This window comes from Aegilops tauschii, chromosome 6 (genome assembly GCF_002575655.3).
Source record: "Aegilops tauschii subsp. strangulata cultivar AL8/78 chromosome 6, Aet v6.0, whole genome shotgun sequence".
Taxonomy (NCBI): domain Eukaryota; kingdom Viridiplantae; phylum Streptophyta; class Magnoliopsida; order Poales; family Poaceae; genus Aegilops; species Aegilops tauschii.
This window is the reverse complement of record NC_053040.3, coordinates 152,157,288-152,229,376: the sequence shown is the minus strand read 5'-3', so window position 1 is coordinate 152,229,376 and position 72,089 is coordinate 152,157,288. Positions and strand designations below refer to the sequence as shown.

Sequence of the window (72,089 nt, the reverse complement as noted above, 5' to 3'; positions counted from 1 at the left end):
GACTTATACATATTCCTCTGACTATGAGATTATGCAACTCCCGAATACCGGAGGAACACTTTGTGTGCTATCAAACGTCACAACGTAACTGGGTGATTATAAAGATGCTCTACAAGTGTCTCCGAAGGTGTTTGTTGAGTTGGCATAGATCAAGATTAGGATTTGTCACTCCGTGTATCGGAGAGGTATCTCTCGGCCCTCTCGGTAATGCGCATCACTATAAGCCTTGCAGGCAATGTGACTAAATGAGTTAGTTGCGGGATGATGCATTACGGAACAAGTAAAGAGACTTGCCGGTAATGAGATTGAACTAGGTATGAGGATACCGACGATCAAATCTCGGGCAAGTAACATACCAATGACAAAGGGAATGACGTATGTTGTTATGCGGTTTGACCGATAAAGATCTTCATAGAATATGTAGGAGTCAATATGAGCATCCAGGTTCCGCTGTTGGTTATTGATCGGAGATGTGTCTCGGGCATGTCTACATAGTTCTCGAACCCGTAGGGTCCGCACGCTTAACGTTCGATGACGATTTGTATTATGAGTTATGTGTTTTGGTGACCGAAGTTTGTTCGGAGTCTCGGATGAGATCACAGACATGACGAGGAGTCTCGAAATGGTTGAGAGGTAAAGATTGATATATTGTAAGGTTATATACGGACATCGGAATGGTTCCGATAAGGTTCGGGGATTTATCGGAGTACCGGGAGGCTACCAGAACCCCCCGGGAAAGTTAATGGGCCTATTGGGCCATAGTGGAGAGAGGGAGGCTGCCACAGGAGGTGGCGCGCGCCCCCCTCCCCCCCCCCCCCAAGCCCAATCCGAATTGGACAAGGGGTGGGGGCGCGGCCCCCCTTTCCTTCTCCCTCTCCCCCCTTTCCCCTTTCCCCTCTCCGTTGATTGGGAGGAGGGGGGCCGAATCCTACTTGGACTGGGAGTCCAAGTAGGACTCCCCCTTGGCGTGCCCCCCTTGGGCCGGCCACCTCCTCCTCCCCTCCTTTATATACGTGGGCAGGGGGCACCCCAAAGGCACAACAGTTGTTTCTTAGCCGTGTGCGGTGCCCTCCTCCACAGTTTACTCCTCCGGTCATAGTGTCGTAGTGCTTAGGCGAAGCCCTGTGCGGATCACATCGGCAACACCGTCACCACGCCATCGCGCTGATGAAACTCTCCCTCGACCCTCTACTAGATCAAGAGCTCGAGGAACGTCATCGAGCTGAACGTGTGCTGAACACGTAGGTGACGTACGTTCGGTACTTGGATCGGTTGGATTGTGAAGACGTTCGACTATATCAACCGCATTAACATAACACTTCCGCTTTTGGTCTATGAGGGTACGTGGACACACTCTCCCTGTCTCGTTGCTATGCTTCTCCTAGATAGATCTTGCGTGATCGTAGGAAATTTTCTGAAATTGCATGCTACGTTGCCCAACATGTCCTATGTATCTTGGCGATTCTATCCACGTATTATTTTATACGTATAGTAATGCCGAGTTAAATCTACGAGAAGTATTTAATGTCTACTAATTATTCATCACTTACAGTTTTAGATTACGAGTAACATAGTGATCCATTCTGTAAACCATGGGTGGAATTGTGGGTCGTACAGAGAGCACTACAGTTGTATGGCTTGGACGAGGTCCTCCTAGCATTGAGGAACTTTTATCTCTCGATTGTAACCCTATGAATGTTGAATAAAACTCTTTTACCAATGCAAAAAAACATGAACAGTGGATTGGGTTCTATACCCCCACCCCTCTTTCTATAAAATATGATACACACACTCGAACGTATTTGAGAAAAAAATCATATAAAATAACAAATAACCTTCTCTTCTAAGGGAGCAACTATAGTGAAATATACTTGCCTCTGCCTTTCATGTCTATTAGATTTTGAATTTGGCCATATTACTGGGGATAGTTTATATGTTTGTCAAAGATGCATTGCCTAAGTATTGCTAACAATAGATGAGTTGTGTCAACTAATAAAAAAACAATAGAAGAGTTGTGTGTTATAAATATAAAAAGGTACTTTTTACTTCCTTGTAAAATTATACTTGGTTCAGTTCACCGCATTATTTTCTCTAGACTTACTTAATGCATCATATGTTGAAGAACTTTGCCCACTTTTCACTTTCTAAAATGGTAAAATGTTTCTTGATTTATTTCTTCGAAAAAACATGATAATAGTCATACATGCAGGTTATGATGTAAAGTTGACACATGCAATTAATAATATGACCATTAATTTATTCTTCTGTTCTCTAAATGGTCAAAATTTCAAGCTTCATATGTATATATTCAACCCCTCAACCTAATTGTATGTTTTTTTCTTCAAATATCCAAGAACTTTTCGGGAATGATTTTATACCGGACAATAGGCTAAGCGACAACACGCATCAAGATATGATTATTTTTGGGGTTAACACTTCCTTTTCAAGAGAAAAAAGAGAGGGGTGAAGGTGCCAAGTGAGTTAACTAATGCAGTACTACAGTAGCTTACCACAAGCACGATAAGCCATTACAAACCTATAAAAACAAAAAATAATTTGTTTTATATACCAAGTAACTACGTGCATACATACATGCATAAATTGATTTTTGTACTAAATTGATTTTTTTGAACATCAGTACAGACGCAAGCGCGCACACATACGTGCATAACTCGCCCCTATGAACGCACACACGCACACCCTACCCCTATGAGAGCAACTCTAGCAGACCCCGCATCTGGCCAGCCCGCAAAATGCGTTTGCGGTTCATGGAAAACGGCCTTTGCGGCCTGGCTCGGACGGCTGCAGATGCAGACCCCCCAAACGGACCCGTATAAAAGGATATTTGTGGAATATACTTTTTTGCGGGTCAGCTTTTGCGGGGTCTGCTCAGTCACCGGCGCGTCGACCCGCAAACAGAAAACTCCCAATTCTCGCATTTGACATAGGTTCCCACAAATAAGTTCAAATTTAAAACAACATAACACAGTTTACGCGCAAATAAAAGCCAAGTTTAGTAGGACAAACGCAAAAAGGGCCTTGCAAAAGTGACGCCCACGTCCGGCATCATCTTGGTCGATCTTCACTCCGCGCCATCGAGTCCATCTTGAAGTTCATCGCCACCACCGAATCCACTGAAGGAAATATGCCCTAGAGGCAATAATAAAGTTGTTATTTATATTTCCTTATATCATGATAAATGTTTATTATTCATGCTAGAATTGTATTAACCGGGAACTTAGTACATGTGTGAATACATAGACAAACAGAGTGTCACTAGTATGCCTCTACTTGACTAGCTCATTGAATCAAAGATGGTTATGTTTCCTAACCATAGACATGAGTTGTCATTTGATTAACAGGATCACATCATTAGAGAATGATGTGATTGACTTGACCCATTCCGATAGCTTAGCAGTTGATCGTTTAGTATATTGCTATTGCTTTCTTCATGACTTATACATGTTCCTATGACTATGAGATTATGCAACTCCCGAATACCGGAGGAATACTTTGTGTGCTACCAAACGTCACAACGTAACTGGGTGATTATAAAGGTGCTCTACAGGTGTCTCCGATGGTACTTGTTGAGTTGGCATAGACCGAGATTAGGATTTGTCACCCCGATTGTCGGAGAGGTATCTCTGGGCCCTCTCGGTAATGCACATCACTATAAGCCTTGCAAGCAATGCAACTATTGAGTTAGTTGCCGGATGATGCATTACAGAACGAGTAAAGAGACTTGCCCGTAACAAGATTGAACTATGTATTGAGATACCGATGATCGAATCTCGGGCAAATAACATACCGATGACAAAGGGAACAACGTATGTTGTTATGCGGTTTGACCGATAAAGATCTTCGTAGAATATGTAGGAGCCAATATGAGCATCCAGGTTCCGCTATTGGTTATTGACCGGAGACGTGTCTCGGTCATGTCTACATAGTTCTCGAACCCGTAGGGTCCGCACACTTATGTGTTTTGATGTACCGAAGGTAGTTCGGAGTCCCGGATATGATCACGGACATGACGAGTGCTACCTCTTGAGCACTGCATTGGTTTTTCCCTTGAAGAGGAAAGGGTGATGCAGTAAAGTAGCGTAAGTATTTCCCTCAGTTTTGAGAACCAAGGTATCAATCCAGTAGGAGACCATGCTCAAGTCCCTCGCACCTACACAAACAAATAAGAACCTCACAACCAACGCAATAAAGGGGTTGTCAATCCCTTCACGGTCACTTACGAGAGTGAGATCTGATAGATATTATAAGATAATATTTTTGGTATTTTTATGATAAAGAGAAATAAAGATGCAAAGTAAAATAAAAGGCAATAAAAATAGCTAAGTGTTGGAAGATTAATATGATGGAAAATAGACCCGGGGCCATAGGTTTCACTAGTGGCTTCTCTCAAGAGCATAAGTGTTACGGTGGGTGAACAAATTACTGTCGAGCAATTGATAGAATTGAGCATAGTTATGAGAATATCTAGGCATGATCATGTATATAGGCATCACGTCCACGACAAGTAGACCGACTCCTGCCTGCATCTACTACTATTACTCCACACATCGACCGCTATCCAGCATGCATCTAGAGTATTAAGTTCAAAAGAACAGAGTAACACTTTAAGTAAGATGACATGATGTAGAGGGATAAGCTCATGCAATATGATATAACCCCATCTTGTTATCCTCGATGGCAACAATACAATACGTGCCTTGCTGCCCCTACTGTCACTAGGAAAGGACACCGCAAGATTGAACCCAAAGCTAAGCACTTCTCCCATTGCAAGAAAGATCAATCTAGTAGGCCAAACCAAACTGATAATTCGAAGAGACTTGCAAAGATAACCAATCATACATAAAAGAATTCAGAGGAGATTCAAATATTGTTCATAGATAATCTTGATCATAAACCCACAATTCATCGATCTCAACAAACACACCGCAAAAGAAGATTACATCGAATAGATCTCCACGAGAATCGTGGAGAACTTCGTATTGAGATCCAAAGAGAGAGAAGAAGCCATCTAGCTAATAACTATGGACCCGAAGGTTTAGGTAAACTACTCACACATCATCGAAGAGGCTATGGTGTTGATGTAGAAGCCCTCCGTGATCAATGCCCCCTTCGGCAGACCGCCGGAAAAGGCCCCAAGATGGGATCTCACTGGTACATAAGGTTGCGGCGGTGGAAATAGGTTTTTGGCTCCGTATCTGATAGTTTGGGGGTACATAGGTATATATAGGAGGAAGAAGTACATCAGTGGAGCAACATGGGCCCCACGAGGGTGGAGGGCGCGCCTACCCCCCTGCCTCGTGCTCTCTTGGTTGATTTCTTGACGTAGACTCCAAGTCCTCTAGATCACGTTTGTTCCGAAAATCACGTTCCCGAAGGTTTCATTCCGTTTGGACTCCGTTTGATATTCTTTTTCTGCGAAACACTGAAATAGGCAAAAAAACAGCAATTTGGGCTGGGCCTCCGGTTAATAGGTTAGTCCCAAAAATAATATAAAAGCGTATAATAAAGCCCATTAAAAATCCAAAACAGAATATAATATAGCATGGAACAATCAAAAATTATAGATACGTTGGAGACGTATCAAGCATCCCCAAGCCTAATTGTTGCTCGTCCTCGAGTAGGTAAATGATAAAAACAGAAATTTTGATGTGGAATGCTACTTGGCATAATTTTCAATGTAATTCTCTTAATTGTGGTATGAATATTCAGATCCGAAAGATTCAAGACAAAAGTTTAATATTGACATAAAAATAATAATACTTCAAGCATACTAACAAAGCAATTATGTCTTCTCAAAATAACATGGCCAAAGAAAGTTATCCCTACAAAATCATATAGTCTGGCTATGCTCTATCTTCACCACACTAAGTATTTAAATCATGCACAACCCCGATGACAAGCCAAGCAATTGTTTCATACTTTTGGTGTTCTCAAACTTTTTCAATCTTCACGCAATACATGAGCGTGAGCCATGGACATAGCACTATATGTGGAATAGAATGGTGGTTGTGGAGAAGACAAAAAAGGGAGAAGATAGTGTCACATCAACTAGGCGTATCAACGGGCTATGGAGATGCCCATCAATAGATATCAATGTGAGTGAGTAGGGATTGCCATGCAACGGATGCACTAGAGCTATAAGTATATGAAAGCTCAACAAAAGAAACTAAGTGGGTGTGCATCCAACTCGCTTGCTCACGAAGACCTAGGGCATTTTGAGGAAGCCCATCATTGGAATATACAAGCCAAGTTCTATAATGAAAAATTCCCACTAGTATATGAAAGTGATATCATAGGAGACTCTCTATCATGAAGATCATGGTGCTACTTTGAAGCACAAGTGTGGTAAAAGGATAGTAACATTGTCCCTTCTCTCTTTTTCTCTCATTTTTTTGTTTGGGCCTTTTCTCCTTTTTTATGGCCTCTTTTTTTCAGAGTCTCATCCCGACTTGTGGGGGAATCATAGTCTCCATCATCCTTTCCTCACTTGAGACAATGCTCTAAAAATGATGATCATCACACTTTTATTTACTTACAACTCAACAATTACAACTCAATACTTAGAACAAAATATGACTATGTGAATGCCTCCGACGGTGTACCGGGATATGCAATGAATCAAGAGTGACATGTATGAAAGAATTATGAATGGTGGCTTTGCCACAAATACGATGTCAACTACATGATCATGCGAAGCAATATGACAATGATGGAGCATGTCATAGTAAACGGAACAGTGGTAAGTTGCATGGCAATATATCTCAGAATGGCTATGGAAATGCCATAATAGGTAGGTATGGTGGATGTTTTGAGGAAAGTATATGGTGGGTGTATGATACCGGCGAAAAGTGTGTGGTATTAGAGAGGCTAGCAATGGTGGAAGGAAGAGAGTGCGTATAATCCATGGACTCAATATTAGTCATAAAGAACTCATATATTTATTGCAAAAATCTACAAGTTATCAAAGAAAAGTATTACGCGCATGCTCCTAGGAGGATAGATTGGTAGGAAAAGACCATCGCTCGTCCCCGACCGCCACTCATAAGGAAGACAATCAATAAATAAATCATGCTCCGACTTCATCACATAACGGTTCACCATACGTGCATGCTACGGGAATCACAAACTTTAACACAAGTATTCCTCAAATCCACAACTACTCAACTAGCATGACTCTAATATCACCATCTTCATATCTCAAAACAATTATCAAGCATCAAACTTCTCATAGTATTCAACACACTCATAAGATAATTTTTACTAATCTTGGATGCCTATTACTTTAGAACTAATTTCTCAATTTAAGAAAATTACCATGCTGTTTTGTAGGACTCTCAAAATAATATAAGTGAAGCATGAGCACAATAGTTTCTATAAAACAAATCCACCACCGTGCTCAAAAAAATATAAGTGAAGCACAAGAGCAAAAACTATATAGCTCACAAGATATAAGTGAAGCACATAGAGTATTCTAATAAATTCCGAATCATGTGTGTCTCTCTCAAAAGGTGTGTACAGCAAGGATGATTGTGGTAAACTAAAAAAGCAAAGACTCAAATCATACAAGATGCTCCAAGCAAAACACATCTCATGTGGTGAATAAAAATATAGCTCCAAGTAAAGTTACCGATGGAAGTAGACGAAAGAGGGGATGCCTTCCGGGGCATCCCCAAGCTTTGGCTTTTTGGTGTCCTTAGATTATCTTGGGGTGCCATGGGAATCCCCACCTTAGGATCTTTCCACTCCTTGTTCCATAATCCATCAAATCTTTTACCCAAAACTTGAAAACTTCACAACACAAAACTTAACAGAAAATCTCGTGAGCTCCGTTAGCGAAAGAAAACAAAACACCACTTCAAGGTACTGTAATGAACTCATTCTTTATTTATATTGGTGTTAAACCTACTGTATTACAACTTCTCTATGGTTTATAAACTATTTTAGTAGCCATAGATTCATCAAAATAAGCAAACAACACACGAAAAACAGAATCTGTCAAAAACAGAACAGTCTGTAGTAATCTGTAACTAACGCAAACTTCTGGAACTCCACAAATTCAGGAAAAATAGGACGACCTAAATAATTTGTTTATTGATCTGCTCCAATTGGAATCAATATTATATCAGGTTCTGGTAATTTTTAACAATTATTTTCGTGAACAGAAAGTTTCTGGAATTTTCAGCAAGACCAAATAACTATCATCCAAGAAGTTCCTATAGGTTTAACTTGGTACAAACACTAATTAAAACATAAAAACAAATCTAACCAGAGGCTAGATCAAATATTTATTCCTAAACATAAGCAAAAAGCAAAAAAAATTAAAATAAAATTGGGTTGCCTCCCAACAAGCGCTATCGTTTAACGCCCCTAGCTAGGCATAAAAACACGAATAGATCTAGGTATTGCCATCTTTGGAAGGCAATCCATAAGTGGCTCTCATAATAGATTCATAAGGTAATTTAATTTTATTTCTAGGTAAGTGTTCCATGTCTTTCCTTAACGTAAATTGGAATCTAATATTCCCTTCCTTCATATCAATGATTGCACCAATCGTTGAAAGGAAAGGTCTGCCAAGAATAATAGGACATGAAGGATTGCAATCTATATCAAGAACAATAAAATCTACGGGCACATAATTCCTATTTGCAACAATAAGAACATCATTAATTCTTCCCATAGGTTTTTTAATAGTGGAATCCGCAAGGTGTAAGTTTAAAGAGCAATCATCAAACTCGCGGAAACTTAACAAATCACACAAAGTTTTTGGAATCGTGGAAACACTAGCACCCAAATCACACAAAGCATAGCATTCATGATCTTTAATTTTAATTTTAATAGTAGGTTCCCACTCATCATAAAGTTTTCTAGGGATAGAGACTTCCAACTCAAGTTTTTCTTCATAAGATTGCATTAAAGCATCAACGATATGTTTAGTAAAAGCTTTATTTTGACTATAAGCATGAGGAGAATTTAGCACGGATTGCAACAAGGAAATACAATCTATCAAAGAGCAATTATCATAATTAAATTCCTTGAAATCCAAAATAGTGGGTTCATTAATATCTAGAGTTTTGATCTCTTCAATCTCACTTTCCCCAATTTTTGCATCAAGATCTAAAGACTCCGAATTTTTGGAACGCCTTCTAGGTAAAGGTGGCTCATATTCAGTCCCATCATTATCAAGATTCATATTGCAAAACAAAGATTTAACAGGAGACACATCAATAACTTTTAGATCTTCATCTTTATTTTCATAGAAACTAGAAGAACACGCTTTCACAAAGCAATCTTTCTTAGCACGCATCCTAGTAGTTCTTTCTTTGCACTCATCAATGGAAATTCTCATGGCTTTGAGAGACTCATTGATATCATGCTTAGGTGGAATAGATCTAAGTTTCAAAGAATCAACATCAAGAGAAATTCTATCAACGTTCCTAGCCAATTCATCAACCTTAAGCAATTTTTCTTCAAGCAAAGCATTGAAATTCTTTTGCGAATTCATAAACTCCTTAACACTAGTCTCAAATTCAGAGGGCATCTTATTAAAATTTCCATAAGAATTGTTGTAGGAATTACCATAATTATTAGAGGAATTACTAGGGAACGGCCTAGGATTAAAGTTTCCTCTATACGCGTTGTTACGAAAATTGTTCCTACCAACAAAATTCACATCCATAGATTCATTATTGTTATCAATAAAAGTAGACAAAGGCATATCATTGGGATCAGAAGTAACGCTCTTATTAGCAAACAATTTCATAAGTTCATCCATCTTTCCACTCAAAACATTAATTTCTTCTATCGCATGCACTTTTTTACTAGTAGATCTTTCGGTGTGCCATTGAGAATAATTAACCATAATATTATCTAGGAGTTTAGTAGCTTCTCCTAAAGTGATTTCCATAAAAATGCCTCCCGCGGCCGAATCTAAAAGATTTCTAGAAGCAAAATTCAATCTAGCATAAAAAATTTGTATAGTCATCCAAAGATTCAAACCATGTGTAGGGCAATTACGTATCATTAATTTCATCCTGTCCCAAGCTTGTGCAACATGCTCATGATCAAGTTGCTTAAAATTCATAATATTGTTTCTAAGAGAGATGATCTTAGCGGGAGGAAAATACTTAGAGATAAAAGCATCTTTGTACTTATTCCATGAATCAATACTGTTTTTAGGCAAAGACGAAAACCAAACTTTAGCACGATCTCTAAGTGAAAAAGGAAATAGCTTCAATTTAACAATATCATTGTCCACATCTTTCTTATTTTGCATATCACACAAATCAACGAAGCTATTTAGATGGGTAGCGGCATCTTCACTAGGAAGGCCGGCGAATTGATCTTTCATAACAAGATTCAACAAAGCAGCATTAATTTCACAAGATTCAGTATCGGTAAGAGGAGCAATTGGAGTGCTAAGAAAATCATTGTTGTTGGTATTGGTGAAGTCACACAATTTAGTATTATATCGGACGGCTGCACATGCAGACCCCCCAAACGGACCCGTATAAAAGGATATTTGTGGAATATACTTTTTTGCGGGTCAGCTTTTGCGGGGTCTGCTCAGTCACCGGCGCGTCGACCCGCAAACAGAAAACTCCCAATTCTCGCATTTGACATAGGTTCCCACAAATAAGTTCAAATTTAAAACAACATAACACAGTTTACGCGCAAATAAAAGCCAAGTTTAGTAGGACAAACGCAAAAAAGGGCCTTGCAAAAGTGACGCCCATGTCCGGCATCATCTTGGTAGATCTTCACTCCGCGCCATTGAGTCCATCTTGAAGTTCATCGCCACCACCGAATCCACTGAAGGAAATATGCCCTAGAGGCAATAATAAAGTTGTTATTTATATTTCCTTATATCATGATAAATGTTTATTATTCATGCTAGAATTGTATTAACCGGAAACTTAGTACATGTGTGAATACATAGACAAACAAAGTGTCACTAGTATGCCTCTACTTGACTAGCTCGTTGAATCAAAGATGGTTATGTTTCCTAACCATAGACATGAGTTGTCATTTGATTAACGGGATCACATCATTAGAGAATGATGTGATTGACTTGACCCACTCTGTTAGCTTAGCACTTGATCGTTTAGTATATTGCTATTGCTTTCTTCATGACTTATACATGTTCCTGTGACTATGAGATTATGCAACTCCCGAATACCGGAGGAACACTTTGTGTTCTACCAAACGTCACAACGTAACTGGGTGATTATAAAGGTGCTCTACAAGTGTCTCCGATGGTACTTGTTGAGTTGGCATAGATCGAGATTAGGACTTGTCACTCCGATTGTCGGAGAGGTATCTCTGGGCCCTCTAGGTAATGCACATCACTATAAGCCTTGCAAGCAATGCGACTAATGAGTTAGTTGCGGGATGATGCATTACGGAAGGAGTAAAGAGACTTGCCGGTAACGAGATTGAACTAGGTATTGAGATACCGACGATCGAATCTCGGGCAAGTAACATACCGATGACAAAGGGAACAACGTATGTTGTTATGCGGTTTGACCGATAAAGATCTTTGTAGAATATGTAGGAGCCAATATGAGCATCCAGGTTCTGCTATTGGTTATTGACCGAAGACGTGTCTCGGTCATGTCTACATAGTTCTCGAACCCATAGGGTCCGCACCTTTAACGTTCGGTGACGATCGGTATTATGAGTTTATGTGTTTTGATGTACCGAAGGTGGTTCGGAGTCCCGGATATGATCACGGACATGATGAGGAGTCTCGAAATGGTCGAGACATAAAGATCGATATATTGGATGACTATGTTTGGATATCAGAAGGGTTCCGAGTGAGTTTGGACATATACCGGAGTACCGGGGGGTTACCGGAACCCCCCGGGGAGTTAATGGGTCTTAGTGGAGAGAGAGAGGGGTGGCCAGGGCAGGCCGCGCCCCCCTCCCCCTCTAGTCCAAATTGGACTAGGAAGGGGGGCGGCGCCCCCTTTTTCCTTCTCCCTCTCTCCTCCTTCCTTCTCTCCTACTCCTACTACATGGAATGGGGGATCCTACTCCCGATGGGAGTAGGACTCCCCTTGGGGCGCGCCTAGGAGGAAGGCCCTCTCCTCCTCCTCCACTCCTTTATATACGGGGGAGGGGGGCACCCCATAGACACACAAGTTGATCATTGATCTCTTAGCCATGTGCGGTGCCCCCCTCCACCATAATCCACCTCGGTCATATCGTCGTAGTGCTTAGACGAAGCCCTTGCGCCGGTAGCTTCATCATCACCGTCATCACGCCGTCATGCTGACGAAGCTCTCCCTCAAAGCTCTACAGGATCGTGAGTTCGCGGGGCATCGCCGAGCTAAACGTGTGCAGATCGCGGAGGTGCCGTACGTTCGGTACTAGGATCGGTCGATCGTGAAGATGTACGACTACATAAACCGTGTTGTCATAACGCTTCCGCTTTCGGTCTACGAGGGTACGTGGACAACACTCTCCCCTCTCGTTGCTATGCATCACCATGATCTTGCGTGTGCGTAGGAAAATTTTGAAATTACTACATTCCTCAACATCCACCTAAGGCGCTTGTTCCAACTACCGCACCGAAATCATCGACGTTGCCACCAGATGGAGCAGAGAAAACATCTCCGGAACTGTAACACGCACCGGCCGACGCAACCATTCTCCTCTTCAAGATTTCTCTCCTTGCCATATCATGCCATGTCTTGGTGAGGTCGTCCATGTCATTGCAGTTCATTGACATGATCTTGTTCTCTTCGGCGAGCAACTTGGACATGGCTTTGTTTTCAGCGGCGCGTGCTCTTCTCTCCTCAATGGCCGCTTTGCGCAGCCCCTCTTCCTTGAGAAATTGTGATACGTCTCCAACGTATCTATAATTTTTTATTGTTCCATGCTATATTATATTCTGTTTTGGACATTATTGGGCTTTATTATACACTTTTATATTATTTTTGGGACTAACCTATTAACCGGAGGCCCAACCCAGAATTGCTGGTTTTTTTTTGCCTATTTCAGAGTTTCGCAGAAAAAGAATATCAAACAGAGTCCAAACGGAATGAAACCTTCGGGACGTGATTTTTGGAACGAACGTGATCCAGAGGACTTGGACCCTACGTCAAGACATCAACCAGGAAGGCACGAGGTAGGGGGGCGCGCCCTCCACCCTCGTGGGGCCCATGTTGCTCCACCGACGTACTTCTTCCTCCTATATATACCTACGTACCCCCAAACTACTAGATACGGAGCCAAAAACCTAATTCCACCGCCGCAACCTTCTGTACCTGTGAGATCCCATCTTGGGGCCTTTTTTGGAGCTCCGTCGGAGGGGGCATCGATCACGGAGGGCTTCTACATCAACACCATAGCCTCTCCGATGATGTGTGAGTAGTTTACCTCAGACCTTCGGGTCCATAGTTATTAGCTAGATGGTTTCTTCTCTCTTTTTGGATCTCAATACAATGTTCTCCCCCTCTCTTGTGGAGATCTATTCGATGTAATCTTCTTTTGCGGTGTGTTTGTTGAGACCGATGAATTGTGGGTTTATGATCAAGTTTATCTATGAACAATATTTGAATCTTCTCTGAATTCTTTTATGTATGATTGGTTATCTTTGCAAGTCTCTTCGAATTATCAGTTTGGTTTGGCCTACTAGATTGATCTTTCTTGCAATGGGAGAAGTGCTTAGCTTTGGGTTCAATCTTGCGGTGTCCTTTCCTAGTGACAGTAGGGGCAGCAAGGCACGTATTGTATTGTTGCCATCGAGGATAACAAGATGGGGTTATATCATATTGCATGAGCTTATCCCTCTACATCATGTCATCTTACTTAAAGTGTTACTCTGTTCTTTTGAACTTAATACTCTAGATGCATGCTGGATAGCGGTCGATGTGTGGAGTAATAGTAGTAGATGCAGGCAGGAGTCGGTCTACTTGTCGCGGACGTGATGCCTATATACATGATCATACCTAGATATTCTCATAACTATTCTCAATTCTGTCAATTGCTCAACAGTAATTTGTTCACCCGCCGTAATACTTATGCTCTCGAGAGAAGCCACTAGTGAAACCTATGGCCCCCGGGTCTATTTTCCATCATATTAATCTTCCAACACTTAGCTATTTTCATTGCCTTTTATTTTACTTTGCATCTTTATTATAAAAATACCAAAAATATTATCTTATCATATCTATCAGATCTCACTCTCGTAAGTGACCGTGAAGGGATTGACAACCCCTTTATTGCGTTGGTTGCGAGGATTTATTTGTTTGTGTAGGTGCGAGGGATTCGTGCGTGGCCTCCTACTGGATTGATACCTTGGTTCTCAAAAACTGAGGGAAATACTTACGCTGCTTTACTGCATCACCCTTTCCTCTTCAAGGGAAAACCAACGCAGTGCTCAAGAGGTAGCAAGAAGGATTTCTGGCGCCGTTGCCGGGGAGTCTATGCAAAAGTCAACATACCAAGTACCCATCACAAACCCTTATCTCCTGCATTACATTATTTGCCATTTGCCTCTCGTTTTCCTCTCCCCCACTTCACCCTTGCCGTTTTATTCGCCCTCTCTTTTCCGTTCGCCTCTTTTCCGCTTGTTTCGTCGTTATGGCTAGCTCGGTCTTCATCCCTTCGTCTCCCAACTTTGGAGTCCTCCACTTCAAGCAAAGACAAGGGGAAAATTTAAAAGATGCTTGGTTTAGGATGCTCGAATCTTATCGTAGTTGCAATATAGAGGGAGATTTCAAAATCTTGCTTCGCAATTTTTATGTTGGGCTAACCTTGCCCCATAGACAACTCCTCGATTTTTCCGCCAAAGGTAGTTTTATTGATATTGATCCTGGCTTCGCCTATGAAATCATAGAGGGGATAGTGGGAGTACTCCCCCTACAAAAAGGATCATCCCTTACCCAAGAAGAGACTCAAATTCTAGAGAAATTATGTGAATTACAAAAAATTGTTGAACCTCTTAAAAGTATTGATGGGAATATCAACCACATGAATAATCTGATTACGCTTTGCAATAAGCGGCTGGATGCTTTAGATCAAAGGATCGCCGAGCATAACTCCATTAAGAATTTGCTCACCAAAGATGGCAATACCTAGATCTATCCTTGCTTTTATGCCTAGCTAGGGGCGTTAAACGATAGCGCTTGTTGGGAGGCAACCCAATTTTGTTTTTTGTTTTTTGCTTTTTGCTTCTGTTTAGGAATAAATATTTGATCTAGCCTCTTGTTAGATGTGTTATTATGTTTTAATTAGTGTTTGTGCCAAGTTTAACCTATAGGATCTTCTTGGATGATAGTTATTTGATCTTGCTGAAAATTCCAGAAACTTTCTGTTCATGAAAATAATTGTTAAAAATCACCAGAACGTGATAAAATATTGATTCCAATTGCTTCTGATCAATAAACAAATTGTATAGGTCTTCCTATTTTGGCTGAATTTTTGGAGTTCCAGAAGTTTGCGTTAGTTACAGATTACTACAGACTGTTCTGTTTTTGACAGATTCTGTTTTTCGTGTGTTGTTTGCTTATTTTGATGAATCTATGGCTAGTAAAATAGCTTATAAACCATAAAGAAGTTGGAATACAGTAGGTTTAACACCAATATAAACAAATAATGAGTTCATTACAGTACCTTGAAGTGGTGTTTTCTTTTCTTTCGCTAACGGAGCTCACGAGATTTTCTGTTAAGTTTTGTGTCGTGAAGTTTTCAAGTTTTGGGTAAAAGATTTGATGGATTATGGAACAAGGAGTGGAAAGAGCCTAAGCTTGGGGATGCCCATGGCACCCCAATATAATCTAAGGACACCAAAAAGCCAAAGCTTGGGGATGCCCCGGAAGGCATCCCCTCTTTCGTCTACTTCCATCGGTAACTTTACTTGGAGCTATATTTTTATTCACCACATGATATGTGTTTTGCTTGGAGCGTCTTGTATTATTTGAGTCTTTATTTGTTAGTTTGCCACAATCATTCTTGTTGTACACACCTTTTGAGAGAGACACACATGATTCGGAAATTGTTAGAATACTCTATGTGCTTCACTTATATCTTTTGAGTTATATAGTTTTTGCTCTAGTGCTTCACTTATATCTTTTAGAGCATGGCGGTAGATTTGTTTTATAGAAACTATTGATCTCTCATGATTCACTTATATTATTTTGAGAGTCTTGAAATATCATGGCAATTTGCTTTAATTATAATATCATGAGAAATTTGATGCTTGATAATTGTTTTGAGATATAAATGTGGTAATATCATAGTTGTGCTAGTTGAGTAATTGTGGAATTGAAAAATACTTGTGTTGGAGTTTGTGATTCCCGTAGCATGCACATATGGTGAACCGTTATGTAACAAAGTCGGAGCATGAGGTATTTATTGATTGTCATCCTTTGTGTGGCGGTCGGGATCGCGCGATGGTTAACTCCTACCAACCCTTCCCCTATGAGCATGTGTAGTAGTACTTTACTTCGAGGGCTAATAATTTTTTGCAATAAGTATATGAGTTATTTATGACTAATGTGAGTCCATGTATTATACGCACACTTACCTTTCCGCAATTTTCTAGCCTCTTCGGTACCGTGCATTGCCCTTTCTCACCTTGAGAGTTGATGCAAACTTCGCCGGTGCATCCAAACCCCGTGATATGATACGCTCTACCACACATAAACCTCCTTATATCTTCCTCAAAACAGCCACCATACCTACCTATTATGGCATTTCCATAGCCATTCCGAGATATATTGCCATGCAACTTTCCATCGTTTCGTTTATCATGACACGCTCCATCATTGTCATATTGCTTTGCATGATCATGTAGTTGACATTGTATTTGTGGCAAAGCCACCATTCATAATTCTTTCATACATGTCACTCTTGATTCATTGCATATCCCGGTAGACCGCCGGAGGCATCCACATAGTCATATTTTGTTCTAAGTATTGAGTTGTAATTCATGAGTTGTAAGTAAATAAAAGTGTGATGATCATCATTATTAGAGCATTGTCCCAACTGAGGAAAGGATGATGGAGACTATGATTCCCCCACAAGTCGGGATGAGACTCCGGACGAAAAAAAGGAAAAAAAAGAGGCCATAAAAAAAGAGAAAAGGCACAAATAAAAAAATAAGAGAAAAAGAGAGAAGGGACAATGTTACTATCCTTTTACCACACTTGTGCTTCAAAGTGGCACCGTAATCTTCATGATAGAGAGTCTCTCGTTTTGTCCTTTCACATACTAGTGGGAAATTCCATTATAGAACTTGGCTTGTATATTCCAATGATGGGCTTTCTCAAATGCCCGAGGTCTTCGTGAGCAAGCAAGTTGGATGCACACCCACTTAGTTTCTTTTGTTTGAGCTTTCATACACTTATAGCTCTAGTGCATCCGTTGCATGGCAATCCCTACTCCTTGCATTGACATCAATTGACGGGCATCTCCATAGCCCGTTGATTAGCCTCGTTGATGTGAGATTTTCTCCTTTTTTGTCTTCCCACATAACCCCTACCATTATACCTATTTCCACCATAGTGCTATATCCATGGCTTGCGCTCATGTATTGCATAAGAGTTGAAAAGGCTGAAGCGCGTTAAAAAGTATGAACCAATTGCTTGGCTAAAACCGAGGTTGTACATGATATGAATATTTTGTGTGGGGAATATGGAGCATAGCCAGACTATATGATTTTGTAGGGATAACTTGCTTTGGCTATGTTATTTTGATAAGACATAATTGCTTGGTTAGCATGCTTGAAGTATTATTGTTTTTATGTCAATATTAAACTTTTATCTTGAATCATATTAAATCTGAACATTCGTGCCACAATAAGAAGAATTACATTGAAATTATGCTAAGTAGCATTCCACATCAAAAATTCTGTTTTTATCATTTACCTACTCGAGGACGAGCAGGAATTAAGCTTGGGGATGCTTGATACGTCTCCAACGTATCTATAATTTTTTATTGTTCCATGCTATATTATATTCTATTTTGGACATTATTGGGCTTTATTATACAATTTTATATTATCTTTGGGACTAACCTATTAACCGGAGGCCCAGCCCAGAATTGTTGTTTTTTTGCCTATTTCAGAGTTTCGTAGAAAAAGAATATCAAACGGAGTCCAAACGGAATGAAACCTTCGGGAACGTCATTTTTGGAATGAACGTGATCCAGAGGACTTGGACCCTACGTCAAGACATCAACCAGGAAGGCACGAGGTAGGGGGGCGCGCCTACCCCCTGGGCGCGCCCTCCACCCTCGTGGGATCCATGTTTCTCCACCGACGTACTTCTTCCTCCTATATATACCTACGTACCCCAAACTACCAGATACGGAGCCAAAAACCTAATTCCACCGCCGCAACCTTCTGTAACCGTGAGATCCCATCTTGGGGCCTTTTCTGGAGCTCCGCCAGAGAGGGCATCGATCACGGAGGGCTTCTACATCAACACCATAGCCTCTCCGATGATGTGTGAGTAGTTTACCTCAGACCTTCGGGTCCATAGTTATTAGCTAGATGGATTCTTCTCTCCTTTTGGATCTCAATACAATGTTCTCCCCCTCTCTTGTGGAGATCTATTCGATGTAATCTTCTTTTGCGGTGTGTTTGTTGAGACCGATGAATTGTGGGTTTATGATCAAGTTTATCTATGAACAATATTTGAATATTCTCTGAATTCTTTTATGTATGATTGGTTATCTTTGCAAGTCTCTTCGAATTATCAGTTTGGTTTGGCCTACTAGACTTTCTTGCAATGGGAGAAGTGCTTAGCTTTGGGTTCAATCTTGCGGTGTCCTTTCCCAATGACAGTAGGGGCAGCAAGGCACGTATTGTATTGTTGCCATCGAGGATAACAAGATGGGGTTTATATCATATTGCATGAGCTTATCCCTCTACATCATGTCATCTTACTTAAAGCGTTACTCTGTTCTTTTGAACTTAATACTCTAGATGCATGCTAGATAGCGGTCGATGTGTGGAGTAATAGTAGTAGATGCAGGCAGGAGTCGGTCTACTTGTCGCGGACGTGATGCCTATATACATGATCATACCTAGATATTTCATAACTATTCTCAATTCTGTCAATTGCTCAACAGTAATTTGTTCACCCACCATAATACTTATGCTCTCGAGAGAAGCCACTAGTGAAACCTATGGCCCCCGGGTCTATTTTCCATCATATTAATCTTCCAACACTTATCTATTTTCATTGCCTTTTATTTTACTTTGCATCTTTATTATAAAAATACCAAAAATATTATCTTATCATATCTATCAGATCTCACTCTCGTAATTGACCGTGAAGGGATTGACAACCCTTTTATTGCGTTGGTTGCGAGGATTTATTTGTTTGTGTAGGTGCGAGGGACTCGTGCGTGGCCTCCTACTGGATTGATACCTTGGTTCTCAAAAACTGAGGGAAATACTTACGCTGCTTTACTGCATCACCCTTTCCTCTTCAAGGGTAAACCAACGCAGTGCTCAAGAGGTAGCAAATTGCCACTTTTCTTGCTTTTCCTTTGCCTTCTTCTCGGTCAACTCTTTCTTGATCTCCAACGACTTCAACAACATCAACTCGTTTGATTGCACCATGGCATCAATCTTCTCCCTCAAGATCGATGCTTCTTGCTATCTCTTCATCTTCTCCTTAGTCTTCTTGTCACCATCGGGCTTGTTCAAATTTCTTGGGCCATCATCATCCTCATCTTCATCCATGTTTGTAAGTGAGCATCTCTTCGGTGGGGATTCTTTGTCGATCAACTTCCATGTAGCGACCAGACCTCAAATGGCATGTGCTGCTGTGCACCAGTGTCATCCCTGGATCAGTAATGCTGACACGCACAGTACAAATGGAGGATTTATAACAGAGTAGCAATCACACACTTATTACATCGAATAACTCCGAAGAGTTAAAGTATGATAAACATGGCTTAAGGCCATCTAAAACGATAACAGCGGAAGACTTGGAAGATAAGTGAGTCCATCAACTCCAGCGGCATCACTGAGTATAAGACCACGACCTAAAGCACCTTACTCGTCGTCTTAAAAGTCTGCAACATGAAACGTTGCAGCCCGGAAACGGGTCAGCACATAGAATATGCTGGCAAAGTAACACATAGAGAGCAATGAACAATAATAATGCTATACTATATGCATATATGGCTGGTGGAAAGCTCTATGGTTACAGTTTTGCGAAAAGCCAATTTTATCCTACTTCAAAGGAATAAATTTTATTTAACTATCATGGTGGTTGAAACATTGAGAAGGTACCTCCAACTCAATCCCAATTAAGTATCATCTTTAACCCAACAAAATTAATTATAAGTATCACGGTGATGAGATTCAAATGATAATCCAGGTACTAGATACTCAAGTTGTCCATAACCGGGGACACGGCTAACCATGATTAGTTTGTACACTCTGCAGAGGTTTGCGCACTTTTTCCCACAAGACTCGATCGCCTCCGCTTGATTCTCGCACTACATGATGTTTGAGAAACGGATGACCGAGACACAGTCTTTCAGAAACAATCACTCTTTACTCTGGATGGACCGGTACACCTACTTTCCCCTACATCTGCTAGTCCACCTCTTCAAGAGATCTTGTAACCTACTCAACTATGCTAGAGCCCATAATAGCTTGTGGCTGCACACGGAAGTTTCTAGCATGAATAATCTTATGATCCCTTTGAGCCTGGGTGGCGGACCTTATACATACAGGCAACACTGGGTTCTCCAGGTGCCTCAATCCACCCAGATGTGAGTTTTAGTTGCCACCTTAAGTTGAACCATTAATAAACATCTCACATCTGTCATGAATATCACTCAAACCCAAATCCACGTCTACGAGCATAGCATGGCAATATAATAAAAGCAACGTAGAAGTAACTCCCAAGGGTTTGGTAAGAAAACAGGTAATAGGTACTACCTCAACTACTTCCCAATACCCACAATTTAATTAGATCCTAACCATGCAAGTGTTTGAGGAAAACATATCTAATGCAATAAAACTGGGTATGAACGGGGTATGATCAAAGTGTTACTTGCCTTGCTGATGATCCGCAAAACCTAGCGAGTCGAAGTAACAAGCGGCACACTCCGGGTACTCTATCGCAAACAAACAAGCATACAATCAGTACTCATCTAATGCACAGGTAAAACTCGAATGAAAGAACCAACCAGAAAGTTCAACTTAAGAACTCCGGTTTGCAAAAAGAATCAACTCGAAAGAAGCAACGAAAGTCAAACGGCGAAAGAAAGAAACTTCGTTTGCTAATCTGGATCGAGGTCAAATTTTAGTGTAACAAAAACTTGTTTGAGTAGATTAAACGGAAAGAGAATTTCGAGACGAAACTCTAGGCGCTTGAATCGCCTAATTCCGATAAACGAGCGAGAAGTTAAACAGAATCGAAGATTTGATCAGAAATCGAATCTGAGAAAATAACGAGAAAAATCCGACGAAAAAGAAAAACGGTCGAACGGTTAAATAACGAACGTTCGTTATCAGAGAAAAACCGACGAACGCGTTCGCTAAAACGGACGGTTCGGTGAACGCTCGCAAAAATAATAAAACCGAAAAAAAACCGATCTAGGGTTTTTTTAAACGAAGGGTTTTTTTAAAACGAAAACCGGCAAAGGTCAACGGCATCGGGCAGTACCTCGTCGGGCTACTCCGGCGAGGGGCTCCGGCGGGGCTCCGGGCTCGGGCGCGGGCTCGGGGGTCGGGGGGGGGCGCGAGGGGCGGCGGCGCCGGCGACGAACGGGCGGCGGCGGGCGCGACTCCGGCGACGGCGGCGGTGGGATGCGGCCGGCGGCGGGCTCGGCGGTGAGGGCGGCGGCGGCGGCTTGCGGGTTGAGGGAGAGAGAGAGGGGGGGCTATTTAAGGAGGGGGTCCGAAGCTTGGGGAAGGGGGCGGCCGGAGCGGCGTGGCCGGGGCGGACTCCGGCGGCGGCTCGGCGTCGTGCGGGAAGAGGAGAGGCGCAAGGCGGGCCGGCGCGAGGCTGGGCTTCGGCCTGGTCGGGCGTCGCGCAGTTTTTTTATTTTTTAAAATAAGTTCCGCGGAAAATAATACGTAGAAAAATAAATAAAAATCGGAAAAATATGAAATAAAATTTTCCCCGTCTAGTTAGAAAATCTAGAATAGGGTGAACATTTTTTTAAATCAAAATAAATATTTGAAAACATGCGATATTTTTAATGCAATAAAAATTGCAAATAAAATCCAAATAAATTCCAAATAATGATTTTAACATTTTTCCTCCAGTATTTCAATTGTTTTGGAGAAGTCATGTTTTCTCCTCTCGTTTTATTTTAAAGTGAAATATTTTTCCGGAGGGAAAAATAATTAAAACCAAAATCCTCGTCTTATTATCTCATGAAAATCAAATATGAAAATTTGAGAAAATCCCCAACTCTCTCCGAGGGTCCTTGAGTTGCTTAGGATTTATCGAGGATTTGTCAAAATGCAATAAAACATGATATGCAATGATGATCTATGTATAACATACCAAATTGAAAATTTGGGATGTTACAAACCTACCCCCTTAAGATGAATCTCGCCCTCGAGATTCGGGTTGGCTAGAAAACAGGTGGGAGTGGTCTTTCCGTAGATCTTCCTCTCGCTCCCAGTTGGCTTCATCTTCTGTGTGGTGACTCCACTGAACTTTGCAAAACTTGATAACCTTGCTGCGGGTAACTCGGCTGGCATACTCGAGAATCTTAACTGGTTTCTCCTCATAAGTCAAATCACTTTCCAACTGAATCGCTTCCAGTGGCACAGTATCTCTCAGTGGTATCTCAGCCATCACTGCGTGGCACTTCTTCAACTGCGAAACGTGAAATACATCATGTACTCCAGACAATCCTTCGGGCAATTCCAACTTGTAAGCAACTTCTCCCATACGTTCCAACACTCTGTATGGTCTGATAAAACGGGGCGCTAACTTTCCTTTAACTCCAAAGCGCTTCACTCCACGAAGTGGTGATACTCGAAGATACACTATGTCTCCGATTTCGTGAACTGTCTCCTTTCGTTTAGAATCGGCATAGCTCTTCTGTCTGGACTGGGCTACCTTGAGCCTATCGCGAATCATCCTCACTTTCTGTTCAGACTCCTTAATCAAATCTGGTCCAAACAACTGACGGTCTCCAACTTCGTCCCATAACAACGGTGTTCTACACCTCCTTCCATACAAGGCTTCGAAAGGGGCCATCTTCAAACTGGTTTGATAACTGATGTTATATGAAAACTCCGCATATGGCAAATTGTCGTCCCAACTAGATCCATAATCTAGTGCACATGCTCTCAACATGTCCTCCAAAATCTGGCTGACTCTCTCGGTCTGTCCATCTATCTGCGGGTGAAAAGCTGTACTGAATTCCAGCCTGGTTCCCAATGTTTCATGTAACTGCTTCCAAAATTTCGAGGTAAATTGGGTTCCTCTGTCTGATACAATGGTCCTTGGAACTCCATGCAAACATACGATCTTGGTCATGTATATCTTTGCCAACTTAGCACTGGTGTAAGTGGTCTTCACTGGAATGAAATGAGCCACTTTCGTCAATCGATCAACTACAACCCATATCGAGTCATAGCCTGAACGAGTCCTGGGTAATCCGGTGATAAAATCCATGCCTATTTTATCCCACTTCCATTCGGGTATTGGCAATGGTTGTAGCAATCCTGCTGGCTTCTGATGCTCTGCCTTCACTCTCTGACATACATCACAAACTGCTACATACTCTGCAATATCCTTCTTCATTCCGGTCCACCAGAAAGTATTCTTCAAATCCAAATACATCTTGGTATTCCCTGGGTGAATCGAGTACGGTGAATCATGGGCTTCTTGCAAAATCAACTTCCTGATCTTCGGATCCTTTGGCACATATACACGGTCCTCGAACCATAAGGTATCGTGCTCATCCTCACAAAATCCCTTGGCTTTTCCTTTGCTCATCTTCTCCTTTATCTCTTCAATCTCCTTGTCTGTCTTCTGAGCTTCTCTGATTCTTTCCATCAAGGTAGACTGAATCTCCAATGTCTCTAAATAGCCTCTTGGGACTATCTCCAAACATAACTCGCGAAGGTCCTCGGCTATCTCCTGAGGTAATTCTCTTGTCATGAGGGTGTTGACATGACTCTTGCGGCTCAACGCGTCTACTACTACGTTAGCCTTTCCAGGGTGATAATGCAATCTCATATCATAATCTTTAATGAGCTCCAACCATCTTCTCTGTCTGAGATTTAACTCCTTCTGCGTGAAAATATACTTCAAACTCTTGTGATCCGTGTACACTTCACAATGGTTTCCGATGAGAAAATGTCTCCATGATTTCAATGCATGCACCACGGCTGCTAATTCCAAATCATGCATAGCATAATTCTTCTCATGGGGTCTAAGTTGTCGTGAAGCATATGACACAACTCTTCCTTCCTGCATAAGCACTGCTCCAAGTCCTTGACGAGAAGCGTCGCAATAAACTTCATAGTCCTTGCGTTGATCGGGCAGAATCAACACTGGTGATGTAACCAATCGTTCTTCAACTCTTGGAAACTAGCTTCACATTCCTCAGTCCAATTGAATTTGGTGTCCTTCTTCAATAGCTCAGTCATGGGCTTAGCAATCTTCGAGAAATTCTCGATGAATCTCCGGTAGTATCCTGCAAGTCCAAAAAAACTCCGGATTTCTCCAATTGTCGTGGGTGATTCCCAACTTGTCACTGTGTCAACCTTGGCAGGGTCTACTGCTATTCCTTCTCCAGAAATAACATGTCCAAGGAATCCAACTTCCTTCAGCCAAAACTCACATTTGCTGAACTTGGCATATAACTGATGTTCTCTGAGCTTCTCAAGTACCAATCGTAAATGCTCCTCATGCTCTTCTTCATCCTTGGAAAAGATTAAAATATCATCAATGAACACCACGACGAACTTATCCAAAAACTCCATAAACACTTTCTTCATCAGGTTCATGAAATAGGCAGGTGCGTTAGTCAGTCCAAATGACATAACGGTATACTCATACAATCCATATCTGGTGGTAAATGCCGTCTTGGGTATATCCTGCTCTCGAATCTTTAACTGATGGTATCCTGATCGTAGATCGATCTTGGAAAATACTTTAGCTCCTTGCAAGCGGTCAAACAAATCATTGATCATCGGCAGTGGGTACTTGTTTTTGATGGTCACTTCATTCAATCCTCGGTAATCAACAACCATCCTCAGTGATCCATCTTTCTTCTCCACTAGAAGTACTGGTGATCCCCAAGGTGACTAACTTGAGCGAATATATCCTTTATCCAGTAACTCCTTGATCTGCTTCTTAATTTCCTCCAAATCCTTTGCGGGCATCCTGTACGGTCTCTTAGATATTGGCCCTGTGCCTGGCAAAAGTTCAATCAAAAACTCAATGTCTCTATCTGGTGGCATGCCTGGCAACTCTTCTGGAAATACATCCGGATAATCCTTCACCACTGGTACTTCCTCCTGTACAACTCCTGACAAGGAATTCACTTGAGTCCTCTTCGGCATATGTCGAGATACATACTTGATCCTTTTTCCTTCCGGGGTGGTAAGCGAAATCGTCTTGCTGGCACAATCGATGTTTCCTCCATACAACGATAGCCAATCCATTCCCAAAATCACATCCAAACCTTGTGATTCCAAAACAATGAGGTCTGAGGGGAAAACATGCCTACCAATGGCCAACGGTATCTGAAAACATCCTTGGGTGGCCATATACTCTGCTCCTGGCGAGGTTACTAACATAGGGCTTTTGAGAACTTGAGTGGACATCTTAAACTTGTTTACGAATCCCCTTGATATGTATGAATGCGATGCACCAGTATCGAAAAGAACAGTTGCAGTAAATGACTTAACCAAAAACTTACCTATTACTGCATCAGGCTGAGCTTCAACCTCCTCCACGCTCACGTGGTTCACATGTCCTTTGTTGAACGGGTTCGGCTTCTTCCCAGAGCTTCCATTGCCATTTCCATTTTGGGCTTCGGGACAATCAGTAGCATAATGTCCCGTCTTCTGGCACTTGAAACAAGTAATGTGACTTAGATCTCTCTTGGTTGGGGTAGATGGGTTGGTACGGTTCTGTCCGTTTCCTCCTCCATTCCCATTACCATTCTTGGAGCCATTATGGTGGTGCGAACTACCTCCTCCATGGGTATGCTGAAACTGTCCTCCCGGCTTCGGGGTAAATCGTGGCTTCTGCTGGGCTCCAGAATTGTACTTCCCTTGTCCATACTTCCTCTTACGATTTTCAATCTGCTGTTGCTTCCCTTCAATCATGAGAGCTCTATCTACCAGCTCCTGGTAGTTGTTGAAGGTTGCTACCATCAACTGCATACTCAGTTCATCATTCAGTCCTTCCAAGAATTTCTCCTGCTTGGCAGCATCTGTAGCAACGTCATCTGGTGCATAACGTGCTAACTTACTGAATTCCTCCACATACTGGCCTACGGTGCGTCCTCCTTGGCGTAGGTTACGAAACTCATGCTTCTTCATAGCCATAGCTCCTGCTGAAACATGAGCTGTACGGAAAGCTTGCTGAAACTGGTCCCATGTGACAGTGTCAATAGGGTGCGGCTGTATAATTCTCCCACCATGATGCTGCGGGTCCATCAAGCTAATGTGCGGCAAAACGCACTCTTTCCGCATCTGTGCATCCTGCAGTGGTCAACTCCCTTCCAACTTTGCGGAGCCAATCATCTGCAACAATCGGCTCGGTGCTACTGGAAAACACCGGCAGGTTTAGCCTTAAGAAGCGGGCTAAGTGATCAACAGGTGGTGGTGGCGGTGGGTTGTTGTTGTTGTTGTTGCCTTGGTTCTGCACTAACACTTGCATCAGGGCATTCTGTTGTTGAATCAACTGGGTGATCTCTGGTGGGAAAACAAATCCGGTGTCGCGTCTCGGAGGCATCTGATAGGTTTAGAAAAGACGAGAGTTAAGAATAGAATGAGGTCTAGAGAGAAAACACTACCCATATGCTCATGAGACAAATTCAATCAATATCACTCAATCAATCCAAACAAGGCAAAACAATCGATCTAACTAGCGTTACAAAGTGCTTGAACTATACTATTAAATGGGGGAAAACTACTACTGATATGGTGGTCTACTAGAAATTCTGATCCGTTGAAGACTCCATGATGTCTGCTCTAGCTTCATCAATCCAGTCGTCTTCACTTGGTTCCGAGTCGGTGTCGTCGATGATGATGTAGTTATCCGGACAAGTGCATTCATCGACTTCTGCTTTTGGCACTGGATTTCCAACGAATGCTCCAATCTTATTCTCCAGGTCGTCAATCTTCCCTACTAGTGCGTTGATTTCCTCCAAGTAATCTTCGCGTGTAGCCTTGAGTTCTTATTGGAGTTCCTTGATCTTCGTTAATGCCTTCTTCAGTTCTTCCTTGTCCGTGCACATCTGGTTCTCCTGGCGACGAATATGTTGGTTCTGCTCCTGGATGAAAGCTGCAATTGATCCATCCTTCTTGGTTCAGATCATCTCCCATTACGCGTCTCGACTTCCACAAATCTGATAAATTGTATCCTTAAGCTCCTGGTGGTAGACTTCTCCAATGCGTCCCATGGCGATGTGTGCGGCCATGCTCTTCCCTAAACTCCAAGTTGGTGCTTCGAAAACCAATCTCATGGCACTAAACATCCTTCCTGGAATGATAACTTGAATCTTCCAGCTCTCCTCTTCAGGTAAAGTGGCGTTGTAGGTTCCGGTGATGCTTGGTATTCCTATGTTCAAGTACTTGGTGACTTCCTTCAAGTGTCGACCAAACGGCGTGTCTTCATCTGGTTGCATGAACTTGCTCCTTGCATTCGCCATTCCTAAAAGAATAGAAAGTGGAGAGGGGTCAGAAATGAGAAGAGAGAAGTTTTCTAGGGCTTAAGCTTAGTGGTCGTGTCCTATAGTCAGCGTGTGCTCTGATACCAACTTTGTAGCGACCAGACCTCAAATGGCCTGTGCTGCTGTGCACCAGTGTCATCCCTGGATCAGTAATGCTGACACGCACAGTACAAATGGAGGATTTATAACAGAGTAGCAATCACAAACTTATTACATCGAATAACTCCGAAGAGTTAAAGTATGATAAACATGGCTTAAGGCCATCTAACACGATAACAGCGGAAGACTTGGAAGATAAGTGAGTCCATCACTCCAGCGGCATCACTGAGTATAAGACCACGACCTAAAGCACCTTACTCGTCGTCTGAAAAGTCTGCAACATGAAACGTTGCAGCCCGGAAACGGGTCAGCACATAGAATATGCTGGCAAAGTAACACATAGAGAGTAATGAACAACAATAATGCTATACTACATGCATATATGGCTGGTGGAAAGCTCTATGGTTACAGTTTTTGCAAAAAGCCAATTTTATCCTACTTCAAAGGAATAAATTTTATTTAACTATCATGGTGGTTGAAACATTGAGAAGGTACCTCCAACTCAATCCCAATTAAGTATCATCTTTAACCCAACAAAATTAATTATAAGTATCATGGTGATGAGATTCAAGTGATAATCCAGGTACTAGATACTCAAGTTGTCCATAACCGGGGACACGGCTAACCATGATTAGTTCGTACACTCTGCAGAGGTTTGCACACTTTTCCCCACAAGACTCGATCGCCTCCGCTTGATTCTCGCACTACATGATGTTTGAGAAACGGATGACCGAGACACAGTCTTTCAGAAACAATCACTCTTTACTCTGGATGGACCGGTACACCTACTTTCCCCTACATCTGCTAGTCCACCTCTTCAAGAGATCTTGTAACCTACTCAACTATGCTAGAGCCCATAATAGCTTGTGGCTGCACACGGAAGTTTCTAGCATGAATAATCTTATGATCCCTTTGAGCCTGGGTGGCGGACCTTATACATACAGGCAACACTGGGTTCTCCAGGTGCCTCAATCCACCCAGATGTGAGTTTTAGTTGCCACCTTAAGTTGAACCATTAATAAACATCTCACATCTGTCATGAATATCACTCAAACCCAATCCACGTCTACGAGCATAGCATGGCAATAATAAAAGCAACGTAGAAGTAACTCCCAAGGGTTTGGTAAGAAAACAGGTAATAGGTACTACCTCAACTACTTCCCAATACCCACAGTTTAATTAGATCCTAATCATGCAAGTGTTTGAGGAAAATAGATCTAATGCAATAAAACTGGGTATGAACGGGGTATGATCAAAGTGTTACTTGCCTTGCTGATGATCCGCAAAACCTAGCGAGTCGAAGTAACAAGCGGCACACTCCGGGTACTCTATCGCAAACAAACAAGCATATAATCAGTACTCATCTAATGCACAGGTAAAACTCGAATGAAAGATCCAACCAGAAAGTTCAACTTAAGAACTCCGGTTTGCAAAAAGAATCGACTCGAAAGAAGCAACGAAAGTCAAACGGCGAAAGAAAGAAACTTCGTTTGCTAATCTGGATCTAGGTCAAATTTTACTGTAACAAAAACTTGTTTGAGTAGATTAAACGGAAAGAGAATTTCGAGACGAAACTCTAGGCGCTTGAATCGCCTGATTCCGATAAACGAGCGAGAAGTTAAACAGAATCGAAGATTTGATCAGAAATCGAATCTGAGAAAATAACGAGAAAAATCCGACGAAAAAGAAAAACGGTCGAACGGTTAAATAACGGACGTTCGTTATCAGAGAAAAACCGACGAACGCGTTCGTTAAAACGGACGGTTCGGTGAACGCTCGCAAAAATAATAAAACCGAAAAAAAACCGATCTAGGTTTTTTTTTAAACGAAGGGTTTTTTTTAAACGAAAACCGGCAAAGGTCAACGGCATCGGGCAGTACCTCGTCGGGCTACTCCGGCGAGGGGCTCCGGCGGGGCTCCGGGCTCGGGCGCGGGCTCGGGGGTCGGGGGGCGCGAGGGGCGGCGGCTCCGGCGACGAACGGGCGGCGGCGGGCGCGACTCCGGCGGCGGCGGCGGTGGGATGCGGCCGGCGGCGGGCTCGGCGGTGAGGGCGGCGGCGGCGGCTTGCGGGTTGAGGGAGAGAGAGAGGGGGGGCTATTTAAGGAGGGGGGTCCGACGCTTGGGGAAGGGGGCGGCCGGGGCGGCGTGGCCGGGGCGGACTCCGGCGGCGGCTCGGCGTCGTGCGGGAAGAGGAGAGGCGCGAGGCGGGCCGGCGCTCGGCTGGGCTTCGGCCTGGTCGGGCGTCGCGCAGTTTTTTTTTTTAAATAAGTTCCGCGGAAAATAATACGTAGAAAAATAAATAAAAATCAGAAAAATATGAAATAAAATTTTTCCCGTCTAGTTAGAAAATCTAGAATAGGGTGAACATTTTTTTAAATCAAAATAAATATTTTGAAAACATGCAATATTTTTAATGCAATAAAAATTGCAAATAAAATCCAAATAAATTCCAAATAATGATTTTAACATTTTTCCTCCAGTATTGCAATTGTTTTGGAGAAGTCATGTTTTCTCCTCTCGTTTTATTTTAAAGTGAAATATTTTTCCGGAGGGAAAAATAATTAAAACCAAAATCCTTGTCTTATTATTTGATGAAAATCAAATATGAAAATTTGAGAAAATCCCCAACTCTCTCCAAGGGTCCTTGAGTTGCTTAGGATTTATCGAGGATTTGTCAAAATGCAATAAAACATGATATGCAATGATGATCTATGTATAACATACCAAATTAAAAATTTGGGATGTTACATTCCACTTCTCGCACTTTTGGAGCAAGTCCCAACAATGCTCTAGTTTGAAGAATTTGCCTTCCGAAGCTTCCATGTCTTTGTATCTATGTTGGGCAATCTTGTCCTACACAATGTGAACAAAGTGAAATGATGCAATCATTTCATATGATGCAAATATGATGATGCACAACTTGCACAAAGGCAAAACAAACTCACATAGTCGGATTCCACGGTTCCACTTGGAGGTGCATTGTGTACTTGCTCCAAGCAAGCTGCCCAACGGCTGCACATAGGCTTGGTCACCTCCCAACGCCCTTGAAGCGACCGAAATGTGCGTGGAGTCCTATTGGGGTACTTTGCCATCATGCGAAAGTATTGATCATCGATCCTTTGCCAATACCTCTTGGCGGTTTGAGAAGTACCCGTGCATGCATCAAGAGACACCACACTCCACGCATTGATCAGAACTTGATCTTTCAAGATCGTGTAGTTCTTCGATCTCTGACTTTTCCTAGTTTTTGTTTGCGATTGCTCATACGCTTTCGCTTCGATCTCCTCTAATTCCTCCTCACAACCATGATCGTCCACGCCGTCCTCCGTTGCATTGTAGTCGAATGGAGCGAACGGGGCTTGATCAATGTCAACGGCGTTGGCGTCCAACAAGTTCATGAACTCGGCAGTTGCATTGTTCCAACCACCGCTATATTGAACAACAACAAGTCACGAGCTATCGCAAAATGGCGTAAAGCAAAGAAAATTGCCATGACCGAAAGACGCATACCTTCTGGCCATTTTGTCAAACACCTCGCTTGCGGGGGGAGCAGCACCGTTGAGCGGCATCGCCGGGGCACCTCTTTCCGGGGCGGAGTGAGCAGATGAAGGAGGCGGCTTCTTTGTAGCCAGAACTCTCTTCCTCTTGCCGCCGGCGGCCTTGGCGACCTTCTCCGCCGCCGGCCGAGATCGCGCAGCAGCGTTGGCGCCCGGAGCGCGGTCCTTCGCGGCGGGGGCTGCCGGATTCCCGTCCTGCACGACCACGTTGCCCTGCCGCTTGCAGGCAGGCGCGGCGTTACCTTGGGCGACGGCGAGGTCAACATGGCCAACGACGAGATCCGCCCGAGGGAAAGGAGCATGCGCGACCTCGACGGCGACGGGGGACAGCAAGGAGTCATCCATGGCGGCGAAGGACGGCCGAGGAAGATGCACCGGAGCGTGCGGTGGCGGGCAATGGTGGCGGAGGGTGGGGGGAGCGGGAAAGGCCGCGCGGAAATGTCCCTCCCGCCAAATCTCGCGGCGGATAGGGGCTGAGCTCGGGTCGCCCTCCTAGCCCGTGAATCTAGAGGTTGGGGGAGATGTTTTGCCGCGCCCCGCAAAAATATTTGCGGGCCGGGGCAGGATGCGGGGTCTGGTCGGGCAGGTTTTCCCGCCCCGGCCAGCACTTTGGCGGTTATTTTGCGGGTCGGGGTGGGATGCGGGGTCTGCTAGAGATGCTCTGAGCACCTCCGAGAGACCGAGCCGGCATGTCATCTTGAAATTTACGAAGTCACGGTAGGCGTCTCGTCGTCGACGGGAACGTCCCCTTCCACTGAAAGCGCATCGCCGGAAATTTTGAAATAAATTCAGAAATAATGATATTGTTAATGAAGAAATGAACTCAAAATTTACCGCCGATATGCTTACTTTTTTTTTTTGCGGGTACACCGTTATCTTGACAAATCGTTTGTTGTTGTTCGCGCGTCAGCGAGTAGGTCACCTGGGAAAGATTCTTCCGATGGATGCCCTGTCAAAAACACTTAATACAAAGAGGCATAGTACGTGCCGCCAGTAATGCATGGAATATACCGTGCAATTTGTATTCAAAGGCGTTTTAAAAAAAGTGGTTTATTTGAATGTCAATTCTGCTTCGGTTTTATAAACGAGTGTTGACCAACTCCTTTCCTGTAAACAAAGGCCAAAGAGAATAAATGTTGCTAGATGTCCAGTTCATACCCATTAAAGTCAACAGATTTTTGGGCCAGCTGATTGGCTCATAGTACCCGGGAATGCCATGATTTCTATGTACAGGCCGGCCCCAAATCTATTGACAAATACTATACTTACTCCACCTCACATAAAAGGCCATAATATCCTCCGAATCATGTATAAGCCCATCGCACGTGACATTTTCCAACAAAAAATGTGCCACCCCTCAAAAAAAGAAAGGGGAGCCGCTACGCGTCGGCCGGCGGATGTATTAGAAACATCAGCCACATGGAGCTCTGTTGGATCAGCCCTCTAACAACCGTCGGATCATACCACTGCACGCGCGTGACCACCTCCTTACTTCCTGCAACAACCTCTCAGTTTCGAAAACAGATTCCCTTGTCCGCCGTCCTGACACAGCTGCGCCCAGCGCGGCACCAACCCCCACCACCGCAAAATCACTGCCGCCGGTGTGCGGGGGGGGGACTAGTTCTTGCCGTGCTCGCCGGAGTTGCTCCTCCTCCTCCGTCTCAGCCCCGCGAGCAACTGCTAGCTCCAATCCAGCACGACGGCAACGATCTCTCACGCCTGACGCTTCTTCGGCGTTTTCTGCAACCGGAGCTATGCTTCTGAAACATATAACGCCGGACGCTCCTCCGATGGTGGAACTCGGGCTATGTTTCTGAAACAAGACCCTTGTTGCAGAAAAGAACCTTCACAACTGAAATAATTCTTTTCTTTCTGAAACAAAAGATATGTTGCAGAAATCTTTTAAAACAAGACCCCAGTTGCAGAAAAAAATCTTCACCACCGAATCATTTTTTTTTCTTTCTGAAATAAGACCCTTGTTACAGAAATCTACTGAAACAAGACCCTTATTATAAGAAAAAAAATCTGGTCGCGCAGGACTGACTTGTAGTCCGCGTGGCCGCTTGATCATGGTTGATCTGACGGCTACGCAAGCGGCGGACGCTCGCGCATGCATCAGCCGGTTGAAGAATAGCGTTTTCCAAAAAAGAAAAGCAAAAAATGTGTCAGGTCACACAAAGACTGGCAAGGGAAATCCGGTTGATTTCTTCAATGTTTGTCAAAATTACTACGTCGATTTTTAGAGGGAGTACATCTGCTAGAACAATGTACATATGTGATATGTGTAGAGACGTCTGCTTTTCTTTCTTTTGTGCGAAACAAAAGACGATCTCGCTGCCAGGAGTCTCCCTCGCCGCCGCCCTTCGACGACTCCCCTTTGCCGGCGACCTTGGTCGTCGGTGGTGAGGGAGGTCGCCAGATCCACGTGTGTGGATCATTTTTTACTCTCGTAGTTTAGGTTTTTAGCTTGTTCATCATCTTAGCTTTGGCGGCGGTGATGGCGGCATTGAATAAAATTTCTTCAGATCCTACTTTGACGAGACGATCGGTCCTATGGTTGGGATGAATTTGGAAATCAGTCTGTTCAAGTAAGGATGACGTGGTGACAACGACATCCTCGTGGTGGACCTGTGTTATCAGGCGCGTTACGACGACGTTTGCTCCAATGCGGGCGCGAAACTTGGGAGGTATATGCAGATTGTGGTCTGCATCGGTGGCATCTGAAAGATGGTGAATCGTGCACTTGACTCGTGGTTCGTGGATGGCAGGTGTGGTTTTCTCTGCCGGCCTCTTAGAGCATCTCTAGCAGACCCCGTAAAAAGCCCCGACCCGCAAAATAACCGCCAAAATGCGGGTCGGCGTGAAAAATCCCGCCCGAACAGACCCCGCAAACGCGGCCGACCCGTAATTTTTTTGAGGGGCGTGGCAAAATCTTGACCCCAACCCGCGAATACGCGCCCCCCGGCCCGTCGGTGCCCTGCATATAGCGGGAGCGGTTGGTGTGGAGGACATTTCAGCCCACGCTTTTCCCCACCTACCACCTCCCCTCTCCCCCTCGCCCTGCTGCCGGGCCGCCGCCCACGATCCCGGCGAAAGTAGCCGGCGGGATCACGCCGAAAGCCCGCCACATGCATGAGGTTGCCCTCCCTCCTCCTGCCTCGGCGGGCCGGAAAGTTGCAGATCTGCGGCCCTTCGTCGCGGGTGGCCGGATTTGGCTTTTCCGGGCGCCGGTGGCTGCGCCAAGCGATGGAATGCTCGGGGAGCACCTCGCGCAGCCCCGGCAAAGTCCCATCGCCGCATGCAGGTACGGGTTCGTCCTGTCGCCGCCGCCGACGGTTTGCTGGCATGGATTCGGCTGGCCGTCCGCCGGGCTCGGCGCTCGCGCAGAGGCTCTGTGGCTCGCCGATGCCGCTCATATAGTGCGACGACTGCACGCGGACAGTGCTGCGGCTAACTTCGGGCACGACGAAGCACCCCGGATGGGTGTTCTTCAAATGCGAAAACGACGGGGTACGTGTTGTTTTCATTCGGCTTTGGCACCGCATTCTTTGGTTCAATTGTGATAGCTCATTTCGAACATCATCATGTGTGTAGGAAGATGGATGCTCATTTTCGTTTTGGGAAGACGAATACATTGATTTATTGATAGAAAGAAACTTAATAGACGTTTGTGCACTCCTTAGTAGAATCGAAGGCAATGAAGCGGCTGCATGTGCAACTAGAGGAGAAGCAACCTCTACTTCTTTAGAACCAAAAAAGAAGAATGAAGAATGAAAAATCAAGAATCCACAGATCAATAATGAATGCATGAAGAAGATATTGGTCCAACTAGTGGGAGCAGTTATTGAAGTTGGAAATCTTCTAAAATGCATAATTGTGATTCTTGTTTTCTTTGGTCTTGCTATTCTAGCAAAAATTTGGTGATGTACTATGTATCCAATGTTGTTGAAAAAGCAAAGAAATGCATTATCTTGTGTCAAATTGAGGTGCAAATTTAGGATTTGCGGGCCGACGGGAGCGGCGGCAGACCAGACCCCGCAAAGCCGACCTGTAAAAGAGCATATTCCGCGAATATCCTTTTATACGGGTCCATTTTGCAGGGTCTGCCTCCACATCCGTCCGCGCCGGCCCAAGGTGTTGCCGCGATCTGATACGTTCAACGGTAATGATTTCACCTTTCGTGAGCCACATTGGAGGTCCACAAAGCTTATCTGCGATGGAGCCACTTTCGAGCTTAGGTGTGAAGATGATCCGTCATTTTTTCCTTCGGTTGCTGTTGTGGTGGTTCCAGAGGCAGGTGATGGGTGTTAAACTGTTGATGCGAGGACTATGTGTCTTGATTGTAATTTTACTTCTTAACTGTTGTTCCTTTGTGTAAAAGATAGCGTTTTACTGTCTTTTCAGTTTTACTAGGTCGGTTTGTAGGTAACTTGTATTATATAATTCTTACGATATAAATGAGTCACATACTACCATAAAAAGAAATATGTGCAGAGTTTGAAAAGGTGGAGATGCTTCAGAGGGGCATACGGGCAAAAACTGAAAGACGAGCGGGCAAGAACCAAAAAACACGGAGGAGGATAGAAAAGGAGCGGCGAAAGCGATGGCCACCAACGACCCGACCGAGGGAATCCAAAACCAAATCAAACTCAAACCTCAAACGCCACCGGAGCCAAATAAAACCCGCAAAAGCCACCGCATTCCCATCGAAATTGCAGCAAATCCGAACGAGTCATCAAATCAAAATTTTATAAAACAAACAAGGACTACAGGCGGCCAGAGTACCCGGCCACCTCGCCCTCGTCGCCGCCTCCTCCTCTTGCCGCGGGCGGCCTGCTTCACGCCGCCTCCTCCCGCGCCTCCGAGTCTTCTACTCCCTCCCCTCCCCTCCCATCCCATCCCATCCCGTCCCCTAATCCCTCCACAGCCGCGCGCGCGTGCGGACGAACCCTAGAGCCCGCCGCAGCCTCCTCTGCAGCCCCTTCCGTCGCCGGATACAGAGGTAACCACCGCCACCGCCCCCCGGCGCCGCCACCGCCAAGCTTTTTGGCTGTTTGTCTCGTGGGTTTTTTTGATTTCGCTCTCTGGTACGCGGTTCTGTTGTGTGGAGTTGCCGCCCCAGTATTTTTTTATTTTCAGTCTCCCTGTTAAATTTGGTGCTTCGAGCTGTTTGCGCGCGCGTCAGCGGTGGTTGTTTCTGAGACTTCAAACTTGCACGGCACTTCGTTTGGTTTGGTTTGGTTTAGGCGCGGAGCAAAATCTGCTGCATGATTTACGGGTAAAAACAAATCGTTGAGGAAACTAATGTTTCGCAATTTAACACGCCGTTATTCGGCTGAAGATTTGGGGGAAAGCAGCAGCTCTGCTTAGTACCAGTCACCTTGATTTTACCGTGTTCATGGTTTGTCCAAACCGTAGGCTGTCTGTACTTCTAATGCAGATTGCTGCCGCCACTCTGTCACATAGATAGAAGAACAGTATTTGCACTCCATTAATAGGTTCTGACGAGTGTCTTGGACGTGGGTTCTTGATGCTCTGCTACTTCCATGATGTTGTTCTGACCAATTCTGCAACAGGAATGGAGCAGAATGGAGAGAGCCATCTCAAGGAGCCGCTTCTCCATGCGGCGGATGGCGCTTCTGCCGCTGCCGCCAGGGTATCCCCGCGGAAGGAGAGGACTACAAGGAAGGTCATGTTCAATGTCCGGGGCATGTCATGCGGTTCCTGTGCCGTCTCGATAGAGACGGTGGTGGCAGGATTGAAGGGGGTCGAGAGCATCCAGGTCTCAACCCTTCAGGGCCAGGCTGTTGTTCAGTACAGCCCGGAGGAGACCGATGTAAGATTTCCTTGAGCTGATGCTCGTCTTCTCATCACTGTATTTTTTATTTTTTCAATATGGAGGTCCTTAGTACTTGCTATGGAAATATCTGCATATTGTCATAAATGGGGTAAAAAGAGGGAAGCCAAATACATGTGGTAGCTTCTTTTTGTCCTGTTGTTAATCCAAGTTATCAGTTTTCACTAGGGACATATTTGCACATGTATTTAGTGTAAACGGGAAATGTTTGGTTTCAGGAGATGAATTTTATCCTACAAATCCTCATTTAGCTGCCAGGTCAACTTTATCTTATCTTTCCCTTGATATTCAGTTTTAAGACCCACACCTTTGTACCACCAACTATTTTAACTACCTTTTGTTGGTGTGGGCCAATCTCTTGACAGCGACTGCCCAATCATTGGACTGTCAAACATTGTCAGATAGTTTAGTTCATAAATGAATTGCCGAGGAACTATATCCTCTCCACGATGAGTATACCTCAATTATATATTCTTAGAGAATTTTGAGCATAAATGAACTGCCAAGGAACAATGCAGCCTTTCTTTCTTCATACTGTGATTTTTTTACTAGCAATTTTAGTAGATTTATATTTATGAGCATGCACTTTCAGTTCAGTAAACTCGAGTCTGCATTGATGCATTCTCCACAAAGTAATGCCGAAAATGCTGCACCGTTGGTATAATTTGCTATATTTTCTCAGTTAAGATTCTTGTTCTCACAGGCAAGAACCATAAAAGAAGCTATTGAGGATATCAACTTTGAGGTCGATGAACTCCAAGAACAAGAAATTGCCGTATGCAGGCTCCGGATAAAAGGAATGGCATGTACAAGCTGTTCTGAATCTATTGAACGGGCACTTCTGATGGTACCTGGAGTTAAAAAAGCTGCAGTGGGGCTTGCCCTAGAGGAAGCCAAGGTGCACTTTGATCCAAATATTACCAGCCGTGATTTACTAATCGAGGCTATTGAGGATGCTGGATTTGGAGCTGATCTCATTAGTTATGGGGACGATGTGAACAAAATGCATCTAAAACTTGAGGGTGTGAGTTCTCCAGAAGACACCAAACTCATTCAGTCGGTACTGGAAACTGTAGAGGGAGTGAATAATGTTGAATGGGATACATCAGGTCAAACAGTTACAGTTGCATATGACCCTGATGTCACTGGTCCACGATTACTTATTCAGCGCATTCAGGATGCTGCAGAACCCCCTAAATGCTTTAATGCCAGCTTGTACTCACCACCAAAGCAAAGAGAAGTAGAACGCCACCATGAAATTATGAGTTACAGGAACCAATTTCTTTGGAGTTGCCTCTTTTCAGTTCCTGTGTTCCTGTTCGCGATGGTTCTGCCCATGCTCCCTCCTTCTGGAGATTGGCTGTTTTATAAAATCTACAACAACATGACGGTAGGTATGCTACTGCGGTGGTTGCTATGTTCTCCAGTTCAGTTCATTATTGGTTGGAGGTACAGTCTCAACCTGGCAACAACATCTTGATGTTGATTCCTTCTCTCTGAAAAAATGTTAAGCTCTTTTGTTTCAAAAAATGCAATTATATAAAGGTATCATGCTGTTTGGGAATGATAGAAGTACTGCAAAAGTTGTCAAACGATGCTGCTTTACAATTTCTTCACTGCAATCTTATGCTACAGCATGTGTCTTACGTATTTCACTTTGTATTGATAATTGTCAGATTTTACGTTGGAGCTTACCATGCACTGAAGCGAGGGTACTCTAACATGGATGTGCTGGTTGCTTTGGGAACAAATGCTGCGTACTTCTATTCTGTGTACATTATTGTGAAGGCACTAACATCAGACACGTTTGAAGGGCAAGATCTTTTTGAAACTAGTTCGATGTTGGTATCTTTTATATTGCTGGGAAAATACCTTGAGGTGGTGGCAAAGGGGAAGACATCAGATGCTTTGTCAAAGCTGACAGAACTTGCACCAGAAACAGCTGTACTTCTCACACTGGAAAAGGATGGAAGTGTCATTTCAGAAGTGGAGATCAGTACCCAGTTACTTCAAAGAAACGATTTCATTAAGATTGTCCCTGGTGAAAAGGTCCCAGTTGATGGTGTTGTCATCAAAGGCCAAAGCCATGTTAATGAAAGTATGATAACTGGGGAAGCAAGGCCCATTGCAAAGAAACCGGGAGATAAGGTTGGTATTTTTGGATTCCGATTGCCTCATCTGATGTTATTTATCATGTACTGTCCTGATGCTTCAATTGTCTTTTTTAAAGGTTATTGGTGGTACTGTAAACGATAATGGTTTCATAATTGTTAAGGCCACCCATGTTGGGTCAGAGACGGCTCTGTCACAGATAGTCCAGCTAGTTGAAGCTGCTCAACTTGCAAGAGCTCCAGTACAGCGGTTGGCAGACAAGATTTCACGGTTTTTTGTTCCAACTGTAAGTTATCTGTTATTTTCTCCTTAAATTTGCTCCTGCTATGTTGCTCTGCATCATCTTTTGCATAATCAGAGCATGGTCAGAAATTACCTACCCTTGTGGTTCATAATTGGTTACAGTAGTAGTTTGTCGGTATCAACATTATGCAAATGTGATGTACATGACCAATATGAGTAGTCAGCCTAGACTCGGCTAGCATTCAGCTGAAGACCTTGTATGTGCTACCGGCTGGCTACCCGGGTTCTATTGTATACTCCTGTTTTGTGAACTTGTCAAGATCAAATTTGTTTATTTGATTTAGTAACTATCTAGTTTAACCTTGTTCTTTACTGAGCTGATTAGTTTTCCAGCAGTAAACAGTAGGTTCATTGTGGGAAATCATACCCTGCTTGATACGTACAAATGTTCTAGTATGATATTTGCTGCCAGGCTATCTCTTGAGAGAAAACCTTTCTCATATTGATTGTTTCTTCTCATTTTAAGGTTGTGGTGGCTGCATTTCTTACATGGCTTGGCTGGTTCATACCCGGGCAACTTCACCTCTACCCTCAGCAATGGATTCCAAAGGCAATGGATAGTTTTGAGCTTGCTCTGCAGTTTGGAATATCTGTCCTAGTCGTTGCATGCCCGTGTGCTCTGGGATTAGCTACCCCAACTGCTGTTATGGTTGCTACTGGAAAAGGTGCTTCTCTAGGTGTTCTTATCAAAGGTGGCAATGCACTTGAGAAAGCTCACAAGGTAATCTTGAAACTTTTTGTGCTAGCTTGTGTGTGTGTGTGTGTGTGTGTGTGCTCGTGCGATACAGACTCCAGTGTAAGGAGTATGTTTTTCTTCTCCATATAAATTCTACTGTGGTATACTAACACACACTGGACCACCGTTTTGATCTCTCTGTTTGCAGATTAAAACTATCATATTTGATAAAACTGGAACCCTGACTAAGGGTAAACCTTCTGTTGTTCAAACAAAGACCTTCTCCAAGATACCACTTCTAGAATTGTGTGATTTAACTGCCAGTGCTGAGGTTGGTTTGTTAACCACTTGTCATTTTCCGCATTTATGTTGGCAGACACCATATGATACGTTCCTACTTATTATTATTCTGTTGTTATAAACTTTTTTTTCCTCCTTTTTTGGGTGTCTGGCTCTAATTTTCTCTTTAACTTGAAAAATTGTGACTTTGTCAGGCAAACAGTGAGCATCCTCTATCAAAGGCTATTGTTGAATACACAAAGAAGCTCAGAGAACAGTATGGATCTCCGAGTGATCATATGATGGATTCCAAAGATTTTGAGGTGCATCCAGGGGCAGGGGTCAGCGCGAATGTTGAAGGCAAGCTGGTTTTGGTTGGGAACAAACGGCTCATGCAAGAATTTGAAGCTCCAATGAGCTCTGAAGTGGAGGAATACATGTCTGAAATGGAGGATCTTGCCAGGACCTGTGTGCTTGTTGCGATCGATAGGGTTATCTGCGGAGCTCTTGCCGTATCGGATCCTCTGAAGCCTGAGGCAGGACGCGTCATTTCACACCTTAGCTCAATGGGCATCACAAGCATCATGGTGACGGGCGACAACTGGGCTACAGCCAAATCCATAGCAAAGCAAGTCGGGATCAGCACCGTATTTGCTGAGATCGATCCAGTTGGAAAAGCTGAGAAGATCAAGGACTTGCAGGTACGACGGTCTTTTCTCTTTTCGGCAGGGATTATTACCTGGCATTACATTTTGCATTCCTGCTTACTCCATTCCCGCACAGACGCAAGGACTGGCGGTGGCGATGGTCGGCGACGGGGTGAACGACTCGCCGGCCCTGGCCGCAGCGGACGTGGGCATGGCCATCGGCGCGGGCACAGACGTTGCCATTGAGGCTGCCGACATCGTCCTGATGAAGAGCAGCCTGGTGGACGTGATCACCGCCATTGACCTCTCGCGGAAGACCCTCGCCAAGATCCGGCTCAACTACGTCTGGGCCCTGGGCTACAACGTCCTGGGCATGCCGATCGCTGCTGGCGTCCTGTTCCCGTTCACGGGCATCCGGCTCCCCCCATGGCTTGCCGGGGCCTGCATGGCCGCCTCGTCGGTGAGCGTCGTCTGCTCGTCGCTGCTGCTCCAGCTCTACAAGAAGCCGTTGCACGTCGAGGAGGCGCCGATGACGGCAGGACCCGGCGATGGTGGCTCGAACCTGGTGTGAGGAGCACACGCCCGTTCTGGCCTCCGTCTCGCGGTGCTACTGACGAAACTGTTGCTGTCAACGTTGCTCGAACCTGGTGAAACTGTTGCTCGAACCTGGTGTGGGCTGCAGCTATTTGCTGGCATGCACCTTGAACTGACGCCGATTGAAAACGCCCTGTTTGCTGTGGCCCTCCTGATTGATTCGTGTGCATATGTAATTTCACGCAACCCTTTTCCTTTTGTGCGGAATGATTTTTTATATATAATAATATGGGAGGTTTATCCTTGAAACGGAACTATTCATCAGATTGTTCCATCATTGGCTAACAGACTCTCAAAACGGACATTGTATTTGTCCGCAGACTGGTCCGGACCAATTTGCGGATGTGGATGCGGACACTGATGTCGGCAATCCAATCATACCCATATACATTTCAAAACTGATTTGAACAAATTGGACTATGTTCATGCAAACAGGACGATTTCCATTTAAACCGGATTAAATTCATTACATTTTTGACATACTTCAATAAACAAAAGCATCCGGAAGTTAACTAGTCTAAATCTTCACCGGCAGCCATGAGCCCTAGAAAGCGTTTGACCTCCAAGTCCTTGTTGTTCCCCTTCGTGTTCACATCCGACCCCTTCGTTGTTCCCCTTTGTGTTCACGTCCGACGACTGTGAGCCACGGGCGGTCACTGGCATAGGACATGGGACATGAGGTGTCGCCGTCTCGCATGCCCTACTCCTTGTCGCAGTCCGCGACCTGGCCGTCACCAATGGAGGTGAGGTTGGCGATGAATGTGGATGGGCCAGCCTCGTGGCGCCAGCGGGACTAGTTAGCTCGTGGCGCCAGCGGGACTAGTTAGCGGCGTGAATGACACGTGGTTGCCTGCGTCCATGGCTGCGGCCGTCGCGCGAGCGTTGCACGCGGCCTCGTAGAGCGCTCGCTGCTCCTCACGAAGTTCGGGTTTTCCGCCACCATGGTTGTCATGGCCTCCTCGCTCGTGAACTCATCATAGATCTGGCCCTCCGCCAGCCGGTGATGTGCGAGGAGATTGAGGTTGTAGCGTTGCTCCTCCTGCGCCTGCAGGAACGCTGGCACCGGCTCCACCTCCCCCATGACGGCGTTGAAGTGCGCCTGCGCCTGCTCCATGGCGAAGTCGGCATGGACCGGCGCGGCAGGGGCCCCGGCTCATCATCGAAGGCCTCCTCCATCGTCGGGTCATCGTCTGAGACCTCCGACGAGCTCACTGGCATGACAACCTCTATCCGCCGCACACAGCGACCCTGCTAGCCGACCGCAAGGGCGACTATTTCGTGATTTTCTCCGTCGTGAGGCTAGCCACAACATGCTAGAGCTCGCTGTCATGGTGAAGGTGGTGTGGTGAGGAGGAGCAGGAGCAGAGGTGGTGTGGTGCGGATCGTGCCGGTGTGGTCAGGTATAAACAACAGGCACCGGTCAGCCCAAGCGATGGGTGTTTGAATGAGGATGCTCAAGTGGGTTTTTTGGCTGGCACGCCTGTTTAATGCCGAAAGACGAACGGTGGGGCAGCCCGTTTGGAATGTGGTAGATATCTATCCCTTCCCATCCCGTCCCGCTCAATCTCGTTGCTCCGGCTTTGAACGGCCGCGGAGACCGGGAAGCGGCGCACCTGTTTAAATGCCGTCATGAATGCGACGCCGGCGCTCTGGAGTGAGGCTGAACGGCATGAATGTGTGGCAACTGCTTCGCGCGAGAGAGGGTGCTGACACGGAAGAGGTTTTCGAGTGGGCCAGGGTGTCTGACGCGCGCGTGACAGCGGTTCGGACGCCCGCAAAGTCCCTCTGGTTTGTGAGGTACCGCATTGGATAACAAATTGGGTCCAGACCGCTCGTTCGAACGGATGCGAGCAGTTTAGGGGTCCGGCCGTTGACGGCCAAGATGATATCATAACGGTTTTGCCCCAGACAGACCCTATTCATACAGTAATGAATATGATTTGGCAGCATTCAGGATAGTATTTGACCGTTTTATTTCCACGTTAGCACTTAGCACTGGATATGGTATCTGCTTTTGCCGCATGTTTTAGAGTCAACCAGGAGTCCGGGAGGCGCCACTCGTGCCTACGACCAAACAAGCCCCACCTGTTTTCCATCCTGACTCCCGCACCGCACCTATAGCGATGGGGACGCGCGTGCGATGGCGCGAGGAATCCGTCAGACGGAGACGAGACGACATCGGGGAAACGGAGCGGACAGCCGCGCTCGACCGTCGGGAGCGGCCCCGCCAATACCATGCGTCCGTTGGCGCCAAAGACCAGCGTCGAAACGCACTACCGAGTAGCTAAACATAGCGCGCCTCCGCCGCATATAAGCGGCCAGCGTCGCCGTCCACCTCTCGCCTCACCATACCCAGCCAGAGACCAAGGCACGCAGCTACTATCAAGATGGTGACGGCGGGGAGAAGCAATGCCGCCACCGCCCTGGCGGTGGCGCTGGCGCTGCTCGGGAGCACGGCGTGGGCGGCGGCGGCGCCGTACCAGCCGAAGCCGGCCGCCGGCGGGGCGCCGTCGGTGCCGGCGGGCCCCCTGGACATCGTGATGCTGGGGGCCAAGGGCGACGGCAAGACGGACGCGACGCAGGCGGTGATGAAGGCGTGGAAGAACGCGTGCGGGGCGACGGGGACGCAGAAGATCGTGATCCCGCCGGGCAACTTCTTGGTGGGCGCGCTGGAGCTGTCAGGCCCCTGCACCTCCTCCATCATCATCCGGCTGGACGGCAACCTCCTCGGCACCGGCGACCTCACCGCCTACAAGAAGAACTGGATCGAGGTGATGCGCGTGGACAACTTCACCATCAACGGCCACGGCACCATCGACGGCCAGGGCCCCCTCGTGTGGGAGAAGAACCAGTGCAGCAAGCACTACGACTGCAAGATCCTCCCCAACGTACGTGCCCACCCACCCACTCTTGCATCGCCATTAACCAAAACCAAAACCAAAACCAAAACCAATCAAGATCACACGTGCATGCACGCATGCAGAGCCTGGTGCTGGACTACGTGAACAACGCGACGATCCGGGGCATCACGCTCAAGAACGCCAAGTTCTTCCACCTCAACCTCTTCAAGTGCAAGACGGTGCTGGTGGAGAACGTGGAGATCACGGCGCCGGGGAACAGCCCCAACACGGACGGCATCCACATGGGCGACTCGGAGGACGTGACCATCAAGGCGACCAACATCGGCGTCGGCGACGACTGCATCTCCATCGGGCCCGGGACCAAGCACGTCAAGATCCACGGCTCCCGGTGCGGCCCCGGCCACGGCATCAGCGTGGGCAGCCTGGGGCGGTACAAGGACGAGAAGGACGTGGAGGACATCCAGGTGACCAACTGCACCATCAAGGGCGCCACCAACGGGCTCCGGATCAAGTCGTACGAGGACTCCAAGTCGGCGCTCAGGGCCACCCGCTTCGTGTACGACGACGTGAAAATGGACAACGTCTCCTACCCCATCGTCATCGACCAGAAGTACTGCCCCAACAACATCTGCGCCAAGGCCCCCGGCGCCTCCAAGGTGGTCGTCGCCGACATCGTCTTCAAGAACATCGTCGGGACCTCCGCCACGCCCGAGGCCGTCACGCTCAACTGCGTCAACAACGTGCCCTGCCAGGGCCTGCAGCTCGTCAACGTCAACCTCAAGTACACCGGCACGAACAACAAGACCATGGCCGTCTGCAAGAACGCCGTCGGCACGTCCGTCAACGTCGTCAAGGAGCTCGCATGCCTCTGACTCGAACCACGCACGCCCACCCGGATTCATTCTTTCTTTTGTTAATTTGATTTGATTAATTTGTTTTTTGTTTTTCTTTTTGCTTCCTATCATACGTTTGTTTTCAGTTTTTTTTACTTAAATCAACTGGTGTAAGCAGCTGACGGTTAACTCGTCAATGATAGCAAGTGTCTGATTTTGGTTAAGAATTGGCCCATGCATGTTAACTGGTGATAGTTAGCTACCACCCAGCACAATCTACCTAGCGTCTGCGTTGCTCTTGCTCAGCTGAAACCCAACAAAATTTACTTCGGAACAATCGCAACATCGCATCCTCCTGCGGTGTTGCAGAGGAGAAAAAAGGAAGAAAACGAAATGACACACGGTAGAATCACGATATCATCGAGGAAGTACCGACTAAAGCAATCAAGTTATCACATCATCACTAGGGGGGAATTCATCCCAATTTTATTACTATTTACCGCCATTGCTAAGCCCTTCAAGATACATGGCAGCTTGCTAAACACACTGCCTGCTTTATTCCAAGAACTGAAGATCATCCCCCGTCTTGGCTCATGGAAGCGACGGCAGAATCTTCCCGGTGCAGGTTCCGAATCCAACGTTGTAGTCCTCGCCCTGAAAACCCAGATGCCATCAAGATCACACATCATGTCATCTTTAATTCTTTTCTCTTTTTTGCGGGTAATTGTCGAAATTTTCAAGACCGATAATGTCCGATGGAAAAGAAAAGAAAAAGGACATAGTTCACTGAACCTTGCAACAGGCTGTCAAGATGACTTCATCCCCATCTTGGAGGAACTTGCGGATCGAATTCCCAACCGATATCTCCTTCTGCCCGTTCCACGTTATCTCCAGCAAACATCCCAGAGAGTCTGGTTCCTGAAACAAGGCGAGTCGTTCAGTGTCGATGTGTACTGTAATTTGCAGATTGGCATGTTTGTAACTCATATTTGCAATGGTTAACTCCATACAGGTCCACTGAGGGTGCCAGTCGCAAACATGTCCCCTGGTCTCAGATTGCATCCATTCACAGTGTGGTGTGCTAGTTGCTGCGTCACGGTCCAGTACCTGTAAAACAGATTACAGGAGTATGCATGGGTTACACATCGAAGTGAAAAAGGGCACTTCGGGCATATTTTAACACATTAATTTACTAGTACAAAATGGAATGAGATTTTGGTAACAAAACCAATGGAAACATTATGAATATACACACGGAGAAGACCAGCAGATTGAGTAAGAAATAAGATACGTATGCACCATGGATTGAATTATGCCTCTAATTAAAACGTACTCCCTCCGTCCCAAACAGAGTGCTTACATATGTTTGAAATTGGTCTTTGTGACAATTGATGCGTCGCTTTGCTCTTTGGGCTTAATCCAAGCCTTGCACAGATTTTTTTTTGCAATAATCAGATTGACTTCAACAAGAAATGGCAAAAACAAAACAACGAGGCAATAATGTGACAAGATCGTACTTCAAGAGGAATGTCATAGTTTATATGATTCTTTTCAGCTAAGTAAGGCAAAGGCTCAGGTTCCTGTAACACAAAACAAATTAGTTATTCACAGGAGAGCAAATGCTCATTAGCAAAAGAAATAGCACTGGTAATAACAAAATAAAAATTGCTTACCTGCTTAGGAGCCTCACAGGCAAAAGGCTTTAGGGCATCCAGAGTCACAATCCAAGGTGATACAGATGTACCTAGAGAAATTAAATTTTACAAAATGGAAGGGAGAGTGTTATTTAGGGAAAAGTGTACTTCTTCATGAAGCACTGCAGAAGATTACATATAGCAAGAGATACAGAACTCTGAATAAGAGAAGAATTGAACTAGAAACGAGCACCAGTAGAAAACAAACATTACACATGCAGCATTTCAACTTTTGTACAACACGTGATTCAAAGCTTATCCTAAAAACATTATACTGCTGATATCAGGTGTCTTACTGAAGCTTTTGCCAAGGAAAGGTCCAAGAGGTATGGTCTCCCAGGCTTGAATATCTCTGGCTGCAATATAGTATACAAAAGTCAGAACAGACACAGTGGGCAAACAATTTAGAACAAGTAACATTGAAAAGGATACTTACCACTCCAATCATTCATTACCACTAAGCCAAATATATGATCCTCAGCGTCAGCAATATCAATAGGTTTGCCCAGTTCATTCCCTGGTCCAACAATGGCAGCCTGAAAGCAACAAGTGTTGCGACATTAGTGAATCAAGGTTAATTCGATATGAATGCAAACTAATTACTTCCTCCGTTCCTAAATATATGACGTTTTGGTAGTTCAATTTGAACTACCAAAAGGTCATATATTTAGGAATGGAGAGAGTATTTGATTAATTAGCAAAGATGTGTCGACAATAACCACAAGAATATCAAGCACTACATTTAAGAGGTATATGTAAGAAGCTAACCATCTCAAGTTCAAAATCAAGCTTTTGAGAAGGACCGAAATAAGGTTGAGAGCTTCCTGTTGGATGACCTTGTCCTCTAGCAAGAACAGACAAAGATAATATTATCAAGATATCAAGTGAATGATAGTGAACAGAAAAAAGTCAAAGAGGTTCCAGTGTAACACACATATATATAATAAGTTATTATTTATAGCATGAGACAGAAGGTTCAATGCAACAAAAAAGTGCACAGTATAGTGAATTATGACAAAGGGGCAGGCTGGGAGAAATTAGGCACTTCAGAAAGTGAATGAAATTGGAAAACGGCTAATGGTTACTACTCAATCAGACAGGACACTAAAATAAACATTTAAACAACTATTTAAAACTTTTGGGATGTGTACCTGGGTCGAATAATGTCTGTTCCAGATATGATTACAGATGATGCCCGTCCATGGTAACCAACTGGTAAATGAAACCTGAGTGAAACAAAAACATATTGCAGTTAGTGACAGAATTAAGAATACCTGTGTATTATTAGAGCACAAGTGTGCTAAGAAACGACTGAACAGCATGCAGAACAACTTCACAAATTTTATAAATCTGTAACCCATGAAATTTGAGCAAATGACTATTGCAAAAAAATGTATTGTGTATGCTTAGCTTTAGGTAACATAAGCAAAAAGCGTAGCCATATGACCATAAAAAGGAATCTTCTTATTAGCCAGGCTCTAATTTAGATGTATTGGGATCAGATTGCACCAAGTGCATTGTCCATAGAAGCACGTTTTAATTTTCTGGAGAACATAGAAGCACACAGTTCACGCGCATTCTATGCCTAAGCTCAAGTTTTCTGACATACTTGGTCATAACGTCGAGTTGTATCAAGACAGGGCATGGTCAAAGAGAATACATTACCAATTCGGATTGACTGGAGTCTGTGGTCCGCGGAAGATGAATCCACAGTTCCTTGCGTGGTGCACAGAACAAAAGAAATCCGTGTAGTCTCCTACCGTGATAGGAAGAAGCATCTCTACATCACTCTACAAGGTTGAAACATAACATCAGCGATTTCATCAATATTCCTTTGTTTCTTATTCAAAAAAATAAAATATTCCTTTGCTTCTCCAGAAAAAAGGTAGGAGCTAGATGGCTGTCAAGCTCACCATTGGCACAAGGCAGTTCTTCCTCAAGGCCTCGTTGTCACGCAGCACCGGCTCATCAGCTACAGTGAAACAAGGAAATAATTTTTTAGGAAAGATTTCCTTCAGGGTCTTTGCACTTTACCTCGTGCCATGATAAACCAGATGAATATAACCAACAAAAACCAACATGACCAAATTAGAACAAATACTGAAAAACTGTTTCAAACTTGCGCTTGCTCACAAGGCATAGTACATTACATCAGCAGCATAATTAAACACGATAAGCATCACTACGGGCTGAACATCACGATTATTCCCCACAACGCCGTGCTTACCTTGGAACAGTAATAACAAAGTAAAATCAAGGAGTAGCACAATCCAAGTTAGCTAAGAGGAACAAAGAGAACCTGAGAGGATTTTCTGGAGCGTGGCGCGCGCCTCCTTCCACGCCGGCCGGCCCAACCCCAAGAACATGTTGAGCGTTTCCTGCGCGCGCACAGCAGTAATTAATTAACCACATAATCAAATCACCAACTACAATTACTGCATCACAAAGTGCTAGTCACTACTACAACTTCGGCAACTCAATTAATTCCCCAAGCATTCAATCGATGCGCCAGCAATCAGTTGGACTGTGGAAATTATGCTCGCTCTACTCTAAGCATCAGATCAGTAGCAATCTCAGGCAGATGACGCGGAGCAAGTAGATGGGCAGGACGAGTACCTGGTGGAAGCATGGCGAGGCGGAGAGGAGGGGCCCGTCGAAGAGGCCGGCGGCGGAGACGGCGGCGAGGTCGAGCGCGAAGTCCCCGATGGCCGTCGCCGGGCGCGGCGGGCCCTCGGGCTGGCCCCTCCTGCGGAAGACCCCGAAGGGGAGGTTCTGGATGGGGAAGTGCGAGTCCCTCGGCACCTCCACGAACGACCGCAGCAGCAGCTTCCCCTCCGCCATTGCCGTAGTGTCTCTCTCTTGCGCGCGTCGTGTGCTCTGTCCTCCTCTCTGGTTTGCTCGGAGGGCGCAGTAAAAGCCGTGGGGGATAGCGGGTCGGGTGGGAGAGATGGGGACCGTATAAATAGGTGACGGGGCCGGCCGGCCGTATTGGCGTGGGACGCATTCTGCTGACGTGTCCTTCTCGTGTTAGGTATACATTCTACAGAAAGTAGCTGTAAACTTGTAATCCATCTTATACAGAAGAAAATAACAGATATAGTTACGGATAGATATACATAGAGCATGTATGGTTCGTTTGATTAAATACTTACGGATAAAAGACACCGATTGTCTACACGCCGTGATATATATGTTGCCCGTCTCTTAAGAGCAACCCTAGTAGAGTTGTCATATCTGTTTAGAGGCGTCTATAGTCTCGAAACCGGATCTCATGAATCGTCATATATCGATCTCGGCCTGCATAACTTTTGAAGCCTGTTTTAAAACAGTATGTCATTGATTTATGGATTTCATATTGCATTTTAGTCATGACTTTCATTGGTCTGTTACTTAAAAAATGGAGAGCTTTTTGCGGTACATCGCACTACCAAATTTAATGTGTAGTATTAAGTTGATCCAATTGTCAATATGGTTTCCCTCATAGTTTGGTCCGAGGCTAATTTGGTAAGGTGGATTTATGCTTTCACGTGAATTCAAACATTCAGAGGCGCAGATGCGGGCCTCCCTCGTACAGGACGTGTGCATCTAGCCTTCGGCCGCCACCAGGTCCTCCGCCACGCACTGGAGCGCCTCTCCACCATCCCGATGCCGCCTCCCTTGGTCCACCGTTAGACTGCCTCCGCTAGCCACAGACCCATGCCTCTTGAAAAACGTATTGAGCCTAACCCGAGAAGAACTCCAATACTGACCCATACATTAATTGTCTTGAAAGTGGGCTTGTGATCTATCTCGGCTGGATTGGAAAGTAGCAACGATTTGGCTAGCTTGATCTTCTCATTGTTTCAGGATTTGAAGCATGATTGATCCAGGTGTTGAGGAGATCGATCTGCTGCCCAGTAGCGGGCCAACAACCCCGATTGAGGATTTGTAGCAGGCTAGCAGCAGGCCAACAACGCCCAAAGTGAATCAATGAATGGTTGGATCGATCCTCATATTCTAATATACTCTATTTAGCTTGCTTTTGGTACAAACGGTTGCATGATTTATAATAATTAACGAATGGTGACAACGACTCTAGAGTCTAGACTCAAGCATTGCTGATCAATTTTCTTGTTTGCTTGTGCTTATGTGAACTTTTCCTTAGATTTTAAGTTTTTGATGACCTCATGTGGGTTGACTGCTTGGAAATGTAGCTAAATTGAGTTGTCGTTGGTAAACTGGTATTTGATTTGTCTCATGTTCGCGTTGCAAACCAATCATTTTTTGCTCCCTTTTGGCACTTGTCATGGCTTTTGAGGTCGTAAGCCAAAAGATATCCAAAATGCTAATGAACTAGCGTCAGTTCTTCCATGTGAAAGCGCTTATGTGTCGTTGGATCAGACACACGAATCACGGCGCACGGTTCATTGCCACGTCGTTATCGGACAAGCATTTGCTCCTAGCCAAAACCGCACTAACAGGGCAACATAGCATGCTCTAGTACTCACACGCCCACCCGCTCGCCCGTGTTGCATCCCCTACATCGTCCACTCCTCCCTGACGATTCATCTCTCCCCGATGATTCAGTCGGAGTAGCTCATAGGCTTCGTTGTGAGCTTCCTCCTCGCATCCACACACGAGCCTTCATAGTGAGCTTCCTCCCCCGCGCGGCGGGGGATTGACGACACTGCAGGGCTTATCAGCGTGGGCATGGAGCGATCTGTCACTAGGGTATGTCCCTCCCCCTCCAGCGTGACCCAGTGTTCAGGAGTGATAACCCACAAGTATAGGGGATCGCAACAGTTTTCGAGGGTAGAGTATTCAACCCAAATTTATTGATTCGACACACGGGAAGCCAAAGAATATTCTCAAGTATTAGCAACTGAGTTCTCAATTCAACCATGCCTGAAAGACTTAATATCTGCAGCAAAGTATTTAGTAGCAAAGCAGTATGGAAGTAACGGTAACAGTGGCAGAAGTAACAGTAGTAGTTTCGTAGCAATTGTAACAGTAGCAGCGGAAAAGTAACGAAGCAAATATCAATATGTGAAAAGCTTATAGGCAATGGATCAATGATGGATAATTATGTCGGATGGCATTCATCATGCAACGGTTATAACATATGGTGACACAGAACTAGCTCCAATTCATCAATATAATGTAGACATGTATTCCGTATATAGTCATACGTGCTTATGGAAAAGAACTTGCATGACATCTTTTGTCCTACCCTCCCGTGGCAGCGGGGTCCTATTGGAAACTAAGGATATTAAGGCCTCCTATTAATAGAGTACCGGACCAAAGCATTAGCATTTAGCGAATACATGAACTCCTCAAACTATGGTCATCACCGGGAGTGGTCCCGACTATTGTCACTCCGGGGTTGCCGGATCATAACACGTAGTAGGTGACTATAACTTGCAAGATAGGATCAAGAACAAAAATATATTCATGAAAACATAATAGGTTCAGATCTGAAATCATGGCACTCGGGCCCTAGTGACAAGCATTAAGCATAGCAAAGTCATAGCAACATCAATCTTAGAACATAGTGGATACTAGGGATCAAACCCTAACAAAACTAACTCGATTACATGGTAAATCTCATCCAACCCATCACGGTCTAGCAAGCCTATGATGGGATTACTCACGCACGGAGGTGAGCATCATGAAATTGGTGATGGAGGATGGTTGATGATGACGATGGCGACGGATTCCCCTCTCCGGAGCCCAAAACGGACTCCAGATCTGCCCTCCTGAGGAAGAACAGGGCTTGGCAGCGGCTCCGTATCGTAAAACATGATGAATCCTTCTCTCTGATTTTTTTCTCCCCGAAAGTGAATATATGGAGTTGGAGTTGAGGTCAGTGGAGGTCCAGGGGGCCCACAAGGTCGGAGGGCGCGCCCCCCACCATTGTGGCCAGGGTTTGGGCCCCCTTCTGTTGATTCTTTCACCAATATTTGTTATTAATTCCAAAAATGATATCCGTGAATTTTCAGGTCATCCCGAGAACTTTTATTTCTGCACAAAAATAACACCATGACAATTCTGCTGAAACCAACGTCAGTCCGGGTTAGTTCCATTCAAATCATGCAAGTTAGAGTCCAAAACAAGGGCAAAAGAGTTTGGAAAAGTAGATACGATGGAGACGTATCAACTCCCCCAAGCTTAACCCATTGCTTGCCCTCAAGCAATTCAGTTGACAAACTGAAAGTGATAAAGAAAAACTTTTACAAACTTTGTTTGATCTTGTTGTTGCAAATATGTAAAGCCAGCATTCCAGTTTTCAGCAAAGATTATGAACTAACCATATTCACAATAACGTTTAGGTCTCACATTTACTCATATCAATGGCATAATCAACTAGCGAGCAATAATAATAAATCTCAGATGACAACACTTTTTCAAAAAAATCATGATATGACATAACAAGATGGTATCTCGCTAGCCCTTTCTGAGACTGCAAAACATAAATGCCGAGCACCTCTGAAGATCAAGGACTGACTAGACATTGTAATTCATGGTAAAAGAGATCCAGTCACAGTCATACTCAATATAAATTAATAACAATGCATACAAATGATAGTGGTGCTCTCTAACTGGTGCTTTTTATAAGAGGATGATGACTCAGCAATAAAAGTAAATAGATAGGCCCTTCGCAGAGGGAAGCAGGGATTTGTAGAGGTGCCAGAGCTCAAGTTTTGAAATAGAGATAAATAATATTTTGAGCGGCATGCTTTCATTGTCAACATAACAACTAAGAGATCTTGGTATCTTCATGCTACATACATTATAGGCGGTTCCCAAACAGAATGGTAAAGTTTATACTCCCCCACCACCAACAAGCACACTCCACGGCTGGTCCGAAACAACGGGTACCGTCCAACTAACAACAGTCCAGGGGGAGTTTTGTTTGCAATTATTTTGATTTGATTTGAGCATGGGACTGGGCATCCCGGTTACCAGCCATTTTCTCATGAATGATGAGCGGAGTCCACTTATTGTGAGAATAACCCACCTAGCATGGAAGATATGGACAACCCTAGTTGGTACATGAGCGATTCGAGCATACAAAACAGATTATTATTTGAAGGTTTGGAGTTTGGCACATGCAAATTTACTTGGAACGGCAGGTAAATACCGCATATAGGAAGGTATGCTGGACTCATATGGAACAACTTTGGTTTTATGGAAGTGGATGCACAAGCAGTATTCCCGCTTAGTACAAGTGAAGGCTAGAAAGGGACTAGGAAGCGACCAATTAGAGATCGACAACAGTCATAAACATGCATTGAGATTAACCAACATTGAATGCAAGCATGAGTAGGATATAAATCACTATGAACATAAATATCGTAAAGGCTATGTTGATTTTGTTTCAACTACATGCGTGAACATGTGCCAAGTCAAGCCACTCAGATCATTCAAAGGAGGATACCATCCTATCATACTACATCACAATCATTTTAATTTTCATGTTGGCACGTAGGGTAAACCATTATAAACTCCTAGCTAATTAAGTATGGTATGAATAACTATAATCTCTAATTGTCATTGCAAACATGTTTCATTCATAATAGGCTAGATCAGGAACGATGAACTAATCCTATTTACAAAACAAGATAGGTCGAGTTCATACTAGCTTTTCCTCATCTCAATCATTTCACCATATATCGTCATTATTACCTTTCACTTGCACGAACGAATGGTGTGGATAATAATAATAGTGCACGTGCATTGGACTAGGCTGGAATCTGCAAACATTTATTCAAAGGCGAAGACAAGGTAATATGAGCTCTTTGTTAGATCAACAATAATGCATATGAGAGCCACTCAACGTTTTCATCGTGGTCTTCTCCTCTCGACCCCAAAGAAAAGAAAAGAATTTCAAAGAAACACACTGAAATGTTTTTGGAGTTTTTGTTTTTTTGAAGAAAATAAAACAAGAACGAGAAAAACTATTTACACGGGTAAGCTCCCAACAAGCAAAATAAGAACAGGAAATCTTTTTGGGTTTTCTTTTAATTTTACTGCTAAGAATGCATAGAAGGTAAAACTAACTACAACTAATTTTTTTGGTTTTTTCTTAAGATTTTTCAAACACACAAGAAGAAAGCAAGAAAAAGAAATAAACTACACGGATAATACAATGAAAAAGTATGAACACCGACAGCTGAAATGAGTGTGCGAACATGAATGTAATGTTGGTGAGAAATACGTACTCCCCCAAGCTTAGGCTTTTTGCCTAAGTTGGTCGACGCCCATGGATCAAAGTAGACCTCTCTGGTGTACTGAGGAGGATCCTGGGGGTTCCACTGGTTAGCGAGCTCCAGTGGATCCCACTGATAAATAGACTCCTGAAATGGATCAGGTGATGGCTCTGGCTCAGGAGGTGGGGATCATGTCCCCTCCCAGTATGCATAAATGTCCGCGGGCAAAACGAAGTACCTTCCTGGATGAATATCGAACAAAATAGGTGCAGGCAAGGTAATAATCTGGCAAGAATCTTCGCTAAATATCAAGTTATAAACATGTCTCTTTTCCTCATCATGGCGAATAAACTTATGTGCTACCATGCTGTCATAATCTAACTAAATAGTGGGTAGCAGTTTCTCTTCTTTCTCATAGTGCCTAATGGGTATCTCAAAGTGTTTAGCAAGGCGAGAGGCGAAGATACCTCGGAAAATAGGACCCTTTGTACGGTTTATACTCAACCGTTTAGCAACCATAGCGCCTAAACTGAAAGTTCTATCACGAAGTAAAGCATGGCGCAAAATGGCAAGGTAAGGAGCACTAAGGCCTCCACTCTCCCCACGACCAATTAAACATCTCCCAACAAATAATGATTAGTAGCGCAAAACAAGAAAATGTAAACTAGCCACTCTCGCTTCCGACACCCTTCTCCTTTCCCCTATGGTAACTTCATGAATAAAACCTTCCACATCAATAGGGTGTGGTTCCTCGACGCTACCCTCATAAGGTAATTTACAAACCTCACAAAAGTCATAGAGCGTCATTTCCTTGTACTCATCATATAAATGAAAGTCTACCATGGGTGGTGATCTCCTAGCATGAAAATGAAAATTTTGCACGAAAGTATTAGTGAGTAGGACATACTGATCACACTGGTCGAGGAGGAAGTCGGTGATGCCTGCATTCCCAGCCAAATAATAGAAATCATCATAAATTCCGGTCGCTTGCAAGAATGCATCACATGGCCATTCACACGGCCGAATCTCCGCGGCACGAGGAAGATTATACTTGGGCTTCTCTTTCTCCTCATTTTCTTTTTTCCTTCGAACCCCGGCTCAAGGAGCCTCTAAACAATCTCCTCGTCATTTTCTCCCTCTGAAATTTTCTGAAATTTTTAGTGACTCAAAATAAAAGTGAACTAAACTCAACAAAATTGATAGCAACTACTCCTACAAGTGCCTAGAGGCTATATCATGCATCAAAACTACTTTGGACCATATAGATTTGACATGCAAGCTCAAGAACAAGGTCAGCACAGCAGCAAAAAATTGCAATGAATAAAGCACTAGAATAAAAACTAATTGGACCATTGGAGGAGCAACATACCGAAGAACAATCCCCCAAAGCAGTTTTGTGAATGGATCTTTGAGCAAGGAGATCGAAAATGGCAGCAAGATGAGCAAGAACACGAGTTTGAGCTATGGAGTGATTTTTTCTGGAGGAAGAAGGAGTGGATGGGTGCTGGAATAAGTGAAGGGGGCCACATGGGGCCCACAAGGACAAGGGGCGCACCCTCCACCCTTGTGGCTAGCTGGTGAGGCCCCCTGATGTGTTCTAAGTGCCAGAAATTCTTAAATATTCTAAAAAAATCATACTAAATTTTCAGGGCATTTGGAGAATTTTTATTTTCGGGACATTTTTTTATTGCACGGATAATTCAGAAAATAGACAAAAAATACTATTTTTGCTTTATTTATTCTAAATAACATAAATTAAAAAGTGGGTACAGAGAGTTGTGCTTTCTAAATTCATCCATCTCATGCTCATCAAAAGGAATCCATTAACAAGGTTGATCAAGTCTTATTAACAAACTTCTTCTGAATGACATGAAACCGGAGAACTTTTGAATAACACTAGGTTACCTCAACGGGGATATGCATTTCCCCAACAATAAGAATATCATATTTCTTTTTGACAGTAGGAAGAGGGAATTCAAAACCTCCAATAGTAATAGTTGAAATTTTTCCAATAGAATTGATACTATGAACTTGAGGTCGTTTCTTTGGAAAGTGTACCGTATGCTCATTACCATTAACATGAAAAGTGACAGTGCCTTTGTTGCAATCAATAACAACCCCTATAGTATTCAAAAAGGGTCTACCAAGGATGATCGACATACTGCCATCCTCGGGAATATCAAGAATAACAAAGGTTCGTTAAGATAGTAACGTTTGCAACCACAATAGGCACATCCCCACAAATATCGATGAGTATAGCAGTTGATTTATCAGCCATTTGCAAACAAATTTCAGTAGGTGTCAACTTATTTAATTAAAGTCTACGGTACAAAGAGAAAGGCATAACACTAACGCCGGCTCCAAGATCACATAAAGCAGTTTTAATATAGTTTCTTTTAATGGAGCATGGTATAGTTGGTACTCCTGGATCTCCAAGTTTCTTTGGTATTCCACCCTTAAAAGTATAATTACCAAGCATGGTGGAAATTTCAGCTTCCAGTATCTTTCTTTTGTTAGTAACAATATCTTTCATATACTTAGCATAAGGAGGCATTCTAAGCATATCAGTCAAACGCATACGCAAAAAGATAGGTCTAATAATTTCAGCAAAGCGCTCAAAATCCTCATCATCCTTTTTCTTGGATGGTTTAGGATGAAATGGCATGGGTTTCTGAACCCAAGATTCTCTTTCTTTGCCATGCTTCCTAGCAACAAAATCTCTCTTATCATAACATTGATTCTTTGATTGTGGGTTATCAAGATCAACAGCAGGTTCAATCTCTACATCATTATCATTACTAGGTTGAGCATCAACATGAACATCCTTATTGACATTATCACTAGGTTCATGTTCATCACTAGATTGTGTCTCGGCATCAGAAATAGAAATATCATTGGGATTCTCAGGTGTGTCTATAGCAGGTTCACTAGCATGCAAAGTCCAATTAGTTTTCTTTTTCTTTTTAGTACGAGGACTAGGTGCATTAGTATTAGTTCTCTGAGAATCCTGCTCAACTCTCATAGGATGACCCTTAGAATACAAAGGTTCCTGGGTCATTTTACTACCTCTAGTCATAACCCTAACAACATTATCATTATTTTTACTATTCAACTCGTTAAGCAAATCATCTTGTGCCTTAAGTACTTGTTCTACTTGAGTTGTAACCATGGAAGCATGTTTACTGATAAGCTTAAGATCATTAATAGTTCTACTCATATAATCACTCAAGTGGTCAAGCATATAAGCATTACATTTCAATTGTCTACTAACATAAGCATTGAAATTTTCTTGTTTAACAATAAAATTATCAAACTCATCCAAGCCTTGACTAGCAGACTTATTATGAGGGATATCACCTTCATCAAATCTACGAAGAGAGTTTACCTCTACTACCGGTGTCGGGTTATCAAGAGCATGTATTTCTTCAATAGGCGGTAAATTTTAACATCTTCAGCTTTAATACCCTTTTCTTTCATAGATTTCTTTGCCTCTTGCATATCTTCAGGACTGAGAAATAGAACACCCCTTTTCTTCGGAGTTGGCTTAGGAGTTGGTTCAGGAAGTGTCCAGTCATTATCATTACTCATTATATTATTCAATAGCAATTCAGCTTGCTGAACGGTTCTTTCCCTGAAAACACAACCAGCACAACTATCCAGGTGGTCTCTGGAAGCATCAGTTAGTCCATTATAAAAGATATCAAGTGTTTCATTTTTCTTGAGAGGATGATCAGGCAAAGCATTAAGTAATTGGAGAAGCCTCCCCCAAGCTTGTGGGAGACTCTCTTCTTCAATTTGCACAAAATTAAATATTTCCCTTAAAGCAGCTTGTTTCTTATGAGCGTGGAAATATTTTCAGAGAAATAGTAAATCATATCCTGGGGACTACACACTCAACCAGGAGCAAGAGAATTAAACCATAGTTTAGCATCACCCTTTAATGAGAAAGGAAACAATTTAAGAACATAGTAATAGCGGATTTTTTCCTTATGAGCAGATAGGGTGGCTATATCATTCAATTTAGTAAGATGTGCCACAACAGTTTCAGATTCATAACCACAGAAAGGATCATATTCAACCAAAGTAATTAAATCAGGATCGGCGGAGAATTCATAATCCTTACCAGTAACAAAGATAGGTGAAGTAGCAAAAGTGGGATCATATTTCATTCTAGCATTCAAGGATTTTTCTTTCAGCTTTGCTAACAATTTCTTAAGATCCTCTCTATCATTGCACGCAAAGAAGTCTCTAGCAGTTTCTTCATCCATAACGTAACCCTCGGGTACAACAGGCAATTCATATCTAGTAATTTCATTCTCTCTAACCTTAGCAAGTTGTTCATCAAGAAATTCACCTAGTGGCACAGTATTATCAAGCAGAGAAGTAGTTTCATCATAAGCATCATGCATAGAAGAAGTGGCATCATCAATAACATGCTACATATCAGAATCAATAGCAGGTGTAGGTGTCGCAAGTTTGCTTAAAACAGAAGGAGAATCAAGTGCAGAGCTAGATGGAAGTTCCTTACCTCCCCTCGTAGTTGAGGGATAGATCTTGGCTTTGTTGTCTTTCGGATTCCTCATAGTGATCAACCGATATAAATCCCAAGTGACTCAGAGAATAGAGCTATGTTCCCCGACAACGGCGCCAGAAAAAGGTCTTGATAACCCACAAGTATAGGAGATCGCAACAGTTTTTGAGGGTAGAGTATTCAACCCAAATTTATTGATTCGACAAAAGGGGAGCCAAAGAATATTCTCAAGTATTAGCAGCTGAGTTGTCAATTCAACCACACCTGAAAGACTTAATATCTGCAGCAAAGTATTTAGTAGCAAAGTAGTATGGAAGTAACGGTAACGGTGGCAGAAGTAACAGTAGTAGTTTCGTAGCAATTGTAACAGTAGCAACGGAAAAGTAACGAAGCAAAGATCAATATGTGAAAAGCTCGTAGGCAATGGATCAATGATGGATAATTATGTCAGATGGCATTCATCATGCAACAGTTATAACATAGGGTGACACAGAACTAGCTCCAATTCATCAATATAATGTAGGCATGTATTCCGTATATAGTCATACGTGCTTATGGAAAAGAACTTGCATGACATCTTTTGTCCTACCCTCCCGTGGCAGCGGGGTCCTATTGGAAACTAAGGGATATTAAGGCCTCCTTTTAATAGAGTACCGGACCAAAGCATTAGCACTTAGTGAATACATGAACTCCTCAAACTACGGTCATCACCGGGAGTGGTCCCGACTATTGTCACTCCGGGGTTGCCGGATCATAACACGTAGTAGGTGACTATAACTTGCAAGATAGGATCAAGAGGTTCAGATCTGAAATCATGGCACTCGGGCCCTAGTGACAAGCATTAAGCATAGCAAAGTCATAGCAACATCAATCTTAGAACATAGTGGATACTAGGGATCAAACCCTAACAAAACTAACTCGATTACATGGTAAATATCATCCAATCCATCATGGTCCAGCAAGCCTACGATGGGATTACTCACGCACGGAGGTGAGCATCATGAAATTGGTGATGGAGGATGGTTGATGATGATGGCGACAGATTCCCCTCTCCGGAGCCCAAAACGGACTCCAGATCTGCCCTCCCGAGGAAGAACAGGGCTTGGTGGCGGCTCCGTATCGTAAAACACGATGAATCCTTCTCTCTGATTTTTTCTACCCGAATATGAATATATGGAGTTGGAGTTGAGGTCGGTGGAGGTCCAGGGGGCCCACAAGGTCGGAGGGCGCGCCCCTACCCTTGTGGCCAGGGTGTGGGCTCCCTTCTGTTGATTCTTTCGCCAATATTTTTTATTAATTCCAAAATTGATCTCCGTGAATTTTCAGGTCATTCCGAGAACTTTTATTTCTGTACAAAAATAACACCCTGGCAATTCTACTGAAAACAACATCAGTTCGGGTTAGTTAATTTCAAATCATGCAAGTTAGAGTCAAAAACAAGGGCAAAAGAGTTTGGAAAAGTAGATACGATGGAGACGTATCAAGGTGACAATGGGGTATTATATTAATTCACTTGATGTATGTTTTGGCACTCAACTCGCGGATTCCTGAGGTGACATTGGGGTAATCTATGCATAGGGGTTGATGCACGTTTTCGTCATACTTTCTCCGGTAGAAATCTTTGGACACTCTTTGAAGTTCTTTGTGTTGGATTGAATATTATGAACCTGAAGTTGTTTGATGCATATCATATAATCAACTCACAGATACTTGTGGTGACATTGGAGTATCTAGGTGACACTAGAGTTGGTTGATGTGTATCATATGGTGTTATTTTAGTACGAACTCTAGGGATGTTTGTGACACTTATAGAGATATCTCAATAGATTGATCAGAAAGGATAACTTTGAGGAGGTTTCGTACCCTGATACGTGTCCATTTTGCATCATGTTTTCTTACTGTTATTTATGATGTTTTTATCCATAATAATGCTTTTGGAGTAATTCTAATGCCTTTTCTCTCATAATATGCAAGGTATACACAAAGAGGGAGAATTCCGACAGCAGGAAATTTGGACCTAGAAAAGCTACGTCAGGCTACCTATTCTGCACAACTCCAAACAAACTAAAACTTCACGAGGATTTTTTATGGAGTATTTGTGGAATATTGGAGCAAATAACTACTAGAGGGGCCCACCAGGTGGGCACAACCCACCTGGGCGCGCCAGGGATCCCAGGCGCGCCCTGGTGGGTTGTGCTCACCCAGGCCCACCTCCGGTGCCCATCTTATGGTATATAGGTCATTTTGACCTAGAAAAAAAATAAGGAGAAGGCTTTCGGGACAGAGCGCCGCCGTCTTGAGGCGGAACTTGGGCAGGAGCACTTTTGCCCCGAGGCGGAGCGATTCCGCCGGGGGAACTTCCCTCCCGGAGGGGGAAATCATCATCATCATCATCACCAACAACTCTCCCATCTTGGGGAGGGTAATCTCCATCAACATCTTCAACAACACCATCTCATCTCAAACCCTAACTCATCTCTTGTGTTCAATCTTGTTACCAGAACTATAGATAGGTGCTTGTGGGTGACTAGTAGTGTTGATTACATCTTGTAGTTGATTACGATATGGTTTATTTGGTGGAAGATTATATGTTCAGATCCAATATGCTATTTAATACCCGTCTGATCTTGAGCATGATTATTATTTGTGAGTAGTTACTTTTGTTCTTGAGGTCACGGGAGAAATCATGTTGCAAGTAATCATGTGAACTTGATATGTGTTCGATATTTTGATAGTATGTATGTTGTGATTCCCTTAGTGGTGTCGTCGACTACATGACACTTAACCATATTTGGGCCTAAGGGAATGCATTGTGGAGTAGCAATTAGATGATGGGTTGCAAGAGTGACAGAAGCTTAAACCCCAATTTCTGCGTTATTCCGTACGGGACTGATTGGATCCAAAAGTTTAATGCTATGGTTAGAATTTATTCTTAATAATTTTCTCGTAGTTGCGGATGCTTGCGGGAGGGTTAATCATAAGTAGGAGGTTTGTTCAAGTAATAACATCACCTAAGCACCGGTCCACCGACATATCAAATTATCAAAGTAGCGAACACAAATCAAACCAACATGGTGAAAGTGACTAGATGAAAATCTCGTGTACCCTCAAGAACGCTTTGCTTATCATAAGATACCGTTTTGGCCTGTCCTTTGCCTCAAAAGGATTGGGCTACCTTGCTTCACTTTTGTTAGTACTATCGTTACTTGCTCATTACAAATTATCTTGCTATCAAACTACTCCGCTACTTACAATTTTAGCTCTTGCAGACATTACCTTACTGAAAACTACTTGTCATTTCCTTCTGCTCCTCGTTGGGTTCGACACTCTTACTTATCGAAAAGAGTTACAATTGATCCCCTATACTTGTGGGTCATCAAGGCTATTTTCTGGCGCCGTTGCCGGGGAGTAAAGCGCCTTTAGTAAGTGGAATTTGGTAAGGAAACGTTTATATAGTGTGCTGAAATTTATTGTCACTTGTTACTATGGAAAACAATCATTTGAGGGGTTTGTTCGGGGTATCTTCACCTCGACCGGAACCACAATGAGCTACCCATCAACCTACTACACCTACTGAAAATATTGAATATGAAATTCCTTCGGGTATGATAAAACAACTGCTAGCTAATCCTTATGCAGGAGATGGAACCGAACATCCTGATATGCACTTGATATATGTAGAACAAATTTGTGGATTGTTCAAGCTTGCAGGTTTACCCAGGGATGAAGTTATGAAAAAGGTTTTCCCTTTTTCTTTGAAGGGAAAAGCATTGGCATGGTATAGGCTATGCGATGATATTGGATCTTGGAATTGGAATCGTCTCAAATTGGAGTTCCACCAAAAAAAATATCCTATGCATCTAGTTCATCGTGATCGGAATTATATATAATTTGTGGCCTCGTGAAGGAGAAAGTATCGCTCTAGCTTGGGGGAGGCTTAAGTCAATGTTATATTCATGCCCCAATCATGAGCTCTCAAGAGAAATTATTATCCAGAACTTTTATGCTCGGCTTTCTGGTAATGATCAAACCATGCTTGATACTTCTTGTGCTGGTTCTTTTATGAAGAAGACTATTGAATTTCGGCGGGATCTTTTGGAAAGAATTAAATGCAACTCTGAAGATTGGGAACTCAACGAAGGTAAAGAGTCAGGTATTAAGCTTAAGTATGATTGTGTTAAATCTTTTATGGATACCGATGCTTTTCAAAAGTTTAGCACTAAATATGGACTTGACTCTGAGATAGTAGCTTCCTTCTGTGAATCATTTGCTACTCATGTTGATCTCCCTAAAGAGAATTGGTTTAAATATCACCCACCTATTAAATAAAAAAAATGGTACTCGTTAAAGAAGAAACTATACTTTACAATGTCGATCTAGTTGTTCCTTCTGCTTATATTGAGAAACCACCTTTCCCTGTTAGTATAAAGGAACATGCTAAAGTTTCAACTGTGGTTAACAAAAGCTATATTAGAACACCTAAACCTGATCAACAAATCAAAGTAGAACCTAGTATTGCTATGGTTAAAGATCTCTTGGAAGAAGATATGGATGGGCATGTTATTTACTTCTATGAAGAAGCTCTAGAATTGCCAAACCTGATAAAAAGGATAAACATAGACATGTTGTTGGCATGCCTGTCATCTCAGTTAAAATAGGAGATCACTGTTATCATGGTTTATGTGACATAGGTGCTAGTGTGAGTGCTATTCCTTACAGCTTATATCAAGAAATTATGAATGACATAGCACCCGCAGAGATAGAAGAAATAGATGTTACTATTAAACTTGCCAATAGAGGCACCATATCACCAATTGGGATTGTTAGATATGTTGAAGTCTTGTGTGAGAAAATAAAATACCCTACTGATTTTCTTGTTCTTGGTTCCCCAGACTTTTGTCCCATTATCTTTGGTAGACCTTTCTTGAACACCATTGATGCTAAAATAGATTGTGAGAAACAAAATGTCGGTGTTAGTTTTGGTGATGAGTCTCATGAGTTTATTTTTTCCAAGTTTAGTAGAAAACTTCATGAAAAAGAATTGCCTAGTAAAGATGAATTAATTGGTCTTGCTTCTATTGCCGTGCCACCTACTGATCCACTAGAAAAATATTTGCTAGACCATGAAAATGATTTACATATGCATGAAAGAAATGAAATAGATAAGATTTTCTTCGAACAACGTCCCTTGCTTAAACACAATTTGCCTATAGAAACTCTAAGAGGTCCTCCTCCACCTAAAGGTGATCCTGTGTTTGAATTAAAACAATTGCCAGACACTTTGAAATATGCTTATCTTGATGAAAAGAAGATATATCATGTTATTATTAGTGCTAACCTTTCAGAACATGAAGAAGAAAGATTATTGAAAGTTCTAAGGAAGCACTGAGCTGCTATTGGATATACTCTTGATGATTTAAAGGCATTAGTCCCACTCTATGTCAGCACAAAATTAATATGGAACCTAATGCTAAACCTGTTGTTGACCAGCAACGTTAGTTAAACCCGAAGATGAAAGAAGTGGTAAGAACGGAAATATTAAAACTTCTGGAAGCAGGTATAATCTATCCTATAGCTAATAGTAGATGGGTAAGTCCTGTTCATTGTGTCCCTAAGAAAGGAGGTATAACTATTGTTCCTAATGATAAGAATGAACTTATTCCACAAAGAATTGTTACAGGCTGTAGAATGGTAATTGATTTTAGAAAATTAAACAAAGCAACTAGAAAAGATCATTACCCTCTGCCTTTTATTGATCAAATGCTTGAAAGATTATCTAAGCACACACATTTTTGCTTCCTTGATGGATATTCTGGTTTTTCACAAATACCTGTTTCTCAACCTGATCAAGAAAAGACCACTTTTACTTGTCCTTGGAACCTATGCTTATAGACGTATGCCTTTTGGTTTATGCAATGCACCTTCTACCTTTCAAAGATGAATGATTGCTATATTCTCTGACTTTTGTGAAAAGATTGTTGAGGTTTTCATGGATGACTTCTCTGTTTATGGGAAGTCTTTTGATGATTGTTTAAGCAATCTTGATCGAGTTTTGCAGAGATGTGAACAAACAAATCTTGTCTTGAATTGGGAGAAGTGCCACTTTATGGTTAATGAAGGCATTGTCTTCGGTCATAAATTTTTTGAAAGAGGTATTGAAGTGGACAAAGCTAAGGTTGATGCAATTGAGAAAATGCCATGTCCTAAAGATATAAAAGGGACAAATCCTACGGAAATGCCACTCCGAAGCTTATGGAGGGCATCATGCTGGAGATAGAACTGCTCACAAGGTATTGCAATCTGGATTTTATTGGCCTACTCTCTTCAAGGATGCCCATAAGTTCGTCTTATCTTGTGATGAATGTCAAAGAATAGGTAATATCGATAAGCGTCAATAAATGCCTATGAACTATTCACTTGCTGTTGAACCATTTGATGTGTGGGGATTTGATTACATGGGACCTTTTCCTTCCTCTAATGGGTATACACATTTTTTGGTTGATGTTGATTATGTTACTAAATGGGTAGAAGCTATTCCAACCAGTAGTGCTGATCACAACACCTCTATTAAAATGCTTAAGGAAGTTATTTTCCCAAGGTTTGGAGTCCCTAGATATTTAATGACTGATGGTGGTTCACACTTTATTCATGGTGCTTTCCGTACAATGCTTGCCAAGTACGATGTTAACCATAGAATTGCATCACCTTATCATCCTCAGTCTAGTGGTCAAGTTGAACTTAGCAATAGAGAAATAAAATTAATTTTGCAGAAGACTGTCAATAGGTCCAGGAAGAATTGGTCTAAGAAATTAGATGATGCACTTTGGACTTATAGAACGGCATATAAAAATCCTATGGGTATGTCTCCTTATAAAATGGTTTATGGAAAAGCTTTTCATTTACCTCTTGAGTTAGAACATAAAGCATATTGGGCCATCAAGGAGCTCAATTAATGTTTCAAACTTTATGGTGAAAAGAGGTTATTTGATATTAGTTCTTTAGATGAATGGAGAACCCAAGATTATGAAAATGCAAAATTATTCAAAGAAAAAGTTAAAAAATGGCATGACAAAAGAATCCAAAAGCATGAGTTTAAAGTCGGAGAATATGTTCTTTTGTACAACTGTCGTTTCAGATTCTTTGCAGGAAAGCTCCTCTCAAAATGGGAAGGCCCCTACGTTATCGAGGAGGTTTATCGGTCTGGAGCCATCAAAATAAATAATGCCGAAGGTACTAACCTGAAGGTTTTCAATGGGCAACGAATAAAACATTATATCTCAGGTACGCCCATTAACGTTGAAAGTAATATTATCCAAACTTTGACACCGGAAGAACACATAAGAGTCCTTCCGGAATACTCCAGAATCATGAAAATAAGGAGGTACGTGATATGGTAAGTAAACGAACTCCAAAAAAATCCGCAAAAATATTTTTTATCAGTTTTGGAATATTTAGAAAAATAGGAAAATAAGAAACTTCCAGGAAGCATACCCTGGTGGGCACATGAAGGAAATATGCCCTAGAGGCAATAATAAAGTTATTATTTATTTCCTTATTTCATGATAAATGTTTATTATTCATGCTAGAATTGTATTAACCGGAAACATAATACATGTGTGAATACATAGACACACATAGTGTCACTAGTATGCCTCTACTTGACTAGCTCGTTGATCAAAGATGGTTGAGTTTCCTAGCCATAGACATGAGTTGTCATTTGATTAATGGGATCACATCATTAGGAGAATGATGTGATTGACTTGACCCATTCCGTTAGCATAGCACTTGATCGTTTAGTTTTCTGCTATTGCTTTCTCCATGACTTATACATGTTCCTATGACTATGAGATTATGCAACTCACGAATACCAGAGGAACACTTTGTGTGCTACCAAACGTCACAACATAACTGTGTGATTATAAAGGTGATCTACAGGTGTCTCCGATGGTGTTAGTTGAGTGGGCATAGATCGAGAATAGGATTTGTCACTCCGATTGTCGGAGAGGTATCTCTGGGCCCTCTTGGTAATGCACATCACTATAAGCCTTGGAAGCATTGTAACTAATGAGTTAGTTGCGAGATGATGTATTATTGAACGAGTAAAGAGACTTGCCGGTAACGAGATTGAACTAGGTATTGAGATACCGACGACCGAATCCCGGGCAAGTAACATACCGATGACAAAGGGAACAACGTATGTTGTTATGCGGTTTGACCGATAAAGATCTTCGTAGAATATGTGGGAGCCAATATGAGCATCCAGGTTCCGCTATTGGTTATTGACCGGAGACGTGTCTCGGTCATGTCTACATAGTTCTCGAACCCGTAGGGTCCGCACGCTTAAAGTTTGGTGACGATCGGTATTATGAGTTTTTGTGTTTTGATGTACCGAAGGTAGTTCGGAGTCCCGGATATGATCACGGACATGACGAGGAGTCTCGAAATGGTTGAGACGTAAAGATCGATATATTGGATGACTATATTCGGACACCGGAAGTGTTCCGAGTGGTTTCGGAGAAAAACCGGAGTACCGGGGGGTTACCTAAACCCCCCGGGGAGTTAATTGGGCCTCATGGGCCTTAGTGGGAGAAGAGGAGGGGCGGCCAGGGCAGCCGCGCGCCCCCTCCCCCTCTAGTCCGAATTGGACAAGGAGGGGGCGGCGCCCCCCTTTTTCCTTCTCCTCCTCTCTCCCTCCCTTCCCTCTCCTACTCCAACAAGGAAAAGGAGGAGTCCTACTCCCGGTGGGAGTAGGACTCCCCCCTTGGCGCGCCCTCCTCCTGGCTGGCCGCCTCCCCCTTGCTCCTTTATATACGGGGGCAGGGGGCACCTCTAGACACACAAGTTGATCTGTTGATCTATTCCAGCCGTGTGCGGTGCCCCCCTCCACCATATTCCATCTCGGTCATATCGTAGCGGTGCTTAGGCGAAGCCATGCGTCGGTAGCAACATCATCACCATCATCACGCCATCGTGCTGACGGAACTCTCCCGTGAAGCTCTGCTGGATCGGAGTTTGCGGGACGTCATCGAGCTGAACATGTGTTGAACTCGGAGGTGTCGTATGTTCGGTACTTGGATCGGTCGGATCATGAAGACGTACTACTACATCAACCGCGTTGTGCTAACGCTTCCGCTTTCGGTCTACGAGGGTACGTGGACAACACTCTCCCCTCTCGTTGCTATGCATCACCATGAGCGTAGGAATTTTTTTGAAATTACTACGTTCCCCAACAGCACAACCTACCTGGGCGCGCCTGGCAAAACTGTATATACTTCCTGAACCTGCTAACCACCGTATCGCGGAGAAATCCTCTGTTCTCTTTTCTTGCTGTTTTCTGTCAGATCCCATCTACCATGGCCGCTACAAGCTCCTCCAAGGACAAGTTCTTCAAGAACGTCATCAACCCATATCTGAGGGAGGTGGTGTAGCACCCTCAAACCATCCAGATGCATGAGGGGGTGCTGCACATCCGCGATGTGCAAGGACCCGTGAGACTCACTCCTCCTCTTATGATGGTGGACCACTGCCATGGAAATCCGAGGACAAGATCTCTTCACCACCACCATCTTCTTCATCACCAAAGGAGAATTAAGTATCAGGTATGGGCACTCCCCTTGGCTTCCGCCAAGCTTGGGGGAGGTGCCCCGGTATCGTATCATCCGACTATATTTTTGCCTTTACTTATTTTAGTTCGATCTTTTGCTTTAGATGAATAAAAGTTTAGTTCGATCATTTCTTCTTTGAGAGTTTGCTTAGTGGTCTATCCTTGTAATCGTGTGCAAGATATATAATAAAGTTTAGTTTGAGTTTTTGCTTTCTTTACTTTCATGTTACAAATAAAAGAAAGGAAATAAGGAAGAAAAAGAGAAAGGAAATAAATAAAAGGAAAGAAATAATGAAAAAGATCATATACTAATCTTATGGTAGGTGATGACACCACATAAGGAAAAGTATAAGTAGAAAAATTTATTAGAGATTGACAAACATAGCATTAGTCAATGATGCAACTCATGAAAGAATTGATAAGGGAAGAGAAGATTCACATATAAATATACTATCCTAGAAATCTTTTGTGATTGTGAGCCCTCATCAAAATATTATATGCCAAAATTGTTGACGTTGGACAAGGAAGACAACTTAATGGTTTATGTTTGTTTATATTCTCATAGAAGTCATATTGTCATGGATCCTTTAACATGTGGTGCTTGCCCCCTATCTTTGCTAGCCAAAAATTCCGCACTAAGTAGAGATACTACTTGTGCATCCAAAAACCCTTAAACCCAAATCTTATTTTCAAGTGTCCACCATACCTACCTAGGGATTGAGTAATCCCTCAAGTAAGTTGTCATCAGTGCAAAAAGGAAATAAAAATTGCTTCTAAATGTGTGAGATCATTTAGTGTAAGAGAAAATTGAGCGTTGCACGAACTTCTAATGGTGAAGAATAAAAGCGACAGACTGCATAATAAAGGTCGCTATCACAAGGGGCAATGTAACATGCCGTTCTTTTGCACTAAGGGGTTGAGCATACAAACAAATAAGCACATGGCAACCTCTGCTTCCCTCTGCGAAGGGCCTATCTTTTACTTTTATGTATTTACTTTTATGCAAAGAGTCAAAGTTTTCCTTTTATTCATTTTTCTCCTTTGGCAAGCATCATGTGGTGAGGAAAGATCTAGGCACATATGTCAAGTTGAATATAGATAGCATGAGTTATTATTGTTGACATCACCCTTGAGGTGAATATGTTGGGAGGCAAAACTATAAGCCCCTATCTTTCTATGTGTCCAGTTGAAACGTTTTGCTCATGTGTACGCGGTGAGTGTTAGCAATTGAAAGGATCGATATAGTTGACTAGAGGGGGGGGGGGGTGAATAGGAAACTAACAATTTTTAGCTTTTGTTTACCAATTTAAACTTTGCATCAAAGTAGGTTGTCTAGATATGCAACTAGGTGAGCAACCTATATGATGCAACAACAACAAGCACAAAAGCAAGCAAGGGATACAACACAAAATAAGCTTGCACAAGTAAAGGTACGAGATAACCAAGAGTGGAACCGGTGAAGACGAGGATGTGTTACCGAAGTTCCTTCCTTTTGAGGGGAAGTACGTCTCCGTTGGAGCGGTGTGGAGGCACAATGCTCCCCAAGAAGCCACTAGACCGTATTCTCCTCACACCCTCACACAATGCGAGATGCCATGATTCCACTATTGGTGCCCTTGGGGGCGGCGACCGGACCTTTACAAACTAGGTTGGCGCAATCTTCACAACTTAATTGGAGGCTCCCAACGACACCACGAAGCTTCACCACAATGGAATATGGCTCCGCGGTGACCTCAACCGTCTAGGGTGCTCAAACACCCAAGAGTAACAAGATCCGCAAGGGATTAGAGGGGGAATCAAATTTCTCTTGGTGGAAGTGTAGATCGGGGCCTTCTCAACCAATCCCTAGAAAATCAACAAGTTTGATTGGATAGGGAGAGAGATCGGGCGAAAATGGAGCTTAGAGCAACAATGGAGCTTGGGGGTGGAAGAGGTAGTCAACTCGGAGAAGAAGACTCCCCTTATATAGTGATAGAACAAATCCAACCATTATCCACTTACTCAGCCCGCGACGAGCGGTACTACCGCACACAACAAGCGGTACTACCGCACGAGCCCATGGTACTACCGCAAGGCCCTGTGATACTATGGCAAAGAAGCCGAGGGCGGTAGAAACGCTGGCGCGGTACTACCACTCCCCCTTGCGGTACTACTGCAAGGCAGGGTTGGTCTAGACTGGGAAGGCATGGACATATAAAAATACATCCATGGCTACTTCCGCTGAGTTTTGATCTATGCAAAAATCTGACACGGTACTACCGCAAGCCTGGAGTGGTACTACCGCGTAGGGCGCGGATGTAAAAAATTACATCCGCCCCTACTTCCGCTCATGCTGCTGTGCCTGGCCAGAGCTCACGGTACTACCGCGCCCATGGAG

The 72,089-nt window shown here is 43.6% G+C and overlaps 3 protein-coding genes across 3 annotated transcripts; 2 read left to right on the top strand and 1 right to left on the bottom strand.

Annotated features, from left to right (window-relative positions):
* Positions 1–36,144: 36,144 nt before the first annotated feature.
* LOC109753985 (copper-transporting ATPase HMA4) lies at positions 36,145–42,249 on the top strand. Its single transcript, XM_020312909.4, has 9 exons — positions 36,145–36,534; positions 37,109–37,368; positions 38,093–38,838; positions 39,066–39,537; positions 39,620–39,787; positions 40,271–40,525; positions 40,689–40,811; positions 40,975–41,460; positions 41,543–42,249. Exons 2-9 carry the CDS (start codon positions 37,111–37,113, stop codon positions 41,975–41,977), a joined length of 2,943 nt encoding a protein of 980 aa, XP_020168498.1. The 5' UTR covers positions 36,145–36,534; positions 37,109–37,110; the 3' UTR covers positions 41,978–42,249.
* A 2,276-nt stretch (positions 42,250–44,525) lies between these two features.
* LOC109753987 (exopolygalacturonase-like) lies at positions 44,526–45,921 on the top strand. The gene is made up of 2 exons (XM_020312913.3): positions 44,526–44,888; positions 44,984–45,921. The coding sequence occupies exons 1-2, from the start codon at positions 44,541–44,543 to the stop codon at positions 45,731–45,733; spliced, it is 1,098 nt and encodes a 365-aa protein (XP_020168502.2). The 5' UTR covers positions 44,526–44,540; the 3' UTR covers positions 45,734–45,921.
* A 167-nt stretch (positions 45,922–46,088) lies between these two features.
* LOC109753986 (fumarylacetoacetase) lies at positions 46,089–50,325 on the bottom strand. Its single transcript, XM_020312912.4, has 14 exons — positions 50,005–50,325; positions 49,688–49,766; positions 49,302–49,360; positions 49,054–49,178; positions 48,540–48,614; positions 48,157–48,232; positions 47,825–47,924; positions 47,685–47,744; positions 47,368–47,438; positions 47,212–47,274; positions 47,055–47,119; positions 46,705–46,801; positions 46,487–46,612; positions 46,089–46,348 (listed from the first exon to the last, which is right to left on the bottom strand). Exons 1-14 carry the CDS (start codon positions 50,227–50,229, stop codon positions 46,286–46,288), a joined length of 1,284 nt encoding a protein of 427 aa, XP_020168501.1. The 5' UTR covers positions 50,230–50,325; the 3' UTR covers positions 46,089–46,285.
* Positions 50,326–72,089: the final 21,764 nt, after the last annotated feature.

What these genes read in the sequence shown, in the direction of transcription:
- LOC109753985 (XM_020312909.4), top strand. Translation starts at nt 37,111, where the DNA reads ATGGAGCAGAATGGAGAGAGCCATCTCAAGGAGCCGCTTCTCCATGCG. An exon ending in CAGTTCATTATTGGTTGGAG is followed by an intron (nt 38,839 to 39,065) that starts GTACAGTCTCAA and finishes GATAATTGTCAG; the next exon opens with ATTTTACGTTGGAGCTTACC. An exon ending in CACTTGAGAAAGCTCACAAG is followed by an intron (nt 40,526 to 40,688) that starts GTAATCTTGAAA and finishes CTCTGTTTGCAG; the next exon opens with ATTAAAACTATCATATTTGA.
- LOC109753987 (XM_020312913.3), top strand. Translation starts at nt 44,541, where the DNA reads ATGCTGGGGGCCAAGGGCGACGGCAAGACGGACGCGACGCAGGCGGTG. An exon ending in ACTGCAAGATCCTCCCCAAC is followed by an intron (nt 44,889 to 44,983) that starts GTACGTGCCCAC and finishes GCACGCATGCAG; the next exon opens with AGCCTGGTGCTGGACTACGT.
- LOC109753986 (XM_020312912.4), bottom strand. Translation starts at nt 50,229, where the DNA reads ATGGCGGAGGGGAAGCTGCTGCTGCGGTCGTTCGTGGAGGTGCCGAGG. An exon ending in GCTCCAGAAAATCCTCTCAG is followed by an intron (nt 49,361 to 49,687) that starts GTTCTCTTTGTT and finishes GTTTCACTGTAG; the next exon opens with CTGATGAGCCGGTGCTGCGT. An exon ending in TCTTGACAGCCTGTTGCAAG is followed by an intron (nt 46,349 to 46,486) that starts GTTCAGTGAACT and finishes CTGGGTTTTCAG; the next exon opens with GGCGAGGACTACAACGTTGG.